At 41.4% G+C, this 60,948-nt stretch overlaps 2 protein-coding genes across 3 annotated transcripts in view; one reads left to right on the top strand and one right to left on the bottom strand.

Moving 5' to 3' along the window:
• Window positions 1–364: 364 nt before the first annotated feature.
• On the top strand, window positions 365–14,809 carry sgca (sarcoglycan, alpha). 2 transcript variants are annotated; one of them, XM_080789135.1, is made up of 11 exons: window positions 365–402; window positions 2,218–2,400; window positions 3,543–3,691; window positions 4,391–4,463; window positions 7,156–7,375; window positions 8,427–8,595; window positions 9,188–9,399; window positions 10,199–10,225; window positions 11,023–11,199; window positions 12,456–12,485; window positions 13,123–14,809. In XM_080789135.1, the coding sequence occupies exons 1-11, from the start codon at window positions 366–368 to the stop codon at window positions 13,160–13,162; spliced, it is 1,317 nt and encodes a 438-aa protein (XP_080645261.1). In that variant the 5' UTR covers window position 365; the 3' UTR covers window positions 13,163–14,809. The 2 variants fall into 2 exon arrangements, with proteins under 2 accessions (XP_080645261.1, XP_080645262.1); XM_080789136.1 differs by having other exon boundaries at window positions 13,119–14,809.
• Window positions 14,810–57,617: 42,808 nt separating this feature from the next.
• The window catches only part of LOC308332626 (uncharacterized protein), a 32,749-nt gene continuing 29,418 nt past the window's right edge, over window positions 57,618–60,948 (bottom strand). The window contains exons 48-50 of the mRNA XM_080788615.1: window positions 60,822–60,948; window positions 59,784–60,026; window positions 57,618–58,708 (exon numbers count right to left, since the gene is read on the bottom strand). The exon at window positions 60,822–60,948 is cut by the window's right edge and continues 61 nt beyond it. Of these exons, the coding sequence (XP_080644741.1) occupies window positions 58,562–58,708; window positions 59,784–60,026; window positions 60,822–60,948 (517 nt within the window). The 3' untranslated portion in view covers window positions 57,618–58,561. The remainder of the gene's footprint in view (window positions 58,709–59,783; window positions 60,027–60,821) is intronic.

The following is a 60,948-nucleotide window of genomic DNA, read 5'->3' as shown; positions in this document are numbered from 1 at the left end:
AGACCCAGGGACCCAGGGACAGACCCAGGGACCTAGGGACAGACCCAGGGACCCAGGGACAGACCCAGGGACACACATAGCTGTCTATAGGAGTGGTATTGCACCACTCAAAAATAAATGCCATTCATAAAATCGGCATCCTATAATGTTGTTGATGTCCTCACAAATAATAGTAAAACCAAGGCGTGTGTGACGTGCGTGTGTTTCGGAAGTTATTACTGTAACTGTAGAGGTGCTGTGTGTGTGTGTGTGTGTGTGTGTGTGTGTGTGTGTGTGTGTGTGTGTAAAAATAGCTCTGACATGGTCTGTCTAGCCCCCCCCGGGGTCCTGTCCTCTTGGCTCTGTCAATCATGCGGCAAAACAAGATGGCAGGCCGGAGGTTGTGGCAGCTCTTTCTATCAGGCAAGTAAAGATTTCACTTTGTCCTGTATTATTGTACTGTATCGTTTTTCCTGTACTGTATTTGGTACAGTGGTTTATAGGTGTTTGTACTGTACTTTACCTGAGTATTTTCAATTTCAAATAGGCCATACTTTAAGCCAGGGGTGACCACACTTTTTTTGACTTGAGAGCTCCTTTAAAAATAACCAACTCAACAAGATCTACCCACCAAACAAAGACAATTACAAGACATTCCAAGACTGTGCCGTCGCTACCTATACGCGCAATACGCACTGCGAGTAGTAGGGCAACACACCGAGGGCGAGGGGGGGCAACAAAATGTGCCAAAAAAGTGCCAAGCCGACCCTCATAATAAAAAGTGTTGTCTGATCCTTCACATATATATTATCTTCAGAGTATGAGCTGTTACCCTCTGGTAGACTCTACAGAGCGTGTCGTTGCAAGAGCAACCGCTTCAAACTTTCTTTTCTTCCCACTTCAATTGTTCTACTAAACAACCGCCACATAGTTCATAGTTCTTAGTGGGGAAGGGACTTCTTGACGTTCATCAGTTATTTATTGCACTTTACTGTGATTGTGAACTGTGAATACTCTAGCACTTTTTGTATACTTCTCTTATTGCAACTTGCACTTCTCTTGTGATACTCTTGTGACTTGTACTTTGCTGCTACTGTGTATTGTCTTGTGTGTATTGTCTGTCTGTTTTAAAAAGCGTTGATGTACTGATGCACTTTTGCCCAAGACAAATTTCCCCTCGTGGGACAATAAAGTATATCTCATCTCATCTCATAACAAATTTCTCCACAGCTCCGCCACCTAATAAAAGAGGCTGTGTGTTTTGTGTTGTGTCCTCGCAAACAGCGAAAATAGCTGATCTGCGTGAGGAATAGCAGTGCTCTCGTCGGGAGAGGGGGGGGGGCAGCACAAATATCCTACGAGTAGGGCAACCAAATGGTCAGCTATACGTCCTGCAAGACACTTGTAACGGGAAATAGAGTGGGGGAAATGGAATACTGGTAGTGTTTATATTTTTGCATATATAACTTTAGTATGCTACTAACGTTTGTGTGCAAGCACCCTCGAAAACAAAGTATTGGATTGTGCAGGTTTGAGCCGACAGGCCATAGTTGATGTCAATCAATACAGGCACCTTATAATTCAAGTGGCAGATGCCAAGCATATAATATTATTATTTGTATTATATTCTAAATCAGTTTTCTGAAAAACCTCATGTTTCTGTGTCAGTGGTGCTCAACCTTTTTCATGTCAAGGACCCCCAGAATTATCTCTATTTGGCCGCGGACCCCCGTCTGAAAATAACGTTTTTTCCCAGAAGCAAAGATTCGAGTTAAAAAACATTTGCTCTGAAAGAATAATGTATTCAAAGATTAGCGCTACAATTTCACAATTTAAAAAAAAATAGCAGATCTACAAGCTCATAGCGCGGCACCGATAGCTAAAGTATTAACAGAATGCTTAATTAAAACAGCAAAAAGGGGTTCCCATCCTGGGTTAAGTTCTACTCCACTACATCTCACAGGCAAATACATTGTACTTTCACTCCACTACCTGTGGAAGGGTTCATTCTCCTTCTTGTCTGTGTCTATGCCTGTGTGTACAGTGTGTGTGCTGGGTCTACTGGGGGTCCGGGCAGAGCCCAAAGACTCCAGACTGACCAAGACCCCCCAGGACCCCAAAAAGAAAGGGCTAATTCTCATTTTGTCTGTGTCTCTATGCCTGTGTGTACAGTGTGTGTGCTGGGTCTACTGGGGGTCCTAATTCTCATTCTGTCTGTGTCTATGCCTGTGTGTACAGTGTGTGTGCTGGGTCTACTGGGGGTCCGGGCAGAGCCCAAAGACTCCAGACTGACCAAGACCCCCCAGTCCGACCCCAGTCCCACGGTGAGGCTCCACAGGCTGGAGACTCCGGTGGGACGGCTCTTCACGTACCAAGTCCTAAGAGAGACCTTCATCAATGACTTTCCTCAGACCACCTACAGTAAGGAGGACCCACTGTATATATGTTTCTTTTTCCCTTTATGATGAATTCCTGTTCTGTTCTTTAACCCATTCTGACCTGAGATCAGATTCATACGAGGTTTCCACTGGACACACACTGGTCTGATTAACCCATTCTGACCTGAGATCAGATTCTAAAAATGTCAGTCGTTCTTCGATTTTTCAAAAATAGCAGACCTACAAGCTCGTAGCGCGCCACTCGGTGGCGCGCTACGAGCTTGTAGATCTGCTATTTTTCAATAGCTAAAGCATAACATGATGCCAACACCAAAATGGATTCCCGTTCAGAATGGGTTAACTATATAGAAGTGTCTATTTGTACGTCTCTAAATGTTTTGATGAATTGAACATGGTGGACCCTGTTGTAAACAAGTGTAATGCTTTATTGGGTCGTCCACTCACAGGTAACAGTCTTTGTATTGAGTTTGTGCTTGAAATGTACTGTAATTCTGCAAACTGTTAATACATATTTCAATCAATCAATCAATCAAACCCCGACAGAAAGAAGCACTACTTTAACCCATTTAGAGCTGAGGTCGAGATAAAAATAATAAAACCTATGATCATGTCAGTGGTGCTCAACCTTTTTCATGTCAAGGACCCCCAGAATTATCCGTATTTGGCTGCGGACCCCCATCTGAAAATATGTTGTTCCAGGGACGCCTCAGAATCAAAGATTTGAGTTAAAAACTGAAAGAATAATAATAATTAATAAATAATTAATTATATTCTTTCAGTTTTTAACTCAAATCTCAAAAAAAAATCTTTGCATATATTATATGCAAAGATTTGCGCCACATTTTTTGTCAAAAATAGCAGATCTACAAGCTCGTATGCACTGTACTCGGTGTCGCGCTATGAGCATGTAGATGTGCTATTTTTCAATAGCTAAACGTTATGCTTTAGCTATTGAAAAATAGCAGATCTACAAGCTCATAGCACGCCACCGAGTGGCGCGCTACGAGCTTGTAGGTTCTGCTATTTTTGAAAAATCGAAGAACGACTGACACAGAAACATATAGCTTTTTCAGAAAACTGTCATTTTCAAATATGACATTTTTTAGAATCTGATCTCAGGTCAGAATGGGGTTTAATACTGTGTGTGTTGTGTCCCCCTGTCAGCCCGTCGTCATGACGACCCCATGGAGTTCAAGCTCAACCTGATGAAGTTCCCAGACCTCCCCGAGTGGCTGCGCTTCACCCAGAGGACCCACGAGGACAACGGCTACCTCTACGGCACGCCGCACGCCCCGGGGAAGAGTGTTGTCGAGGTAAAAAATAAATCACACCTGTGTGAACAGACTAGTGGTGCAACTCCCCTCCCCCCCCCCCCCCCCCCCCCCCAATCTCTCATATTAGCAGGCAACAGTGCAGTACTACAGCCGAGCGCCACCTACTGGCCCCTACTGGTACATACTGGTGCTCATTAACCCATTCTGACCTGAGATCAGATTCTAAAAATGTCTTGTTTGAAAATGACAGTTTTCTGAAAAAAGCTATGTTTCTATGTCAGTCGTTCTTTGATTTTTCAAAAATAGCTAAAGCATAAGGTAATGCTAAAAGTGTTGTTGAGGTATAAAAAATAATAATGTGGGTCAAGGACCCACAAAATGTATATGTTTTTGGCCGTGCCCCCGAAAAGGCGAAAGGACGAAACGTTGGACACTAATAATTCGAAACTGGCCCCCGTAAAATCTGAATCCCCCCCCCTCACCCCTTTTTCCCCTCACTGTCTATTTGTACGTCTCTAAATGTTTTGATGAATTGAACATGGTGGACCCTCTTGTAAACAAGTGTAATGCTTAATTGGGTCGTCCACTCACAGTTAATAGTCTTTGTATTGAGTTTTTTTGCTTGAAATGTACTGTAATTCTGCAAACTGTTAATAAATGTTTCAATCAATCAATCAAGTGTCACGACTAGCTATAGTCTACAATGGCTGTTAAACCTCATCACTTGTTTGTTGACAGATCTACGCCATCAACAAGCTGACCTTCGACGTGTCTTACAAAGACATGATCACCATCATCATCGTCAGTCCAGGTCAGTGTTGTTTTCCTCGACTAGAATAGACAGAAAATGTCCGTCGACTACCATTTTCCACTGACGAAAACTAAATGGAAATAAATATACTGACCATTTCGTCAACAAACAAAAAACTAGACTAAAATGTTAGGAAGGGACTATAGTGGACAAGATATCCAGTATAAGTCATTTTACACTTGGTTGCATGCTGAAAATAGCAGATCTACCATGCTGAAAATAGCAGATCTACAAGCTCACAACGCGTTGTGGGCTTGTAGATCTGCTGAAAAAAAGTGAAAGTGAAAAAAAAACCCTGTCATTACGACGGCATCAAGGCCCGCCAAAACACATTTTGTTCGACTAAAATCTTATGATATTTTTAGTCAACTAAAACTAGACTTAAGACATAAAACATTCCGGGTGACTAAAATGAAAACTATTCAAGGTTACTACTATGACTGTGAAAACTATATAAATCTAAATTTGCTGCCAAAAACAACACAGGTCCCACATCATGAACTATAGCGTCAAACACGGGGGGTCCGTATAACGTCCCACACAATGCCTGATTTCCCCAGACAGTTATCAGGGGGGCGGAGGAGGAGGAGGAGGCCGAACGGGACCGTATTATAATAGACAGTTATCAGGGGGCGGAGAGGAGGCCGAACGGGACCATATTATAATAGGCTACATGCGGTTAATGAACAGAAACAGAAGAGAGGTTTATTGACCTCTGTGACACGGAGGACAATATAGACATCTGCACTTAATCAATGTGCTCGCAGAGCCGCTGAGGATCGACGCCAGGGGGTAGTGGTCACTGCAGTGGGGGGGGGACACGCAACAGCAACAGGGGACAGGGAGGAACTCCTTATATGGTCAGCACATTCTATAGTAGAGAGGGTTATCACAACGAAACAAAAAAAAACAGAAGTGATATTTGAGTTAAGTGAATATACCTTTAAGTCCTGTCATTGTGTCAGATAAGATAAGGTAAGATAAGATGCAGCCCGGCCTACCCCTGAGCCTACCGTTTCATTTATTCTGTTGTGTTGTTTTCGTCGACTAAAACTATAAGACAAAGAAATGTTCGTCGACAAACCTTTTTTCACTGACGAAAACTAAATGGAAACTACAGGAAAACTAAGCTTATATGATGACTAAAACTAAGACTAAATATATTGACAATTTTGTCGACAAATAAAAACTAGACTGAAATGTCAGGAAGGGACTAGAGTGGACAAGAGATCCAGTAATAAATAAAAGAAAGGTCATTTTACACTTGGTCTCATGCTGAAAATAGCCGATCTACGAGCTTGTAGATCGGCTTTTTCCAGCAAGTCATCAGTCTTTGCGACTGCAGATTTAGTCGACTAAATTCTTATGACATTTAGTCGACTAAAATTAGACTAACACAAAAAACATTCCGCGTGTGACTGAAATATGACTAAAACTAAATGAAGTTTCATTCCAAAGACTATTATGACTAAACTAAAAATAGAAATTTGCTGCCCAAAAACGACACTGTTGTGTTGTGTTAATGTCCCACTCACTCACTCACAGATAAGCTGCAGCCCAGCCTACCCTAACCCTGAGTCTACCGTTTAACTTTCATTTAGTCTGTTGCGTTTAGTCTGTTTAGTCTCAAGCGGGAGCCTGCGGCACCACCAAGGGCAAGGTGGAGCCTGCGGAACCGTTGCGGCTCGAGAATCCACCATTCCTGAATAAAGTGCCTGGTGCTGGGAGTCTGGTGCAACGCACAGGGCCTGACCTGGTGAGAGCAGGAGTGGACCTGGTGAGACGTAGGAGGGGCCCGGTCAGGAGTCAACCCACAGAGAACTAGTCCTTCCACGCGCCAGAATGGTACCTCCCAGTACCCGGCAGAGTATAGTTCAGGAGGAACGGATTGTGTGGCCCTGGTTTTTCCCTTTAAATGGGACTTATCGAGGGTATAGCTACTGGGACGTAAGTCGGGACTTGATCAACCCCGGCTGGGTCACCTGAGTGAGGGGTATGATGTTGGGAGACCCGAAACCCCGATGACCTTGGGATACATCACTGAGGATACGTCCCAGGTAGGGCCGGGACTAATTGCGATTCATTTAGATGAATTAACTACAGAAAAATTTATCGCGATTAACTACAGATAAATTAATCGCACCTTTTTTTTCACCGCGGAACGTTTCTCACTGGCCGCTTTTCTATAGTACTGAAAACTGGAAATAATAAAAAGTCACCCCATTTTGTGTTGCCTAGAACTGGAGGTCTGACAAAAAACAGTAACAATATGAAGTAAGTACAGCTTTGTGATGTCACTGAGATGTACTTGTTACTGTTACTAATTTGTTTTCAGACCTCCAGTTCTAGGCAACACAGAATGGGGTGACTTTTTATTATTATTTCCACAACATGTATATTAATGACAGTAAAATGTTGAAAATGAGTGGTATCCTGTAGTCACTATTCATTGATTCACTGGGATACCAAAAAACATTAAAAAAAAAAGGTTTCTCGCTGTTCTCAGGTTGAATATTGATATGCGATTAAAATGCGATTAATCTAGATTAATTAACTACAAAGCCTCTGATTAATTAGACTAATTTAGTTATATGTTGTGTTGTGTTAATGTCCCTCCCCCAGACAAGGTGCAGCCCAGCCTCCCCCTGAGCCTACCGTTATATGTTGTGTTGTGTTAATGTCCCTCCCCCAGACAAGGTGCAGCCCAGCCTGCCCCTGAGCCTACCGTTCCAGGCGGAGTTCTTCCTGGGCCTGAGGGAGATCGAGAAGGCTCTGCCCGCGGGGGTCCAGAACGCCATCAGGCAGGACCTCCAGAAGCTGTGGAAGGCCGACGACCTGGAGATCGTCAACATCTCCAGCGCCCTGGACCGAGGGGGCCGCGTGCCCCTCCCGCTGCCCGGACACTACGAAGGGTAAAGGAGAAGGGAAACGTGTTATTGGCCATCACATTTACATGAAATGGAAATTTCTCTTTGGCACACCGGCCGGTCAGTTACAACAATAATACAGTACACAAAATACACAGATGCATTAAAATGCATTCACATAAACACAGCAACAGTGGGTGTTAGGTATAACACACACACACACACACACACACACACACACACACACACACACACACACAACTCTGAGATACAGTTCTGAAGCCACCTGAGGAATTCACACGTCACATGAGTGCCTGTTGATTAAGTCAGATGACAAGCTGATGAGACAGTCACTATTAATATTATGTATAATGTATACATTATAATGCTCTCACTAGTAGTGGAAAGTAATTTAGCAGCGCATTAGCTTTACCCTAGGCGGGGTTGACGAAAGGGCCTTTCTGTGTGGAGTTTGCATGTTCTCCCTATAGGTACCCTCACAAAAAACATGCAGTAATCCTGGTCTTAATACTGCCTCCCCCTGGCCACAGCCGTACGTGGCACCTGATGGAGGGGAAAGGGAACTGGTTGGAATAACGTGTTCCTTCCACGCGCTACGTCCGCATGATGTACAGTAGGCCTACAAATACCGGTATACCTCCCTGGACATGATGCTAGTAAAAGTATGTCGCAGGGACTTGCCCCCGGCCAATGCAACCCTCGATGGCATTGTGTCCCATTTGTAGAGTCATTGCTATGTGTGCCCATGTTATGTTATGTTATGTGGCCTATAATACTGTGGTCAGCTTCCTTTGGGCTTTGTGTTTTCATAAACCCGGCTTGCTTTTGTTTCTCCCGCATAACCTGGCAACGTGCGGTGTGTTCAGGGTGTCCGTGAAGGTGGGATCACAGCACTACTTCTCTAATAATAACCTGGCAACGTGCGTGGTGTGTTCAGGGTGTATGTGAAGGTGGGCTCGCAGAACTACTTCTCTAATAACAACCTGGCAACGTGCGGTGTGTTCAGGGTGTACGTGAAGGTGGGATCGCAGCACTACTTCTCTAATAATAACCTGGCAACGTGCGGTGTGTTCAGGGTGTACGTGAAGGTGGGATCGCAGCACTACTTCTCCGAGTGTCTGTTCGGTGTGAACGGCCCAGACAACCAGAGGCGCTGCACGGCTGACCCCGACGCCAGGGTGCCCAAAGGGTGCAACTTCTGCAGGATCCCTGGAAACTGCATCACCTGGTGCAAGACTGAGCTGGTATTTAATCATTGTGTGCTAATATTCGTGTATGATTATTTTACTTTTAGTCTCTTGAATAGCTTTGACTTTCAAGTCACCCGGAATGTTTTAGTCTAGTCTAGTTTTAGCAGAATCAAATGTATTTAGGCAGGCCTTAATGCCGTCGTAATGGCTGATTTACGACGCATTGTGAGCTTGTAGATCTGCTATTTTCATCATGCAACCATGTGTAAAATTAATTAAGTAATTACTTACTGGATCTCTTGTCCACTTAAGTCCCTTCCTAACATTTTAGTCGAGTCGAGTCGAGTCGATTTTTATTTGTTGACGAAATTGTTAGTATATTTAGTTTCATAGTTTTAGTCATCACAGCTTAGTTTTCATTTAGTTTCCGTTCAGTTTTCGTCAGTGAAAAAAGGTAGTCGACGAACATAAAATCCTCTTCGTTTTAGTCGGCGGAATTGAATTGAATTGAATTAGGTTATTAGGTTTATTATTAGGTTAATTAGGTTAAAACTGTCAGCATGTAGAAGACACTTTTAGAATCTGATCTCAGATCTCAAAAAGGGTTACCTAAGTTCTATCTATCTTTTTGTCCACCACACGGCAGTTTGACTTGTCCCGGCCTCGGCTCCCTCCCCCGGCCCCCACCATGAGCTCCGGGATCCTGGAGTCCGGCGTGGGGGACTTCAGCCCCCCGGACTCTCCCCCAGACCGGGACTTCTTCCCGGACTACCTGGTGACGGTCATCGTTCCTCTGGTCCTGGCCATCGTGCTGTGCCTGCTGCTGACCTACATCATGTGCTGCCGGCGGGAGGGGGTGTAAGTATCAACGCTGTTGTTTTCGTCGACTTAAGGTCATTACACACTGGCGAATTGGCGACGCGATATATTCGTGCGAATAATTCGCATTTAAAAAAAAAAACAATTGAAGTCCATGGAAGCTTCCACATCAGTGGCGAATGTGCGAAAATGCGACCGTTTTCGCTCTTTATTTGTTCGCTCTGGTGTTGTATTTTGCAGAGATTCGCAGGCGAACTGCAACATGCAATATTTGGCATTTTCAGATCGCTTATTCGCATCGCGTCGCTAATTTGCCAGTGTGTAATGACCTTAAAACCAAGACAAAAAAAATTCCGTCGACTACCTTTTTTTCACTGACGAAAACTAAGCTACGATGACTAAAACTAAGACTAAATACTGTATGTTGACAAATTTGTCAACAGATAAAAACTAGAGTAACTCATTTTAGTTTGACTAAATCACCTGTAGATTTAGTCGACTAAAATCTTATGACAGGCCGGGCACCCGAATCGCTAGGCCGTGTTGCGGGTTCGAGTCCCGATCCCGACGACCTTTGCACAATCTTGCTATTCAAAAATAACTGATATATAAGCTCACAATGCATCGGCATGGAGTATTGTGAATTTGGGGGTGCTTGACATGAAAAATGTTTGAAAGTAGTTTATTTTTTGCATGGTAAACAGACTACTACTATTATTATTATTATTATCATTATGTATTTATTTGTCTGTTTTACTTGTATATGCTGCATTGGAATAAAGTGTCTTTATTTAAAACAACCATATTAACTAAATATAATTATGTGTTGGTCTCGTAGGGAGAAGAGGAATGAAAAGACATCAGAGTAAGTCCAGAGAGAGGAATCTCTCTCAAGTTTGTCTCACAACTCGCTTTTACATTTATATACTTACAGGTTCACTGTAAGTTGTACTGTTGTTGCTACAGTAGAAAATGTGATCTTTGTACAGCAACATGTATCTATAAATTAGTCTTCACTCGCTTATTTTACATTTATATTTAATCACTTCTGAAATACAGGATACTTTTAACACATGTTGAGAGCCACGGCTGAGTCTTAAAGGGAAAGAAAGTGAGGTTTAATGAGGTTTAGAAGATTTGGAACACTTTCCTGGGGGTCTTTATGTGTGTAATATGTGGTTTTAGATATTTTACATTTTAGCAGTGAGCCCATGAGTGTCTCTGATGTCATGGACACGGGTCTCACTGCTAAAATCTAAAATATCAATCAACAAATTACACACATCAAGACCCCCAGGAAAGTGTTCTAAATCTTCTTAACGTCATATATTATTTTGCAAGAAGGGTTAATTGTCCCTTTAAGTCCTATTCATACTCGGAAGCCATGTCGGACATGTGTCGACCTACGAATGCGTCCCCGTCAAACCCGGGGTCCTTCAAATTCAAAGAATCACTCCAACTGCGTAATAAAAGTCTGTCTGTCTGTCTGTCTGACTGCCCCCCTGGTCACCACTCACCTCTGGTTGTGTGTCCTCCAGCATCCAGCTGTTCCACCACCACACCATCCACAGCAACCTGTCTGTCTGTCTGTCTGTCTGTCTGTCTGTCTGTCTGTCTGTCTGTCTGTCTGCCACCACTCACCTCTGGTTGTGTGTCCTCCAGCATCCAGCTGTTCCACCACCACACCATCCACAGCAACCTGGGCGAGCTGCGGGGCCTGGCGGCGGGCCGCGGCATGCCCGCCCCGCCTCTGTCCACCCGGCCCATGTTCAACGCCCGCACCGGGGAGAGAGCGCCCCCTCTGGAGGGCGACAGCATCCCGCTCATCCAGGCCCAGCAGTAAGTCTGACAAGAGACAGAGACATGGTTTTCTTTGGTTAAAATAAGTGTTAAATACTGTATATAGCTCTATATTCTGATAGTATAGTCATTGCTTGTTTCCAGGTCTCTCCAGCTATTAGTTAATCAGAAGATTTCAGTTCGGGATACCAATGTTATCCAATCAGGATAGAGAACTCAGACAGGGTACAGATTAATTAAGTGCAATTGGAAGTGGTGACACAAACACACGAATGAGCTGGAAAAGTTGCCTCTGAGAGTTTGCAACCCACCTGAAAATAATCTGAATAATAAAGAGACTCTATAGCAGTGATAACTATCGGAATATAGTGGCCTTTAACAAAAACTAAACTTTTGTTTTAACCAAAACATATCATACCTACCTTGTCATGCTTGCCAGTAATATTACACAGAATGTTTGCTAGTATATGTCTCCCTCTAGTGGTACTTATCGAGTACTGCTAAGGTATGGTGGTAACTGGTAACTAGCTGCAATATTTCCCATTGACAGCCCATACATCCAAACAGAAAAGTCCTATCTGGTTGTATTAAACCATGTTAAACTAACCTATACATTGCAGCTGTATATGAAAAGCTTGAATTATCCTCTTTCTATCTGCAAAGTGTATGTTTCATTAAAAAAAAATTAAGAAATTCCTTGCATTGTTGGGAGTTTGGATATCACTCAACACACCCGCGTAGCACCTGTTTAGAATTTGCACATAATGCAGGAGGCAGCAGGACGTTGCTTTGCTGATAAGCAAACTCCAACACTTTAGGAAAAAAATCACCTGCACAGAATTTCTTGAGCTCATAACATATATGAAACATACACTTTGCAGATAGAAAGAGGATATAATTCAAGCTTTTCGTAGAGCTGCAATGTTGGTGAGTTTAACATGGTTTAATACCATCAGACAGGACTTTTCTGTTTGGATGTATGGGCTCCCAAGCAAGAAATGTAATAATTCCTATTGTACTAAATATGAATTTGAAAAAAAAGTACAAGTTTACTTTTAATATACTTTCTGTGCAAAAATTGAAAAAATATATTTATTTTTCGCTTGGGCCATCAATGGGAAATTGCAGCTATATTGCTGGCAAGATGGCCGGCCGCAGTGTGCATATGGTCAATAACCAGGCTGCTGTGTTACACATGGTTATAAATGTGTGTGTTTGGTGAGGAAATGTCACAGAAAGCTATATGAGAAGTGTAAAGTGTAACATGTGTTGTTTGTTGTGTGTCCCTACTATAGTGACCCCTACTACACCGACACACTGCCCAGGTAAGCTCACACACTTATTATTAAAATATCATTATCAGTGATGGAAGAAGTATACTCATTTTTACTTAAGTAAAAGTATATCAATACCACTCTGTTACAAGTAAAAGTAAAAGTCTGACATTAAAAATGTTCTTGAGTAAATGTCAGAGGACTTGGCATCAAAATGTACTAAAACTTAAGTTAAAACTAATACATTTTGAAAACATCAAGTTTTCAAAATGTATTAAAGTCTTTAGAAAATAGCAGAACTACAAGCTCACAATGCGTTCAAATAGCCAAAGAATACAGTATATATATATAGGGCTGAAGTGGTTAATGCATTTTTGGTAATCCAAGTTAAAAAGAAGTACAATATTTGTCTCTGAGTATGAGATGTAGTGGAGTTGAAGTGACAGTATTGAAAATACTCCAGTAAAGTAAAAATGAATAAATAAATAAAATAAATAAATAGCTCACAATTGTACAGTAATTGAGTACTTATAAGTTACTTTCACCCTGGCCTATAAAATGTCTTTCTTTCTGAATACCAATTTGTTGTCTTATTGTTTGTCTCTGTTGTTGAGAGCAACTATGTTTTATAGGCCTCCTCCTGCCAGTAGCAAATTATGTTTTCTTTTCCTTTTTTCTTTGCAGGAAGTAAGAGCAACAATGAATGGATGGACATCTTTGAGTGCTGAATGCAAATTAATGTTTTTACGAGGTTTACAGCTGTGTTAGTCTGCCGTCCCGTTAGGCACACACACACATATGGCCGGTTAAGACTCGGGGCTAAAGGGCTACTTCACCCCTCTGGCAACCAGAGCTTATTTTAACCCATTTTGGGCTTGAACCCATTTCGGTGTTAGCATTATGTTATGCCTTAGCTATTGAAAAATAGCAGATCTACAAGCTCATAGCGCTACGAGCTTGTAGGTCTGCTATTTTTTGAAAAATCAAAGAACGACTGACTGACATAGAAACATAACTTTTTCGGAAAACTGTCATTTTCAAACAGACATTTTTAGAATCTGATCTCAGGTCAGAATGGAAAACTGTCAGGATGTAGAAGACATTTTTTAGAATCTGATCTCAGATCAGAATGGGTTAATGATGTTTAGGACACAAGAAACACTTTCCTGGGGGGTTTGTATGTGGGTTTTTTTTATGCGTGTCATTTTAGTCATGACGCCATCATGTTCATGGCCTTCCTGGACTACAAAGTCACACCTCCCCTTTCTCCACAAGGAGGGGGAAGTGCACTAAAGCATTATGGGCATTGTAGGAATTCAGCAATCCAGTCAAACCCTAGCAGTCGAACACACAGATTTTTTTCTGGCTATAGGGTGCACATTTCAAACTGTTATCTACTACAAATACTTAATATAATAGTGGACCTGAGGCAGATTTAAAAAAAGGGCTTCTAAATCAGTTTTGAAAAACCTATGTTTCTATGTGTCAGTGGTACTCAACCTTTTTCATGTCAAGGACCCCCAGAATTATCTGTATTTGGCCACGGACCCCCATCTGAAATGATGTTGTCGTCCCCCAGAAGCAAAGATTTGAGTTCAAAACATTTGCTCTGAAATAACATCACATATTCAAAGACGTGCGCCACATTCTCACGATTTTTCAGAAAAATAGCAGATCTATAATATATTGAATCGTTTGATGATAACAAAGACACTATAGTGGCATAATAATAATAATAATAATAATACTTACAGCAGGTCCGGCTTTGCCGTCAGGGCCAGGTGCTCCGGGGCTGCCAGTCATTCCCTACAGAGAGGACAAACAAGAACAAGAAGCAATGAACACTCTCTCTTTACAAGAGCAGCAGGCTTAAATCGACAGATCTATATATCTACCTTGTAGATCTGCTATTTTTTCAATAGCTTAAAGTATAACATAGTCCTTAAAACACCAAAAGGGGTTCCCCGTCCTGAACGGGTTAAGGATAGGGTTGGCGGTGGGGTTTTAGTAATGTGGGATTTTTGGGACGTTGGGGCTAACGCTGTACGCTACACCCTGTTTGTACAGTCTATGGACCTCAGTGTTACCAGTGTAACTATGGACCGGGAGGTTGAGTGTTATTCTTGTACATTGCCATTATTATAATATTAAATGGGTGATTTATTTGTGTTCTGTATACATTGTTTACGTGAAACCAAACTCAGTTTTCTTGTCTTCATTCACGCCACGACTTAATATACCGGTAAGCAATAATATGTCAACATTCTTTTTCAACGATTGTTTTCTCAAAATAATGACACATCTAGCCGCCGCAATCTGCATTCAAAGATTTTCCTAGAAGCTTTGTCATTGGTCAATTTGCCTGTCTACTTCCTGATCGGTTAGTCATTTCGACATGTTTTTTTTCTTCCACCAAAGCTTCTAGGAACAAAGCTTCTAGGAACATGTTGCATGAATGCAGATTGCGGCCCCTAGATGTGTCACAGAGACTCAATTCCTTTTGGGAGTGTTTTACTCATTGCTGGCTGTCTGAATACCAAAAAAATAGGCATAGTGTCTGTTTAACATCATGATGATATGTATACGATGATAAGAGCGCCCACTCACTTCACATGGGTGTGATTTCTTTGAGGGGCACTATAGCCCCTCCTATATACAGCTTTTGTCCCCACAAAATGTCTGCAACATAAACATTAAATGCCGTTGACAATGAAGGGAAAATGTACGTCATCTTGTCCCCCACACGTCTCATATTTGCCATCGACAATGAAAGGAGAGATTAGGTCAAATGTCTGCAAAATATGACGTAAATTTGTGGCAACAGGCAACAGGCATTCTGATTGGCCAGTATGAGATGATGCATGATGATGTACGATGATAAGATCGCCCCTCACTTCACACAGGTGTGATTTAGTCCCTCCTATGTACAGCTTTAATGTTTTGAGGACTTAAACAAACATTAGCACCCATTATGTTGTAATTGATGTTGTAAGATGATAAGAGCGCCCCTCACTTCACACGGGTGTGATTTTTAATATTATATAATTTATATGCTACAGTTCCCAAAAGGAAGCAGGTTGGAAGTTTGACAAACAGTAAAACTATACTGTCTATACCAGTAATTGGTACTTACTGACTATACCAATTCACTATACAACTATACAACTATACACTCCACTGAACATTGTTTGTATGTGTATGTACTGTCATAATGACAGTACGCATGCACACACCCACCCACACACACGCGCGCAAACGGCACCGACCAAAATCCAAAATGGAATAAAGATGCAAGCAACTTGCAAGGCACGTACATATGCACGCACGCGGGACCGAAACAACACGTGCACACGCACAGAAACACGTAGTTTACCCTGGGTAAACAAAGAACTTTGCTTTACTTTGCTTAGCCTCTCTCTCTCTTCAAAACTCAATGAGAGCTCAGCAATTATGTTTCTTAACTTTGTGAGATGAATGAAGCAGACCATAAATAATACCTTTCTGTGGGTCCGCCGGTGTGCGGTCAGCTGTCAGCTGTCTGCCCCAAGGAAGAATTTCAAACTCACAAAACGTATTTTGTCTCCTTTCCTTTTGTTATATCCAAAATGGACGATATGCTCCCAGTCTCTTAACTTAATTTCCCCCGCCACGGACACGGGACAAAAGTAAACGTTTTTATAAAGTAAATAATAAACTTATTTCATTTAAAATACTGCCGCCCGCCATTCTTTCACATCAAAACAAACACACACGAGCAGGTGCTGTGATTGGTCAAAAGCCAATGACCTCACGGTCTGAGGCGGGCATTAGGGGCTGAGCACAGCCCTCTCTACAAGCAGGCGTGTCTTGGCAGCTGTCAATCATTCAACGCAATGAAAGCCAATGGAAGCCCTTTGGGTTGTAAAGAAATCAGCCCATTTTGACCTATTTTGTGTTTTTCTTGTAACTATTTAATGCTGTTGCTGCTTTAGATTATGCCAGAATATAAAAGTATCTATTCTAAAACATTTTAATAATAATTTCTCATCTTTACTCCATAAGGTACTTGCCCATTGACCTGAGCCACTATGTGGTACACAATAAATATAAAATTACTTTGTCCGGAAAGAAAGTAACAGTTTTGGACATACAAGGTTTCCAAACCCGACAGTGACAAAAATACTATGTTTTATCGAGTATACTCTGAAAACGGTAACTGCACTAATTAAAGTACCCTGACTTGAAATGCCCAAATATGGAGCTGTCCTACGTCATATTGACAACAGGCACGGACGACACCAGTACGAATAAAAAAAACAAATCACCACAATGGATCTTCACCGCGATCGTTCTTCATAGCGTGTAGAAGACAACATGGCGCCTGTAAGAAGCAGCGGCGTCCAGTCCAAGAGGTACCACGTGCTGTGTCCCATCTGTCTGGACGTGTTCACGGACCCCATCACCACGCCCTGCGGACACAACTACTGCAAGGCCTGCATCACCACCTACTGGGACAACGACTGGGTGTGCCAGTGTCCGCTGTGCACCAAGCTGTTCCCCACGCGGCCCGACGTCTCCGGCGTCAACACGCTCATCTCCGAGATGGCCGAGCAGTACCGGAGGTCGCAGCGGCAGCAGCGACACGCCGCCATTGCCAAGCCCCACGAGGTGTCGTGCGACGTCTGCACCGGCGGCGACGCCCCCTCCGCCGCCACCACGAAGCTCAAGGCCCTGAAGACCTGCCTGGTGTGCCTCACGTCCTTCTGCGAGGCGCACCTGGAGCGCCACCAGAGCGTGGCGGCGCTGCGGCGCCACAAGCTGGTGGAGCCCGTGAGGAACCTGGAGGACGCGCTGTGCCCGAGGCACGACCGGCCCCTGGAGCTGTTCTGCCGCACGGACCGCGCGGCGCTCTGCCCGGCGTGCGCCGAGCGGGACCACGAGGGGCACGAGCTGGTCTCCCTGGAGGAGGAGTGCGAGGGGAAGAGGGCCGAGCTGCGGCGGACGGAGGCCGACGTCCAGCGGGCCATCCGGGAGAAGCAGGTGAACATCCTGGAGCTCAACGGCTCCGTGGAGCAGGCCGAGGGCTTCATCGCGGAGCTGAGGACGGAGATCTCCGAGCTGAAGAAGAGGAGCTCGCGGCTGAAGCAGCTCTCGTGCACCGAGAACCACCTCCACCTCCTGCAGAACTTCACGTCCATCGTCGACGCCCCTCCTCCTCCTCCTCCTCCTCCTCCTCCTCCTCCTCCGCCGCTGCAGCCGCCGACCGCCAACGCCAACAAGGACCTCCCCCGGGCGAAGGTCAACGACGAGCGCTTTTCGTACGACGTGGCGACCGTGAGGACGGCCGTGGCTCAGCTGGAGAAGACGGTCCGTCGAGAGATAGAGAAGCTGCGTGGTGCCGGGCTGAGGAGGAATATGGAACTCTGGAGTTAGTATGCCAACAAGTGAATAAAATGGAGATTTTAAAGAATATCCCAGACAAGAGATTGTTTGTAGCTGCGTCAGTGGCTTAGGTACACAAACCTTCTCAGTAAGAATTTATTGTGATGTTCAGCTAGAACCCTATAGCACCCATGATATGGAGAGAACATTCTGGTAAAACAAAAGAACAGACCAAGTACAGAGGGAACTCGTGTCCTGTTTAGCAAGTCGGAGGTTAAAGGGAAGACCGCCTGGGATTCAGGCGTGGCCACAGAGGCCCAAAATAGGAAGGGAACATTCTATCTGGGGCCCTAAACGGTTACCGGACCATAGGGTGGAGGAATGGCCCCGTTGTCCTTTTAAAGGGGGGGGGAATGTTTGTCATCTCTACTCTCACCGGCCGCACCTTCGCTGAGAACCTCTATCCGTTCAAAGATGATTAAAAGCTCTGCTCCTCTGATTGTCTCGTCGTGTCAATCGAGATACGGCAAGTATATTAGCTGCATTTCAAGAAGGCAACTGAAGAGTACATCACACAACATGTCAACAGCACAAAGGACTGTTTGACAATTGTATTTGAACAAAGGTTTAAAAGATTAAAAGACTTAAATATATAAAATAATAATAACTAATAAACGTAATAATAATATCAAAATCCTCGCTATAAGGCAACGACAAACCGCTTTAATTGCGTGGTGCTATAATAGGGGGGACTGAGGTGAGGGTCAGTGACCTACGTGGCCTGTTAAGACTGCATGAGGTTAGGGTCAGTGACCTACGTGACCTGTTAAGACTGCATGAGGTCAGGGTCAGTGACCTACGTGGCCTGTTAAGACTGCATGAGGTCAGGGTAAGTGACCTACGTGGCCGGTTAAGACTGCATGAGGTTAGGGTCAGTGACCTACGTGGCCGGTTAAGACTGAGGTTGAGGTTAGTGACCTACGTGGCCGGTTAAGACTGAGGTTGAGGTTAGTGACCTACGTGCAGGCCGATTAAGACTGAGGTTACGCTTAGCGACCTACGTGGCCGGTTAAGATTGAGGTCAGGGTTAGCGACCTACGTGGCCGGTTAAGACTGAGGTTGAGGTCAGTGACCTACGTGGCCGGTTAAGACTGAGGTTAGGGTTAGTGACCTACGTGCAGGCCGGTTAAGACTGAGGTTACGCTTAGCGACATACGTGGCCGGTTAAGTCTGAGGTCAGGGTTAGCGACCTACGTGGCCGGTTATGACTGAGGTTAGGGTTTGGGATAGTGTTAGTAATCATAATCGAACAATGACATGTTACCATAATAAGATCAGAGGTGGTGCTATACGGTGTTCCTCCTGTTGCACTACAGTAGGTATGTTGATTATAGGGCGATATTATTGCTGGAGGGTTTTGTATATGGGCCTAAGAGACTGGTACGTGTCACCGACCGTGTGCCTTATAGGGGTAGGTTCAATGAATCAATCGATATGGCAATAATCATATCGTACTCCTGCCCGTTTTTAATAGTATAGTTTGTTGATTATCTTTGCAGTGATGCTCTTATTTATTTTCTTTCTTTCGTTCTTTCTTTTTTGAGGTATAGGTCTTAATAGTCCTTAACTTTGTCACCGTCATCTAGGGACAATATACGGTATATAATGTGGCGAGTATACCCACCACAGGTTGAGAATCACTCAGTTTGCATGAAGATATTTGTGTAAAAGATTATAGTGTGTGATATATTATGTAAGCTTTTTTTTAAACAGCACTCGCTACACATTATACCCATTTGTTGGAATACCTTGTTCCCTCAAAATGTTAGCTTTTATTTTTTATTATTCTTTTATGAACATAGTGTGTGGCATCACGGTGCTGATATCAGACAGGGCTGATGTCAACGTTTTTGAACTGTACCCATTCTAACAAACTGTGAAATACAAATTGCAATCAATCAATTTCAAAGACACGAGTACTCTTAGGAGAACTACACTTCTCCGCAGGAGGAGTGAGCAGTAGTGTACATATTATTATATGCATTACATTTGAATGTTCTTATTATTAATGTTATTTAAATTACACTTTTTGTAATACACAGGGATCGATTTGTTTGATCCAAACGCCTTTATATTACACAATTCCTGCTCAATCATGTCTTATATTTTTTATTATTTTTTATTCCCATAGATACAGATCGACCTTTCTGTCATCATCATAGTACTATAGTTATGTAGGCTAAGACATCAGTTAGTACGACTAATTGATGTCTTACTGTACATAACTGAAGATGTATACTGCTGTCCAATTAATCTAATGGGGCTGCACTAGAATTAATCTGCTGCACCAATCCCTTTTTGTGGGTCGCGACTCGAGTGAATATCCATTACATTCTTTTTTGTTTCATAAAATTTTGTTTTAATCCCGTTATGTTTTATGTGGCCGATTCTGTCGGAAGTGGGTGAGGGGGGCGCATCCGGTGAAAGCCGGAATTACGCTCAATTTAAACGGGAAGTAACCGAGGCGGGTGAATGGCGGATTAATTTCTACTTGCAAAAAACTGATTTCAACCGTACTACTACTTTTTACTACTAGGACTTATCAGAGGAAATTCAGTCATTTTTTTTTGGTGCAAATGTTATAACTGCCACATTGTTTGCTTCATTTCCTTACCGAATCGTAAGATTGTCTGCTAAATGCCTAATTGGTAAACTGCAATTGTAAATTGACAAAGTTTAACATGTGGTAATTGTCATATTGTGTGACTCCTATATGCTTATGTCTATGATTTGTCATAAATGTGTAGGAGAAGGAGAAGTAGTCCGCACACAGTTTCGTAGCTCCCACAGGAAATGTATTTATTTAAGGATGACGTTTCGACCCCTTATGGGTCTTCGTCAGGTATGAGTACAACAACAAAGTAGGCGTGTTTTATACTTTGTATTATATTTGGAAAAAAAAAAACCCAATAAAAAGATTAACAAAAATAAAACCATGAACAAGCCACTGTTTGCAATGACGATAATTACACTGACACACCCACCACGTCTATGAAGTCAGGCTGAGTAGTGTCAAGTCAAGAACACAGAGTAAAACTACTAGAGGCACTAAGGCCAACTGTTATATATATAAAAAGTATAATATAAAAGTCAAGAGTAAGGTGGTACACACTGAGGTACAGAAAAACTGATTCACTGCAACCAAACACAATATAACACTGAGGTACAGAAAAACTGATTCACTGCAACCAATCACAATATAACACTGCAAAAAAGAAAATCAAAACAGCCTACATGAAGTGACCAGAATAAGGAAAATAATAAATGTGTGGATTACTTGAAAGGGAGGGAGAAATAAATCCTCGTATCAGAGGTGAAATTGACCAATGCATTTGCCAAAAGCTCTAACTAAAGTGGTTATTCCCCTGTGTGACTCCTCATGTGTGTTTAAAGTGTTTTTATTTTTCTAAAGAATTTGCCAAACTGTACAAGTAAATGTTTTTTCCCCCATATGAGTCCCCATGTGCATTTTTAGATGACAGTTTATCTTAAAGCCTTTGCTACAAACGTTACAAGGGCCTTTCCCATGTATGAGTCCTCATATGGTCTTTTAGAAAAAATGTGTTACCAAAGCATTTGCCACGAACTGTACAAGTAAATGGCTTTCCCCCATCCCCTGTATGAGTCCTCATGTTAGACGACTCTTTACCCTAAAGCCTTTGCTACAAACTTTACAAGTAAAGGGTTTTTCCCCTGTATGAGTAGTCATGTGCTCTTTTAGATGACAGTTTATCTTAAAGCCTTTGCTACAAACGTTACAAGGGCCTTTACCCTGTATGAGTCATCATGTGTGTTTTAAGATGTGGTAAGTTAGACTTTGCTTCTTATCAAAGCCTTTGCTACAAACTTTACAAGTATAGAGCCTTTCCCCTGTATGAGTGCGCAGGTGCTCTTTTAGATGACTGTTCTTTCTAAAGCCTTTGCTACAAATGTTACAAGTAAAGGGCCTTTCCCCTGTATGAGTCCTCATGTGGTAAGTTAGAGCAGCCTGTATTTTAAAGCCTTTGCTACAAACCTTACAAATAAATGTTTTTTCCCCCGTATGAGTGGTCATGTGGTAAGTTAGACTTTGCTTCTTATCAAAGCCTTTGCTACAAACTTTACAAGTATAGAGCCTTTCCCCTGTATGAGTGCGCATGTGCTCTTTTAGATGACTGTTATTTTTAAAGCCTTTGCTACAAATGTTACAAGTAAAGGGCCTTTCCCCTGTATGAGACCTGATGTGCTCTTTTAGTTTCCATTTACTAACAAAGCCTTTGCTACAAACTTTACAAGTAAATGGTTTTTCCCCTTTATGAGTCCTCATGTGGTAAGTTAGAGCACCCTGTAGTTTAAAGCCTTTGCTACAAACTTTACAAGTAAATGGTTTTTCCCCTGTATGAGTCCTCATGTGGTAAGTTAGAACTTGCTTAGCAACAAAGCCTTTGCTACAAACTTTACAAGTAAATGGTTTTTCCCCTGTATGAGTCCTCATGTGCTGGGTAAGATGTGCCTTCGTATTAGACATTTTGCCACACTCTGTGCAAAGAAACCTTTTCTTCCCTGTGTGACTCCTAATGGAATCAGTTTGTTTTGTTGTTTTCAGGTCCTGGGACAGCTTGTTGCTCAACGACCAGGCTGTAACTTTCACATTTTGTGTCTTGTGTGATGTCGGTGTGTTTAAATCTGATGGACCTTCCCTGGTCTCCTCTAACTCACCACTGTCAGATTTATTGTCTGATTCAGAAGAGTTTAAAGACAGGAGCTGGTTATCACCAGTTGGCTCCCACTCATCACTGTCAGATGCATTGTCTGATTCAGAAGAGTGTAAAGAGAGGAGCTGGTTATCACCAGTTGGTTGTGATGTTCCACAGTCCTCTAAATCAGCTTGTGTATTCATGTGTTGAGTTGAAGTGCTGGCTAGAGGCTCTTTCTCTCTGCCTTCATCATCATCATCACTTTGCACTGCATCCTCCACTGATCTTTGAAGTAGCTTCCGTTTAATCTGTAAAGACTCTGGTTCCTCCTGGATCAGACTGGACCTCCTCTCCTGATGTTCAGGGGAAAGCTCTTCTTTAGGCAAAAGATAAAATGAAAGAAATCCATTAAATGTTGAACTTAAAGGGTAAAACCTAAAGAGGGTTGTGTAGTTAGGACAAGCAAAATAATAGTTTGGTCTCCGGTTGGCTGTCATTTTTGGGCTGAGTCGGTAGGGAATTTATTTTATTATATATATATATATATATATATATATATATATATATATATATATATATATATATAGTTTTTGTTTTGTTTTTTGTGGAAGGATGGGTCGCAAGGAATTTATTTTATTTTATTAAAATAAAATATTATTTGTTTCCCTACGGGGCATGGATAGGCTTCTTTTTTAATAACTTCAATATTTGCCCGAGTATAGCTAGCTAATGCTACGGGTTAAAAGACAAAGACGTGCTGCAGTAGAGGGTGAGCGAAGAAAGAAAAAAGTCTTGTCTCTTGGAATATTAAGGCACGACACTCAATGCACTTATAAACAGCTCCTACTTTGCCCTCTTCTTTATCTACGAGTGGGGAATGGGATACACAGGAGAGTTGTCATGGTTGCTTGAGGTCAACACTGTTGTCGGGATCCGTATATAAAGTATAACTGCACGCCTGTGTTTTCATTCATTAGTAAATGTGACCTGCTGTCACAATAATATCCATTAGCATCTTTGTGACAGGCCTAAACATTGTCCCCTTCCTCCCCACACACACAGGAACCGTTTGGACGTGGGTTTTGACATACAATCATTTTAGGAATATTCAAATGTTTTCCTTACACATAAGATCGGTATCGGTCGATCGTGAGAAGAGACAATCTGTGATTGGGATCGGTCCCAAATAAACCTGATCAGAGCACCCCTACTGAAGGGGCAAAAAAAAGGTTCTAGCCTTGACAGCCCATACATCCAAAAAGAAAAGTCCCATCGAAATGCATGAAACTCACATTGCCACTCACTCACTCACTCCAAAACATTTTGATTTGTTTCTGAACCCACCCCCGTCTGACCTAGAATAATGTATGGGCTGCTATAGTACTTTTAGACTTGAATTAATTAGTGATGCTTATTTTTGAGGGGCGCTATATACAGGTTTAATGTTTGTTTTTAGTTAAATGTTTGTTTTAAAAATGGGAAAATGTACATCATAGCCTAGTGTCCCTCATTACCCTCAGTTGTAATGCTTGTGTTGGCACCGTTTGTTACGTTCATCACCTAATCAACATGAGTTAGAATTTAATTATATTAGCGCCCCTCACTTCACATGGGTGTGATTTTTTTATTTTATTTTTTACCTGAGAGAGTGTGGCACCTTGTCTTACCATGTAGTAATGTCAATGTTGACACATCAACCTCCTCTTCCATGTTCTCCTCTTTAATGTGTGTAGGTTGTGGTTCCTCCTTGACCAGACTGGACCTCCTCTCCTCATGTTGTGGTTCCTCCTTGACCAGACTGGACCTCCTCTCCTCATGTTGTGGTTCCTCCTGGACCAGACTGGACCTCGTCTCCTCATGTTGTGGTTCCTCCTTGACCAGACTGGACCTCCTCTCCTCATGTTGTGGTTCCTCCTGGACCAGACTGGACCTCCTCTCATGTTCAGGGGAAACCTCTTTACACACAGACACAATGAGGAGGAGAGAAGAAACCTCTTTACACACAGACACAATAAGGAGGAGAGAAGAAACCTCTTTACACACAGACACAAGGAGGAGAGACGAGCTATAGCATCAGCACAACTACTTAAAGTGCTTCTCTAAACGTATTACATTTATTTGTTGATTTGTCAGCTTAACAAACCTGGTATGTATAATATGACTTGTGGCTGTAAAAGGACGTCCAGAAGTTTGTCTTGTCTCTTCAGCAGTGTTTCTAGTGTCTCCATCTCTCTCTGGAAGAGGCTGAACATGAATCCTGCAGCAGTGCTGAGGCGCTCCAACAAAAACACTCTGACAGGCTTCATCTGACCAGCATCACTCTGCTGTTTATCCAAAACACACAACATCTCCTCTCCCACCGACGTCAGGTGTTCATTTATCGACAGCCTCAGCCTTAGAGAGTCCGTTTGACGCATTCTACCTCGTTTGTAAGACATTTTTCACCACGCTGTTTTGTTCCTCGCCGCCATGAAAAAAACCCAGACTAAAACAACACTCACTTCACGCATGTGCAATAGCAGCAGCTTCTGCTTTACGGCAGATGGCAACCATAATTAGCAACTTGTTTTTGGTGCATTACCGCCACCTTGTGACCCAAATCTTGGATCAACCTAAAATCTAGGCTATATAAAATCCCTCTTCCAACCAATATGTGGTTATGGCACTGCTCAAAAAATATGATAACTAGTCCTTACCCGTTCAAAAATATGAACACCAAATTATGTACAGTGTGGGTACAGCGTAGTGATGTAATAGATCCTATTATTTATGTATTTACTTATTTGTAACACTTTTTAAACGTGTCACAGTGTTTAGATTACAAACAGAAGAACATGTTTAAATGCCATGATTGCACAGGTACCCCTTAGACCAGGCTAGTCGCTTTGGTGAATTTCTGATCAGTATTATTATATGTCACAACACGAACAACTGGGAACTTTGACAGGAAAAGACTCGCTCACCGTATAAACAAAGAAGTAAAACTCCTTAGACTTGAGACTTAGAAAAATAAAATTTATTTTATTTTAAGATGCTGTGCTCATGGTGCTCTGTGCTCATGGTGAGATTAAAAAGCAAAACGTTTTCGGTCCTCAGACCTTCGTCAGTGCTATGGTTTTTTACAGACAAAGAACATGCTTTTAAACAGCTTCCAAAAAATACAGCTCAGGTGCTGTGCATTACTAATTGGTGACATCACCTGATTGTGGCCGTGGACATTACAGAAGAGATAAATATACAAAATCAAAGTTATATATGAAACAACAATATTATTGCATACATCACATGTTGACAGACTTCTATAATCACTTTTTGAATATAACTTTTTACTCTATAGGTAGCACTGGAGGGAGAGATCTTCATTCAAGCCACCTGGATTGACAGACTTTAAATAAAAAATCCATCTAGATTCAGTTTGGAGGAGTTTAGTGTCTAAATCACCCCCTCTTCTAGATTTCTTAACTTGATCAATAACTGTGTAACTAAGACAGATCTGCTATGGAGTGACCGGCTTCATTGAAGTGTCTGGCGACAGGAGATTTGATGTCCTTGCGTCTGATGGCACTCATGTGTTCTATGATGCGTGTGCGGACTGCCCTGGATGTTTTGCCTACGTACTGTAGATTACATTTACATGTAATCATGTAGACTACATTAGAGGAACTACAATTTACAAATTGTCTGATAGTGTACTGTTTGTTAGTAACTGCACTAGTAAATGTGTTAGTTTTCTTGGAGTTTTTACAGGCCACGCAATGTAGACAAGGGTAGAAGCCGGTGACTCCATCCAACCGCCCCGTGTGTTGCTGGGGGGGTATATAGCAGTCTGCTTTCACCATATAGTCTCTGATGCTTTGAGATCTATAATGAGAGAAAACAACACGAACAACTACCATGAAATCCTGACACTCTTTGATGTTGTGGACAACATCCTACATACGTAACTAAATTCAGGACACGTGCGGTGCAGCTAGTGAATGTAGACAGACACTAGTTCTGTGTTCTGTCGCTGGGTCGGCGGCAGGTTTCAACTGCAGGCTGGCATCGCTGTTGCCAGCCAGGGTGTTCTTGCTGGTGGTGGTTTCATTCTGAACAAGTAGCGTAAGCCTAATGTACAGTAGTAGACCTACTGTATGCATACCCTACCTGGCCGGTGAAAACAAGCCACCAGATTAGCATTTGAATGCCCGATCTGCATTGTGTACAAGGGCCGGGGACAGGCAACACAGTGGAGGACCACTATTACCTGTGTCCTACTGTACAACAGTGTTATTCAGACCGATGCCAGGTTCATGGTTCACCTGGTGTCATATAGTTCATTGAGGTCCTACCTACACCATCTCTCTGCATTCTAAGTGATTATTTATCTTGCTTATTTGAATTAGCTCCGGATAAGATTGTCTGCTAAATGCCTAATTGGTAAACTGCAATTGTAAATTGACAAAGTTTAACATGTGGTAATTGTCATATTGTGCGACTCCTATATGCTTATGTCTATGATTTGTCATAAATGTGTAGGAGAAGGAGAAGTAGTCCGCACACTGTTTCGTAGCTCCCACAGGAAATGTATTTATTATTTAAGGATGATGTTTCGACCCCTTATGGGTCTTCGTCAGGTATGAGTACAACAAGTTTAATAATGAAAAAACCCAAAAAAAATATTTTATAAAAAAACCATGAACAAGCCACTGTTTGCAATGACGATAATTACACTGACACACCCACCACGTCTATGAAGTCAGGCTGAGTAGTGTCAAGTCAAGAACACAGAGTAAAACTACTAGAGGCACTAAGGCCAACTGTTATATATATAAAAAGTATAATATAAAAGTCAAGAGTAAGGTGGTACACACTGAGGTACAGAAAAACTGATTCACTGCAACCAAACACAATATAACACTGCAAAAAAGAAAATCAAAACAGAGCCTACATGAAGTGACCAGAATAAGGAAAATAATAAATGTGTGGATTACTTGAAAGGGAGGGAGAAATAAATCCTCGTATCAGAGGTGAAATTGACCAATGCATTTGCCAAAAGCTCTAACTAAAGTGGTTATTACCCTGTGTGACTCCTCATGTGTTTAAAGTGTTTTTATTTTTCTAAAGAATTTGCCAAACTGTACAAGTAAATGTTTTTCCCCCATATGAGTCCCCATGTGCATTTTTAGATGACAGTTTGTCTTAAAGCCTTTGCTACAAACGTTACAAGGGCCTTTCCCCTGTATGAGTCCTCATATGGTCTTTTAGAAAAAATGTGTTACCAAAGCATTTGCCACAAACTGTACAAGTAAATGGCTTTCCGCCATCCCCTGTATGAGTCCTCATGTGGTTAGACGACTCTTTACCCTAAAGCCTTTGCTACAAACTTTACAAGTAAAGGGTTTTTCCCCTGTATGAGTAGTCATGTGCTCTTTTAGATGACAGTTTATCTTAAAGCCTTTGCCTCAAACATTACAAGGGCCTTTACCCTGTATGAGTCATCATGTGTATTTTAAGATTACGCACTAAGGCAAAGCTTTTGTTACAAACTTTACAAATAAATGGTTTTTCCCCCGTATGAGTGGTCATGTGGCAAGTTAGACTTTGCTTAGTACCAAAGCCTTTGCTACAAACTTTACAAATAAATGGTTTTTCCCCCGTATGAGTGGTCATGTGGTAAGTTAGACCTTGCTTAAAAACAAAGCCTTTGCTTCAAACTTTACAAGTAAATGGTTTTTCCCCTATATGAGTGGTCATGTGGGAAGTTAGACTCTTCTTAATACAAAAGCCTTTGCTACAAACTTTACAAGTAAAGGGCTTTTCCATGTCCCCCATATGAGTGGTCATGTGGTAAGTTAGACTCTTCTTTTCACCAAAGCCTCTGCTACAAACTTTACAAGTAAAGGGCTTTTCTCCTGTATGAGTCCTCATGTGTGTTTTAAGATTACACACTACGGCAAAGCTTTTGTTACAAACTTTACAAATAAATGGTTTTTCCCCTGTATGAGTCCTCATGTGTATTTTAAAATTACATGATAGGGAAAAGCCTTTGTTACAAACTTTACAAGTAAATGGTTTTTCCACCGTATGAGTGGGTTTTTCCACCGTATGAGTGGTCATGTGGTTAGTTAGATCACACTCAACACCAAAACCTTTGCTACAAACTTTACAAGTAAAGTGTTTTTCCATTTCCCCCATATGAGTGGTCATGTGGTAAGTTAGACTCTTCTTTAAACCAAAGCCTTTGCTACAAACTTTACAAGTAAAGGGCTTTTCTCCTGTATGAGTGGTCATGTGGGAAGTTAGAGCACCACTTTGACTAAAGCCTTTGCTACAAACTTTACAAGTAAATGGTTTTTCCCCTGTATGAGTCCTCATGTGAACTTTTAGATTACTTTTTACACCAAAACCTTTGCTACAAACTTTACAAGCAAAGGGTTTTTCTCCTGTATGAGTCCTCATGTGGTAAGTCAGAAATTGCTTAGTAACAAAGCCTTTGCTACAAACTTTACAAGTAAATGGTTTTTCCCCTGTATGAGTCCTCATGTGGTAAGTTAGAACTTGCTTAGTAACAAAGCCTTTGCTACAAACTTTACAAGTAAATGGTTTTTCCCCTGTATGAGTCCTCATGTGGTAAGTTAGAGGACCCTTTTGCTTAAAGCCTTTGCTACAAAATTTACAAGTAAATGGTTTTTCCCCCGTATGAATCCTCATGTGCTGGGTAAGATGTGCCTTAAAATTACACATTTTGCCACACTCTGTGCAAATAAACCTTTTCTTCCCTGTGTGACTCAATGGTTTTTCCCCTGTATGAGTCCTCATGTGGTAAGTTAGAGAAGCTGGACGAGTAAAGCCTTTGCTACAAACTTTACAAGTAAAGGGCTTTTCCCCTGTATGAGTCCTCATGTGGGAAGTTAGAGAACCTGTTTGACTAAAGCCTTTGCTACAAACTTTACAAGTAAAGGGCTTTTCCCCTGTATGAGTCCTTATGTGCATTTTAAGATGAAATTTTTTACGAAAACCTTTGCTACAAACAATACAAGTAAAGGGCTTTCCCCCTGTATGAGTTCTCATGTGAATTTTTAGATCACTTTTTTGAATAAAGCCTTTGCTACAAACTTTACACGTAAATGGTTTTTCCCCTGTATGAGTCCTCATGTGGTAAGTTAGAGCACCTTTTTGGCTAAAGCCTTTGCTACAAACTTCACAAGTAAATGGTTTTTCCCCCGTATGAGTCCTCATGTGCTGGTTAAGATCTGCCTCCGTATTACACATTCTGTACAACAAAACCTTTTCTTCCCAGTGTGACTCCTAATGGAATCAGTTTTTGTTGTTGTTTTCAGGTCCTGGGACAGCTTGTTGCCCAACGACCAGGCTGTAACTTTCACATTTTGTGTCTTGTGTGATGTCGGTGTGTTTAAATCTGATGGACCTTCCCTGGTCTCCTCTAACTCACCACTGTCTTCAGTGTCAGATTTATTGTCTGATTCAGAAGAGTTTAAAGACAGGAGCTGGTTATCACTAGTTGGCTCCCACTCGTCATCACTGTCAGATGCATTGTCTGATTCAGAAGAGTGTAAAGAGAGGAGCTGGTTACCACCAGTTGGCTGTGATGTTCCACAGTCCTCTACATCAGCTTGTGTATTCATGTGTTGAGTTGAAGTGCTGGCTAGAGGCTCTGTCTCTCTGCCTTCATCATCATCATCATCATCATCCTCCACTGATCTTTGAAGTAGCTTCTGTTTAATCTGTAAAGACTCTGGTTCCTCCTGGATCAGACTGGACCTCCTCTCCTGATGTTCAGGGGAAAGCTCTTCTTTAGGCAAAAGATAAAATGAAAGAAATCCATTAAATGTTGAACTTAAAGGGTAAAACCTAAAGAGGGTTGTGTAGTTAGGACAAGCAAAATAATAGTTTGGTCTCCGGTTGGCTGTCATTTTTGGGCTGAGTCGGTAGGGAATTTATTTTATATATATATATATATATATATATATATATATATATAGTTTTTGTTTTGTTTTTCGTGGAAGGATGGGTCGCAAGGAATTTATTTTATTTTATTAAAAGAAAATATTATTTGTTTCCCTACAGGCATGGATAGGCTTCTTTTTTAATAACTTCAATATTTGCCCGAGTATAGCTAGCTAATGCTACAGGTTAAAAGACAAAGACGTGCTGCAGTAGAGGGTGAGCGAAGAAAGAAAAAAGTCTTGTCTCTTGGAATATTAAGGCACGACACTCAATGCACTTATAAACAGCTCCTACTTTGCCCTCTTCTTTATCTACGAGTGGGGAATGGGATACACAGGAGAGTTGTCATGGTTGCTTGAGGTAAACACTGTTGTCGCGATCCGTATATAAAGTATAACTGCACGCCTGTGTTTTCATTCATTAGTAAATGCAACCTGCAGTCACAATAATATCGATTAGCATCTTTGTGACAGGCCTAAACATTGTCCCCTTCCTCCCCACACACACAGGAACCGTTTGGACGTGGGTTTTGACATACAATAATTTTAGGAATATTCAAATGTTTTCCTTACACATAAGATCGGTATCGGTCGATCGTGAGAAGAAACAATCTGTGATTGGGATCGGTCCCAAATAAACCTGATCAGAGCACCCCTACTGAAGGGGCAAAAAAAAGGTTCTAGCCTTGACAGCCCATACATACAAAAAGAAAAGTCCCATCGAAATGCATAAAACTCACATTGCCACTCACTCACTCCAAAACATTTAGTTTTGTTTCTGAACCCACCCCCATCTGACCTAGAATACTGTATGGGCTGCTATAGTACTTTGATGTAACTGACCGGTTTATTCAATTTTTAAATCCTATTGAAACCATTGTGGACTCATGTAAACACTCATTCGGATTTAAGTAAATTCTGGTCTTTCTGTGCATGCTTGTTTCCATGTAATTGGTATTGGTATGGCTATATATATATATAATTATTGCGATTAATTATAAGAAACTAGACATGTTTAATTTCACATCTCAGAGAGCAACCTCTCATACATCAAAGGATACAGGATACATCAAATATAAAGTAATATGGCATAAAAGTGTTTTATTATTATTATTTTGTTTTACCTGAAATGTAGTGGAGTAGAAGTAAAAGTATTGGAAATTGGAAATACTCAAGTAAAGTAGAAATACCTCAATTTTTTTTACTTTAGTAGAGTACTAAAGTAAATGTACTTTTTTACTTTCCACCACTGGACGTAAACATATCCGCCCCGCGCCCTATCCAATCAGAAGCCTTCCCAGCCCCAAACCTGATGAAATAATGGGATTTTAAAGTATTGTCCATGTAAACACTCATTCGGAATGACCATTTCCCATGTAAACACGCAGCAAAAAACTTACTTCTGAATTAATTAATTCTGAAGTTTTCATTCTGAATGAAAAAGCCCTCATGTAACCGCAGCCACTGTCACCTTATTCTCCCATATCATCATTTTACCCTTAGTCTACTGCCTGTTTACACAGCGTTGTTCCTCTTATCATGATTAATGTCATGTCACCATCCACGTGCCTAATCATCTCAGCCCTATATTATTTTATCATATTTATATTATGGGTTTCCTGATGCCATGTTCAGATTTACTGTCTCTATTAGGCTTTCCCCGGTCAAGTTAACTCGCATACTGAGAGGTCTATTTTGATGTGAGACTACATGTACTTGACCTTGGCCTAGTGAGAAAAGAGATTAGCTGCTCACTGGGAGTCAGGGAGTGTTTTTCTCTGCCGAAAGTTCACAGTGCAGGGAAAGTTATCAACAAGTTTCCTGGCAACGCCTGCCTAGGTGCTTTCCAGGCTCCAAGCGGCATCAATGTGTGGGACAGAGGAGATGAATTCTACGTCAGATGAGCGCTCGACAACCAGCGCCACCGCGGATAGGAACTATCTCAAGCCAATGAACTTTATATCAACAAATCTGACGTGATCTGCACTATCAAGGCCTGGGACATACTGTACTGTGAAGAGCTGTTCAGATCAGTTCGGGATCCACTTTGGAACCATTTGAATACTCTAAATTATGGATGTAAATACTATTATCTGAACCATGTAGCACATTCTCTATGTAAATTGACTTTATACCTACTAAAAATAATTGTTAAACCCTAAACTTTATTTCCGTCTCCAAATTCATTTTTTATGGTTTATGGCTGTCATTCAAGAGTTAAAGGGCTACTCACTCATTTTTAAGGTAAATACAGCACGGTATTTGGTCTCCCGGCTGGGTTATTGAAGGTATTCACAGTCCTTTCTAATTAACATTACAAAATAGATATAATTTATTTTTATCTATTAATTACGTCATATTGTCTCTTAATGCTTGTGTTGGCACCGTTTGTTTTACATCACCATTACATACTGTACATCACCTAATCAACATGAGTTAGACTTTAATTATATTAGCGCCCCTCACTTCACACGGGTGTGATTTTTATTTTTTACCTGAGAGAGTGTGGCACCTTGTCTTCCCATGTAGTAATGTCAATGTTGACACATCAACCTCCTCTTCCATGTTCTCCTCTTTAATGTGTGTAGGTTGTGGTTCCTCCTTGACCAGACTGGACCTCCTCTCCTCATGTTGTGGTTCCTCCTGGACCAGACTGGACCTCCTCTCCTCATGTTCAGGGGAAACCTCTTTACACACAGACACAAGGAGGAGAGACGAGCTATAGCATCAGCACAACTACTTAAAGTGCTTCTCTAAACGTATTACATTTATTTGTTGATTTGTCAGCTTAACAAACCTGGTATGTATAATATGACTTGTGGCTGTAAAAGGACGTCCAGAAGTTTGTCTTGTCTCTTCAGCAGAGTTTCTAGTGTCTCCAGCTCTCTCTGGAAGAGGCTGAACATGAATCCTGCAGCAGTGCTGAGGCGCTCCAACACAAACACTCTGACAGGCTTCATCTGACCAGCATCACTCTGCTGTTTATCCAAAACACACAACATCTCCTCTCCCACCGACGTCAGGTGTTCATTTATCGACAGCCTCAGCCTTAGAGAGTCCGTTTGACGCATTCTACCTCGTTTGTAAGACATTTTTCACCACGCTGTTTTCTTCCTCGCCGCCATGAAAAAAAACCATAGACTAAAACAACACTCACTTCACGCATGTGCAATAGCAGCAGCTTCTGCTTTACGGCAGATGGCAACCATAATTAGCAACTTGTTTTTAGTGCATTACCGCCACCTTGTGACCCAAATCTTGGATCACCCTAAAATCTAGGCTATATAAAATCCCTCTTCCAACCAATATGTGGTTATGGCACTGCTCAAAAAATTTGATAACTAGTCCTTACCCGTTCAAATATATGAACACCAAATTATGTACAGTGTGGGTACAGCGTAGTGATGTAATAGATCCTATTATTGATGTATTTACTTATTTGTAACACTTTTTAAACGTGTCAGTGTTTAGATTACAAACAGAAGAACATGTTTAAATGCCATGATGATTGCACTGGTACCCCTTAGACCAGGCTAGTCGCTTTGGTGAATTTCTGATCAGTATTATTATATGTCACAACACTTACCCGTGTCCTACAAGAGTGTTATTCAGACCGATGCCAGGTTCATGGTTCACCTGGTGTCCTATAGTTCATTGAGGCTCTACCTACACCATCTCTCTGCATTCTAAGTGATTATTTACCTTGCTTATTTTAATTAACTCTGGATAAGATTGTCTGCTAAATGTCTAGTTGGTAAATTACAATCGTAAATTGACAAAGTTTAACATGTGGTAATTGTCATATTGTGTGACTCCTATATGCTTATGTCTGATTTGTCATAAATGTGTAGGAGAAGGAGAAGTAGTCCGCACACTGTTTCGTAGCTCCCACAGGAGATGTATTTATTTAAGGATGACGTTTCGACCCCTTATGGGTCTTCGTCAGGTATGAGTACAACAAGTTTAATAATGAAAAAAAAACCCAAAAAAAGATTTTATAAATAAAACAATGAACAAGCCACTGTTTGCAATGACGATAATTACACTGACACACCCACCACGTCTATGAAGTCAGGCTGAGTAGTGTCAAGTCAAGAACACAGAGTAAAACTACTAGAGGCACTAAGGCCAACTGTTATATATATAAAAAGTATAATATAAAAGTCAAGAGTAAGGTGGTACACACTGAGGTACAGAAAAACTGATTCACTGCAACCAAACACAATATAACACTGAGGTACAGAAAAACTGATTCACTGCAACCAAACACAAAATAACACTGAGGTACAGAAAAACTGATTCACTGCAACCAAACACAATATAACACTGAGGTACAGAAAAACTGATTCACTGCAACCAAACACAATATAACACTGCAAAAAAGAAAATCAAAACAGAGCCTACATGAAGTGACCAGAATAAGGAAAATAATAAATGTGTGGATTACTTGAAAGGGAGGGAGAAATAAATCCTCGTATCAGAGGTGAAATTGACCAATGCATTTGCCAAAAGCTCTAACTAAAGTGGTTATTCCCGTGTGACTCCTCATGTGTGTTTAAAGTGTTTTTTATTTTACTATAGCATTTGCCAAACTGTACAAGTAAATGTTTTCCCCCCGTATGAGTCCCCATGTGCATTTTTAGATGACAGTTTATCTTAAAGCCTTTGCTACAAACTTTACAAGTAAAGGGTTTTTCCCCTGTATGAGTAGTCATGTGCTCTTTTAGATGACAGTTTATCTTAAAGCCTTTGCTACAAACGTTACAAGGGCCTTTACCCTGTATGAGTCCTCATGTGTGTTTTAAGTTTACACACTAGGGCAAAGCTTTTGTTACAAACTTTACAAATAAATGGTTTTTCCCCCGTATGAGTGGTCATGTGGTAAGTTAGACTTTGCTTAGTTCCAAAGCCTTTGCTACAAACTTTACAAGTAAATGGTTTTTCCATTTCACCCATATGAGTGGTCATGTGGTAAGTTAGACCTACCTTAAAAGCAAAGCCTTTTCTACAAACTTTACAAGTAAATGGTTTTTCCCCTATATGAGTGGTCATGTGGGAAGTTAGATACTTCTTAACACCAAAGCCTTTGCTACAAACTTTACAAGTAAAGGGCTTTTCCATGTCCCCCATATGAGTGGTCATGTGGTAAGTTAGACTCTTCTTAAAACCAAAGCCTCTGCTACAAACTTTACAAGTAAAGGGCTTTTCTCCTGTATGAGTCTTCATGTGTGTTTTAAGATTACACACTATGGCATAGCTTTTGTTACAAACTTTACAAATAAATGGTTTTTCCCCCGTATGAGTGGTCATGTGGTAAGTTAGACTCCTCTTACAAATAAAGCCTTTGTTACAAACGTTACAAGTAAAAGGCCTTTCCCCTGTATGAGTCCTCATGTGTATTTTAAAATTACATGATACTGCAAAGCTTTTGTTACAAACTACACAAGTAAATGGCTTTGTCCCTGCATGGGTCCTTAAGTGGGAAGTTAGATTCCTCTTTGAACTAAAGCCTTTGTTACAAACTTTACAAGTAAATGGTTTTTCCACCGTATGAGTGGTCATGTGGTTAGTTAGTTCACGCTTAGTAACAAAACCTTTGCTACAAACTTTACAAGTAAATGGCTTTTCCCCTGTATGACTCATCATGTGAACTTTTAGACTACTCATTTGAGACAGGCCTATCCCACAAACTTCACATGTAAAGGGCTTTTCTCCTGTATGAGTCCTTTTTTCCATAGCCTCCATATGAGTGGTCATGTGATTAGTTAGAAAACGCTTAGCACCAAAGCCTTTGCTACAAACTTTACAAGTAAATGGTTTTTCCATTTCCCCCATATGAGTGGTCATGTGGTAAGTTAGACCTTGCTTAGTTTCAAAGCCTTTGCTACAAACTTTACAAGTAAATGGTTTTTCCATTTCACCCATATGAGTGGTCATGTGGTAAGTTAGACCTCGCTTAAATTCAAAGCCTTTGCTACAAACTTTACAATTAAATGTTTTTCCCCCTATATGAGTGGTCATGTGGGAAGTTAGACTCGTCTTAACACCAAAGCCTTTGCTACAAACTTTACAAGTAAAGGGCTTTTCCATGTCCCCCATATGAGTGGTCATGTGGTAAGTTAGACTCTTCTTAAAACTAAAGCCTTTGCTACAAACTTTACAAGTAAAGGGCTTTTCTCCTGTATGAGTCCTCATGTGCGATTCTAGATCACCTTTACGACCAAAGCCTTTGCTACAAACTTTACAAGCAAAGGGTTTTTCCATTTCCCCCATATGAGTGGTCATGTGGAAAGTTAGAGCACCACTTTGACTATAGCCTTTGCTACAAACTTTACAAGTAAATGGTTTTTCCCCTGTATGATTCCTCATGTGGCAAGTTAGAGCAACCTTTGAACTAAAGCCTTTGCTACAAACTTTACAAGTAAATGGTTTTTCCCCCGTATGAGTCATCATGTGCTGGTTAAGATTTGCCTTCGAATTACACATTCTGCCACACTCTGTGCAAATAAACCTTTTCTTCCCTGTGTGACTCCTAATGGAATCAGTTTGTTTTGTGTTTTTCAACGACCAGGCTGGACCTTTCACATTTGGTGTCTTGTGTGATGTCGGTGTGTTTAAATCTGATGGACCTTCCCTGGTCTCCTCTAACTCACCACTGTCTTCAGTGTCAGACTTATTGTCTGATTCAGAAGAGTTTAAAGACAGGAGCTGGTTATCACTAGTTGGCTCCCACTCATCACTGTCAGATGCATTGTCTGATTCAGAAGAGTGTAAAGAGAGGAGCTGGTTACCACCAGTTGGTTGTGATGTTCCACAGTCCTCTACATCAGCTTGTGTATTCATGTGTTGAGTTGAAGTGCTGGCTAGAGGCTCTTTCTCTCTGCCTTCATCATCATCATCACTTTGCACTGCATCCTCCACTGATCTTTGAAGTAGCTTCTGTTTAATCTGTAAAGACTCTGGTTCCTCCTGCATCAGACTGGACCTCCTCTCGTGATGTTCATGGGAAAGCTCTTCTTTAGGCAAAAGATAAAATGAAAGAAATCCATTAAATGTTGAACTTAAAGGGTAAGACCACTTTGAGGTTTGGGTTGTGTAGTTACCTTGCCATGGTGTAACTCCAAATGTGGACAAGAAAAAAAAATTATCCAGTGATTATAAATTGATAATTCAAAATATGCTCCTCATTGACTTACATTGTATGCTAAAACAGCTCTCAAATTCACTATTTTAGAAGTTAACATTTTTATGAAAAAATAAAACGAAGAAATGAGTTTTGGTGATGCTCTATATTATCTGAATCAACTTTGTGTTTGTTCACGTACTAAAAGAGTGACTTTGAGAGCTGTTTTAGCGTACAATTTAAGTCAATGAGGGGCATATTTTGAATTATCGGTTTGGAAGCCTTTTGAGCTACAATGAAAACAGGCAACACAGTGAAAACAGTGACATTTGCTGGCAAATCCCATTGACATATATGGGATTTGCAGGCTCTTACATCACAAACTGCCGGCAAATCAGAGCACCTGTTTGAGACAGAAAACCCCAGATCACAGAAAATCTACTGAATGTTAAAAGTTCATGTTTTTTGGGTGCAATTGAGATTAGAAAACCTAAAAAAAACATTTTTTTTAATGTCACAATCCCTTTATAAAAACAAACACCTTTGTTATAGACATAATATTTCAAGTGCCAAACCGGGCAAGGATCTAGTCCTACACCTACAACATAGCAGAATAAAATAAACATACTGGTTTCCAGGTGGTCGTCAGGTTCCTGTTTCTGTACAGTGCAGGCTGGTTGTGGAGAACTCATGTTCACCTGCAAGCTGGACTCCACACACTGGTCTGGAATGAAGGAATTGAAGGACTTAAACATAAAGAAAGTAAAAATATGAAACGTGGAATGCCTGAGAAATAGCCTATACATAATTATGTATAATAGTGTCATCTTGTGATATGGTGTGATAAGAATACTTGCAGATCATTTATAATCATTCTGGCACCTGAGCACGTGTATGTGTACGCATTACCAGACAGCACAAACACTAAAATGAATATCAAATATTTAAATACTGACTGAAGCAACTTAAAAAATGTCTGTGGTTTGTACAGTACAGTACAGTACAGTACAGTATAGCGGACTGCCGTACAGTACAGAGGATTGCAGTACAGTACAGTAGATAGAGTACAGTACATAGTACAGTACTGCACAAATAAGTACAGCACAGGTAAGTACAGTAAAGTGCAGTACAGTACAGAGGAGTACAGTGCAGTACAGTATTCCCTCTAGGTTGCCACATTTGCAACGTCCAAGCAACTTGGTATATATTAACCAGCTCAGTGGCCTTGTGGTTAGAGTGTCCGCCCTGAAACTGGGAGGTTGGGGGTTCGATCCCCGGCCGAGTCATACCAAAGACTCTAAATAATGGGACCCAGTGCCTCCCTGCTTGACACTCAGCATCAAGGGTTGGATTGGGGGTGGGAAGTGAGGACGCTGGCGTCGACTGTTCGCCGCTTCACCTCCCAATGTATGAATGAATGAACCATTGTAAAGCGCTTTGAGCACTTGGAAAAGCGCTATAAAAATGCAATTCATTATTATATAGAAACATTGCCACTTGCCATGCTTGCTTTCATACGGAAATAAAAACAAGCAAAACAAAAAAATAGGGCCACTCAGCCAGGTTGCTAAGTTTGCACTTCCCAAGCAACTTGGTTATTGCCTTCTTCCCATTTGCGACGCGTGGCGCTAGGATGAGGCCCGCGGAATTCTAGTAATGGTCATGCCTGGAGTGACAAGCTACTAACTAACTGACGGGAAATGTACGTTTTCATTAGTAAATGCAACCTGCAGTCACAATAATATCGATTAGCATCTTTGTGACAGGCCTAAACATTGTCCCCTTCCTCCCCACACACACAGGAACCGTTTGGACGTGGGTTTTGACATACAATCATTTTAGAAATATTCAAATGTTTTCCTTACACATAAGATCGGTATCGGTCGATCGTGAGAAGAAACAATCTGTGATTGGGATCGGTCCCAAATAAACCTGATCAGAGCACCCCTACTGAAGGGGCAAAAAAAAGGTTCTAGCCTTAACAGCCCATACATCCAAAAAGAAAGGTCCCATCGAAATGCATAAAACTCACATTGCCACTCACTCACTCCAAAACATTTTGATTTGTTTCTGAACCCACCCCCATCTGACCTAGAATAATGTATGGGCTGCTATAGTACTTTTAGACTTGAATTAATTAGTGATGCTTATTTTTGAGGGGCGCTATATACAGGTTTAATGTTTGTTTTTAGTTAAATGTTTGTTTTACAAATGGGAAAATGTACATCATAGCCTAGTGTCCCTCATTACATCATATTGTCAGTTGAAATGCTTGTGTTGGCACCGTTTGTTACGTTCATCACCTAATCAACATGAGTTAGAATTTAATTATATTAGCGCCCCTCACTTCACACGGGTGTGATTTTAAAAAAATTACCTGAGAGAGTGTGGCACCTTGTCTTACCATGTAGTATTATCAATGTTGACACATCAACCTCCTCTTCCATGTTCTCCTCTTTAATGTGTGTAGGTTGTGGTTCCTCCTTGACCAGACTGGACCTCCTCTCCTCATGTTGTGGTTCCTCCTGGACCAGACTGGACCTCCTCTCCTCATGTTCATGGGAAACCTCTTTACACACAGACACAAGGAGGACAGACGAGCTATAGCATCAGCACAACTACTTAAAGTGCTTCTCTAAACATATTACATTTATTCTCCTATTTGTTGATTTGTCAGCTTAACAAACCTGGTATGTATAATATGACTTGTGGCTGTAAAAGGACGTCCAGAAGTTTGTCTTGTCTCTTCAGCAGAGTTTCTAGTGTCTCCATCTCTCTCTGGAAGAGGCTGAACATAAATCCTGCAGCAGTGCTGAGGCGCTCCAACACAAACACTCTGACAGGCTTCATCTGACCAGCATCACTCTGCTGTTTATCCAAAACACACAACATCTCCTCTCCCACCGACGTCAGGTGTTCATTTATCGACAGCCTCAGCCTTAGAGAGTCCGTTTGACGCATTCTACCTCGTTTGTAAGACATTTTTCACCACGCTGACTTGTTCCTCGCCGCCATGAAAAATAACACGCAGGGGAAACAACGTGTTTCACGCGCATGCGCAATAGTAGCAGCCTCTTCTTTGCTTTACGGAAGATGGCAACCATGGCAACCAGTTTTTGGTGCATTACCGCCACCTTGTGACCCAAATCTTGGATCAACCTAAATTCTATCTTTACTATATCAAATCCCTCTTCCAATCAATACGTGGTTATGGCACAGCTCAAAAAATATGATAACTAGTCCTTACCCGTTCAAACATAATTTATGAAAACAAATTATGTACAGTGTGGGTACAGCGTAGTGATGTAATAGATCCTATTATTGATGTATGTATTTTGAGGTGTAGGCCTAATCAGTCTGGTGTGCAGAGGCGCTTGCCCGGTGTTGGGTGAAATCACCCCTCAGCTAAACGAATACCGGACTTCTCGCCTCGGCGAGTGGACTTCACCTTTGGCGAGTGACCTTCCCCTTTTGCCGAGAAGGCTTTACTTTCCGAGGCGAGTCGCCAAGACCAATCGCCCCAGAAAGTGAAGCCTTCTCGGCAAAAGGGGAAGACCACTCGACCCTGAGCATGCTCATTTAGTCATTTCCATTGCGCTCCAATTCCAAGGCGCACCGAGGAGTTTGCACATAAAGTGCGTTATTTCTTGCATTTTGCAGCTCCGAAATCGGGGACTCACAGAAAGACAGTGGAGAGAGGACGCAATGCCGTCAGCGCGCACTGCTTCGTGTTCGTGTGTGTGTGTGTGTGTGTGTGTGTGTGTGTGTGTGTGTGTGAAGAAGCCTTTCTAACCAAAGTGCTGAAGTATCAGCAGCTAACGCAGACCATCTCACTATAGGCTACAGATGTAAACTTTTAGTTTTTATCTTTGGCAATGATACAATCTAAAAAGTAACTATAGGCTAATTGAGTTTTCAAATAAATACATGTGGCGTAAAACTGCTTGCAGCTAACACTGCAAGTAGGCTATAATTTATTCCATGAAGTTACTTGTAGTTTTAGACCCATGCTTTTAATTGCTAAATAAAAAAATGCTGTATGTTTACATTACCTTAGGTACCTTTTTACCCCTAAATGCATGGCTTGAATCAGCCGTGCACTGATGTGAAAGAGTCAAAACCTTCCCAACAGAAAGTCAGGGGAAAAAATACCTTAGACCTGTGTTATGATCCTTCCACTTTTAAGAAGATCACACCAGGATTTGTACTACACTATGTCTTCACATTCAATATTTGAGCTGTTCTTCTAACAACAATGTCATGGATTGATCAAATTATAGAAACGACGGATTTCACCGCGACGCATGGATGTCGTCATGGATTGATCAAATTATATAAAAGATGGATTTAGCACAGTAGCTAGCAAAGGCTGCAGTTGCTGAAAGTGAAGAAAACACTAGCCAAAAAGTGAAGACCAGTCGCCAAAAGGTGAAGACATTTCGCCCCGGGCCCAGTGGTCTTCCCCTCGGGGCGAATGGACTTCCCCTTTTGGCGAGTCGCCAAGACCAATCGCCCAGACTGCTCGCCAAGGGCGAGTGGTCTTGCTAACACCCGCGTGACACTTTCCCGTGGGGTGAATACGTTGATTTTCATATCAAGGCGGCGGCCCATTAAATATACTCTGCATTTGAGCCACGGACCATTTAGCCTCTCAGACCAAAACCAAAGAATGTTGTTGTCGTTGATCAAAATATCAATTCTTGTTGTGTAGAACTCTTAGAGTTAAAGATCTAGAAGGGTCCATTTGGTTACTAACTCTCCATCATTTAGCTGGGGACCACCTGGAACCCCCCGAAGGAACACTGGTTGAAAACCGGTGCTATAGAGCGTCCTGCAGTTAAATGATGGAGAGTAAAACCAAATGGACCCATTTGGTTTAATTTTACACTCTCAAGAGTTACATTATTGTTAAACATCTGCATTAATTAACTTAACACTATTAGAGAATGTAGAAGACTTTTTATTTTGACGTTTGAGACATTTGACTGTTGACGTCTCTCCTAATGGTAGCAACATCAATACAGCATGGAATTGTTGACAAAATCTTATCCAACAAGTTTTGTGTCTGAGAGGCTATAAATGTCATCAAATGTGACTCCTTTTGATACAGAGACAGTCATGGCAGCAAATCTAACTGTTCAGGAGAGGAGATGGACTGATTTCCATTTTGTGTGTCTGTCCGTCCGTCCCTCCCTCCGTCCCTGGGTATGTCTGTCCAAGCACGAAAATAGCTTGTTTGGTAAATCTGTCATTTCTTGACCGTTTTGGACGCGGGGCGGCTTGCCAGAACCGGGCCGGCACCCTGGCCGCGTTCCTGTGGGGACCCCCACACGGAGTTGCACCACTCACTTCACACAGGTGTGATTGTTTAATGCAAAATTACTAGTTAAGATCATATATCTAACAGGGAGATATAATTAACAATAGATGCCACATTTATATGGATAAAACCATGAATCAATTGCCATGGCACCCCCCATGCCAAAACGCCAGCGCTCGTCCTGGTCGCCAAGCAGTCTGCCGTCAACGAGGCGGATGCGTGCCCTCAGGCGTCTTACTGTAGCAGTTTAATCAGTGCTGTGAGTCTTTATAGATTATTGTTGCATGGGATTTGGTACAGTTCATAGTGAAATATTTACATATACGTCTCACCTGTATGTTTCAGGTGAAATTGACCATTTGTCTCATGTGTGTTTTAAGTGTTTTTATTTTTCTAAAGCATTTGTCACAAACAAGTAAATGTTTTTTCCCCGTATGAGTCCCCATGTGCTTTTTTCTTTACCCTATAGCCTTTGCTACAAACTTTACAAGTAAAGGGTTTGAACATCGACTGAGAGGTGGTCAGTCGACTGAGACCCTTCCGATCGATTAGTCGACTATTCGACTAATCGAGGTCAGCCCTACAAACTTTACAAGTAAATGTTTTTTCCATTTCTCCATTTCCCCCATATGAGAGGTCATGTGGTAAGCTAGAACATGCTTACTACCAAAGCGTTTGCAACAAACCTTACAAGTAAATGGCTTTTCCCCTGTATGAGTCCTCATGTGGTAAGTTAGAGCACCCTATTGATAAAGCCTTTGCTTCAAACTTTACAAGCAAAGGGCTTTTCCCCTGTATGAATCATCATGTGAACTTTCAGATTACCTTTTAGACCAAAACATTTGCTACAAACTTGCAAAGGGTTTTTCCATTTCCCCCATATGAGTGGTCATGTGGAAAGTTAGAGCACCCTTTTGAATAAAGCCTTTGCTACAAACTTTACAAGTAAATGGCTTTTCCCCCGTATGAGTCCTCATGTGGAAAGTTAGAGCACCCTTTTGAATAAAGCCTTTGCTACAAACTTTACAAGTAAATGGCTTTTCCCCCGTATGAGTCCTCATGTGGTTAGTTAGAACACCCTTTTGAATAAAGCCTTTGCTACAAACTTTACAAGCAAAGGGCTTTTCCCCCGTATGAGTCCTCATGTGGTTAGTTAGAGCACCTTTTTGAATAAAGCCTTTGCTACAAACTTTACAAGTAAATGGTTTTTCCCCTGTATGAGTCCTCATGTGGTAAGTTAGAGACAACTTTGAACTAAAGTCTTTGCTACAAACTTTACAAGCAAAGAGCTTTTCCCCTGTATGAATCATCATGTGAACTTTTAGATTACCTTTTTGAATAAAGCCTTTGCTACAAACTTTACAAGTAAAGGGTTTTTCCATTTCCCCCATATGAGTGGTCATGTGGAAAGTTAAAGCACCTTTTTGAATAAAGCCTTTGCTACAAACTTTACAAGTAAATGGTTTTTCCCCTGTATGAGTCCTCATGTGGTAAGTTAGAGCCAACTTTGAACTAAAGTCTTTGCTACAAACTTTACAAGCAAAGGGCTTTTCCCCTGTATGACTCATCATGTGAACTTTTAGATTACCTTTTCGACTAAAACCTTTGCTACAAACTTTACAAGCAAAGGGTTTTTCCATTTCCCCCATATGAGTGGTCATGTGGTAAGCTAGAACATGCTTACTACCAAAGCCTTTGCAACAAACCTTACAAGTAAATGTTTTTTCCCCTGTATGAGTCTTCATGTGAACTTTTAGATTACTTTTTAGACCAAAACCTTTGCTACAAACTTTACAAGCAAAGGGTTTTTCCATTTCCCCCATATGAGTGGTCATGTGGTAAGTTAGAGCACCCTTTGAAATAAAGCCTTTGCTACAGACTTTACAAGTAAATGGTTTTTCCCCTGTATGAGTCCTCATGTGGTAAGTTAGAACTTGCTTGGTAACAAAGCCTTTGCTACAAACTTTACAAGTAAATGGTTTTTCCCCTGTATGAGTCCTCATGTGCTGGGTAAGATGTGCCTTCGTATTACACATTTTGCCACACTCTGTGCAAAGAAACCTTTTCTTCCCTGTGTGACTCCTAATGGAATCAGTTTGTTTTGTTGTTTTCAGGTCCTGGGACAGCTTGTTGCTCAACGACCAGGCTGTAACTTTCACATTTTGTGTCTTGTGTGATGTGTTTAAATCTGATGGACCTTCCCTGGTCTCCTCTAACTCACCACTGTCTTCAGTGTCAGATTTATTGTCTGATTCAGAAGAGTTTAAAGACAGGAGCTGGTTATCACTAGTTGGCTCCAACTCATCACTGTCAGATGCATTGTCCGATTCAGAAGAGTGTAAAGAGAGGAACTGGTTATCACCAGTTGGCTCCCATTCATCACTGTCTTCAGTGTCAGATTTGTCTGATTCAAAAGAGTTTAAAGACAGGAGCTGGTTATCACCAGTTGGTTGTGATGTTCCACAGTCCTCTACATCAGCTTGTGTATTCATGTGTTGAGTTGAAGTGCTGGTTAGAGGCTCTGTCTCTCTGCCTTCATCATCATCATCATCATCCTCCACTGATCTTTGAAGTAGCTTCTGTTTAATCTGTAAAGACTCTGGTTCCTCCTGGATCAGACTGGACCTCCTCTCCTGATGTTCAGGGGAAAGCTCTTCTTTAGGCAAAAGATAAAATGAAAGAAATCCATTAAATGTTGAACTTAAAGGGTAAGACCACTTTGAGGTTTGGGTTGTGTAGTTACCTTGCCATGATGTAACTCCAAATGTGGACAAGAAATAAATAAAAAAATTGATCCAGTGATTAGAAATTGATAATTCAAAATATGCTCCTCATTGACTTACATTGTATGCTAAAACAGCTCTCAAATTCACTATTTTAGAAGTTAACATTTTTATGAAAAAATAAAACGAAAAAATGAGTTTTGGTGATGCTCTATATTATCTGAATCAACTTTGTGTTTGTTCACGTACTAAAAGAGTGACTTGGAGAGCTGTTTTAGCGTACAATTTAAGTCAATGAGGGGCATATTTTGAATTATCAATTTCTAATCACTGGAACATTGTTTTTAAACTTCTTGTCCACATTTGGAGTTACATCATGGCAACAACCCAAACCTCAAAAGTAGGGATGCACCGAAAGGGAAATTCTTGGCCGAAACCGAATACCGAATATAGGAAACAGTTGGCCGAAAACCGAATACCGAATAGCCGAATACATCTTTGTTGTAAAGCTACCTGATTATGGAAAAAGACATGATTATGGCAAAACCTAAACACTTATGGGTCCATTAAAAAAACATCTAATTAATTGGAGGCTTTGTGATTAATTAATCTCAAATAATCACATTTTAATCGCATATCAATAGGCCTATTTGACCTGAGCAGTGAGCTTTTTTTTCTACATAAGCATAGGCAATAAAACAAGTAGTAATAATAATAGTGATAATAATATTATTTATATAATGCTTCTCTGAGTACTTAAAGATGCTTTTCAAGGGGAACATGAGAACTAATAAAAAACAACTTTATTAGGGAAAAACTAAGACTATGGAATAAAATAAATGAAAGTGGAATGAGATAGCTGGGGAAAGTAATATTCTAGAGGTGGGTTTAGCATGTCTCTGAGAAGTGCATAGTTTCGACAGGTCTTCCTGCTGTGGACACTGGACAGTGAAACTAAACACGGGCAGATGCAAGGATAGTCTATCATTCATTTTATAATGGAAACCAGCAACATGTTGATGCAAAGACGTGTAGCTGCTCCAAATGATATTCCCATTCGTCTTTGTGTCTGCCCGTGTAAACGCAGCATCGAGTGTGAGGTGTTTAGTTGGGAAACGGATGGAAAGTACTATAGTGTTATTAAGGAGGACTCCTTCTAACGATATGGACCAGAGCTAAACTATTAAAACTAATGTTAGCTCCCATGCTAGCTAGTAGCTACCCTCGTCAGACAACACCACCACCATCCAGATCGGGTGGAAGGCAGCTGCTGATATCACGTTGCTTGTGCCCGTGGATGGGAAATAAGATTTAAAAGGCTATGGAAGCGCGGATGAAAGCACAGATGTGTGCAACAATAAAGTTGTGTCGGAATCGGTTCTGTCTGTGCATTCCGTCTGCTGACTGTTGCTCGTGTGTTGTGAGTGACTATCTTAAAGAGCGTCATAAGCATGCGCCCTTCCTGCACTGGAAGTAGCAGATCTACAAGTTATCTACCCGTCGCAATGCACAGCGCTTTGGGCTTGTACATCTGTGTTTTTCCCGCAGTTTAGTTGAATTATATCGATTCACAACTTTAGGACCACTACTACTATTCGGTGATATTTTTCGGCTTATTTGAGCCGAAACCGAATAGGCCGAAAATACATTTTTAGCCATTTTCGGCCGAATATTTTCGGTGGCCGAATTTTCGGTGCATCCCTACTCAAAAGAGTGGTCTTACACTTTAACATTTTCCATGCAGTGTTTCCTCTGTTGTACTACAAGGAAGTAAACACTTCAGACAAACATTTCCTCCAACTACCACAGGAAATGTTAGCCATGGTGATGCTACATTTACAAAGCTAACGTGTACATGAGCGTTCAGATTTAAAATCTTAAGAGCTCACCTCCGGGGCCACGGATGTTAGAATTTTGCACAGGTGGGTATTAGCATAATGCAAGGTTGCTAAAACCCACCCGAGCAAAATTCTAACAACATTGTCCTTCTAATACGTGAGGGGGCCGTGGTTTGTCATTTACTGTTTTAATTTTTTTTTAATACTTATTTTGGAAAAGAACCTCACAAAATCAAAAATAATTATTAAAAATAAATGAAAACATTAACTGACAAACCACAGCCCCTCACGTATTAGAAGGACATTATCAGTCAACAGAAAATAGTTCGGGTGTTTTCGATGAATCTATCATGGTTAAAAGCAAAACAAACAATAGGGCCACTCAGCCAGGTAAGTTTGCACTTTCCAAGTAACTTGGAAAACATCATGGGTTGCCATTTTCCTTTCCAAGTAAAAGAAAAGAAAAAAACGTATCGCCCTTCCATTATTGCCTGGTGTGACAAGCTACTAACTAACTGACGGGAAATGTACGTTTTCATTAGTAAATGCGACCTGCAGTCACAATAATATCGATTAGCATCTTTGTGACAGGCCTAAACATTGTCCCCTTCCTCCCCACACACACAGGAACCGTTTGGACGTGGGTTTTGACATACAATAATTTTAGAAATATTCAAATGTTCCCCTTACACATAAGATCGGTATATTTCAATTAAATTACTTTTAGACTTGAATTAATTAGTGATGCTTATTTTTGAGGGGCACATTTTTAGTTAAATGTTTGTTTTAAAAAACGGGAAAGTTTACATCATAGCCTATATTGTCCCTCATTACATCATATAGTATCTTGTAATGCTTGTGTTGGCACCGTTTGTTTTACATCATCATTACATTAATCAACATGAGTTAGACTTTAATTATATTAGTGCCCCTCACTTCACACAGGTGTGATTTTTATTTTTTTTACCTGAGAGAGTGTGGCACCTTGTCTCCACATGTAGTATTATCAATGTTGATACATCAACCTCCTCTTCCATGTTCTCCTCTTTAATGTGTGTAGGTTGTGGTTCCTCCTTGACCAGACTGGACCTCCTCTCCTCAAGTTGTGGTTCCTCCTTGACCAGACTGGACCTCCTCTCCTCATGTTGTGGTTCCTCCTTGACCAGACTGGACCTCCTCTCCTCATGTTGTGGTTCCTCCTTGACCAGACTGGACCTCCTCTCCTCATGTTGTGGTTCCTCCTTGACCAGACTGGACCTCCTCTCCTCATGTTGTGGTTCCTCCTGGACCAGACTGGACCACCTCTCCTCATGTTGTGGTTCCTCCTGGACCAGACTGGACCTCCTCTCCTCATGTTGTGGTTCCTCCTGGACCAGACTGGACCTCCTCTCCTCATGTTGTGGTTCCTCCTGGACCAGACTGGACCTCCTCTCCTCATGTTGTGGTTCCTCCTGGACCAGACTGGACCTCCTCTCCTCATGTTGTGGTTCCTCCTGGACCAGACTGGACCTCCTCTCCTCATGTTGTGGTTCCTCCTGGACCAGACTGGACCTCCTCTCCTCATGTTCAGGGGAAACCTCTTTACACACAGACACAAGGAGGAGAGACGAGCTATAGCATCAGCACAACTTATTCTCTAAACGTATTACATTTATTCTCCTATTTGTTGATTTGTGTAGAATCGTTTGAAAAGAAGAAGTCCTCAGGATGCGTTGTATATTACTCAGCAAGAATCTTTATTAGTTGCTAAGGAGTCACATTTGAGTTCAACAAAAGTAAACAGAGTTGGACAGCTTACTTCCATTAAGATGACAATTCGAGTATGACTCTCAGTATAACGCTCATTATGACTCCAGATGGCTGTTTGCATAGTCCCTATATAGTTCTGAATATAATGGGAGTGTGTGTGCATGTGTGTGCGTGCATTGTATGCGCGCGTGTGTGTGTGTGTGTGTGTGTGTGTGTGTGTGTGTGTGTGTGTGTGCGCGTGTGTGTGTGTGTGTGTGTGTGTGATTAGTCCGACATATAGCATCACTCTATGCTATGGTCATGTGAATTATAACAATGTACATAGGATGTCGATTGTCACAGACAGTGTCCCATTGCGCGTGGTGTCTCACAAGACAAAAGTCACATGTCCCAAATACCACAGAGTGCACACAATATACTGCATAAGCAACAAAAATATCCCATATATGTCAGCTTAACAAACCTGGTATGTATAATATGACTTGTGGCTGTAAAAGGACGTCCAGAAGTTTGTCTTGTCTCTTCAGCAGAGTTTCTAGTGTCTCCATCTCTCTCTGGAAGAGGCTGAACATGAATCCTGCAGCAGTGCTGAGGCGCTCCAACACAAACACTCTGACAGGCTTCATCTGACCAGCATCACTCTGCTGTTTATCCAAAACACACAACATCTCCTCTCCCACCGACGTCAGGTGTTCATTTATCGACAGCCTCAGCCTTAGAGAGTCCGTTTGACGCGTTCTACCTCGTTTGTAAGACATTTTTCACCACGCTGACTTGTTCCTCGCCGCCATGAAAAATAACACGCAGACTGTCACGCAGGGGAACAACGTGTTTCACGCGCATGCGCAATAGTAGCAGCGATGGCAACCATGGCAACCAGTTTTTGGTGCATTACCGCCACCTTGTGACCCAAATCTTGGATCAACCTAAAATCTAGGCTATATCAAATCCCTCTTCCAAACAATATGTGGTAATGGCACTGCTCAAAAAATATGATAACTAGTCCTTACCTGTTCAAATATATGAACACCAAATTATGTATAGTGTGGGTACAGCGTAGTGATGTAATAGATCCTATTATTGATGTATTTACTTATTTGTAACACTTTTTAAACGTGTCACAGTGTTTAGATTACAAACAGAAGAACATGTTTAAATGCCATGAGGATTGCACTGGTACCCCTTAGACCAGGCTAGTCGCTTTGGTGAATTTCTGATCAGTATTATTATATGTCACAAGTTCACAACACGAACAACTACCATGAAATCCTGACACTCTTTGATGTTGTGGACAACATCCTACATAACTAAATTCAGGACACGTGCGGTGCAGTGAATGTAGACAGACACTAGTTCTGTCCACCTCGGCAGGTTCTGTGTTCTGTCGCTGGGTCGGCGGCAGGTTTCAACTGCAGGCTGGCATCGCTGTTGCCAGCCAGGGTGTTCTCGCTGGTGGTGGTTTCATTCTGAACAAGTAGCGTAAGCATAGTGTACAGTAGTAGACCTACTGTATGCATACCCTACCTGGCCGGTGAAAACAAGCCACCAGATTAGCATTTGAATGCCCGATCTGCATTGTGTACAAGGGCCGGGGACAGGCAACGCAGTGGAGGACCACTATTACCCGTGTCCTACAACAGTGTTATTCAGACCGATGCCAGGTTCATGGTTCACCTGGTGTCCTATAGTTAATTGAGGTCCTACCTACACCATCTCTATGCATTCTAAGTGATTATTTACCTTGCTTATTTTAATTAGCTCTGGATAAGATTGTCTGCTAAATGTCTAGTTGGTAAATTACAATTGTAAATTGACAAAGTTTAACATGTGGTAATTGTCATATTGTGTGACTCCTATATGCTTATGTCTATGATTTGTCATAAATGTGTAGGAGAAGGAGAAGTAGTCCGCACACAGTTTTGTAGCTCCCACAGGAAATGTGGATGAAGGATGACCCTTATGGGTCTTCGTCAGGTATGAGTACAACAACAAAGTAGGCGTGTTTTATACTTTGTATTATATTTGAAAAAAAACAAAAAAACAATGAACAAGCCACTGTTTGCAATGACGATAATTACACTGACACACCCACCACGTCTATGAAGTCAGGCTGAGTAGTGTCAAGTCAAGAACACAGAGTAAAACTACTAGAGGCACTAAGGCCAACTGTTATATAAAAAGTATAATATAAAAGTCAAGAGTAAGGTGGTACACACTGAGGTACAGAAAAACTGATTCACTGCAACACAATATAACACTGAGGTACAGAAAAACTGATTCACTGCAACCAAGCACAATATAACACTGAGGTACAGAAAAACTGATTCACTGCAACCAAACACAATATAACACGAGGTACAGAAAAACTGATTCACTGCAACCAAACACAATATAACACTGAGGTACAGAAAAACTGATTCACTGCAACCAAACACAATATAACACTGAGGTACAGAAAAACGGATTCACTGCAACCAAACACAATATAACACTGAGGTACAGAAAAACTGATTCACTGCAACCAAACACAATATAACACTGAGGTACAGAAAAACTGATTCACTGCAACCAAACACAATATAACACTGAGGTACAGAAAAACGGATTCACTGCAACCAAACACAATATAACACTGCAAAAAAGAAAATCAAAACAGAGCCTACATGAAGTGACCAGAATAAGGAAAATAATAAATGTGTGGATTACTTGAAAGGGAGAGAAAAAAAAGCAGTATTACTGTTTCTGACAGTGTCTCCCCCGTATGAATCCTCGTATCAGAGGTGAAATTGACCAATGCATTTGCCAAAAGCTCTATAACTAAAGTGTTTTTTCCCCTGTGTGACTCCTCATGTGGCAAGTTAGACGACTCTTTAACATAAAGCCTTTGCTACAAACTTTACAAGCTTTCCCCTGTATGACTCATCATGTGAACTTTTAGATTACTTTTTAGAACAAAACCTTTGCTACAAACTTTACAAGCAAAGGGCTTTTTCCCGTGTATGAATCCTCATGTGAACTTTTAGATTACTTTTTAGACCAAAACCTTTGCTACAAACTTTACAAGCAAAGGGCTTTTCCCCTGTATGAGTCCTCATGTGCTTTATTAGAGAATCTTTTAAACCAAAGCCTTTGCTACAAACTTTACAAGTAAATGGTTTTTCCCCTGTATGAGTCCTCATGTGAACTTTTAGATTACTTTTTAGACCAAAACCTTTGCTACAAACTTTACAAGCAAAGGGCTTTTCCCCTGTATGAGTCCTCATGTGCTTTATTAGAGAATCTTTTAAATCAAAGCCTTTGCTACAAACTTTACAAGTAAATGGCTTTTCCCCCGTATGAGTCCTCATGTGGTTAGTTAGAGCACCCTTTTGAATAAAGCCTTTGCTACAAACTTTACAAGTAAATTGCTTTTCCCCTGTATGAGTCCTCATGTGGTTAGTTAGAGCACCCTTTTGAATAAAGCCTTTGCTACAAACTTTACAAGTAAATGTTTTTTCCCCTGTATGAGTCCTCATGTGGTAAGTTAGAGCCAACTTTGAACTAAAGCCTTTGCAACAAACCTTACAAGTAAATGTTTTTTCCCCTGTATGAGTCCTCATGTGAACTTTTAGATTAATTTTTAGACCAAAACGTTTGCTACAAACTTTACAAGCAAAGGGTTTTTCCATTTCCCCCATATGAGTGGTCATGTGGTAAGTTAGAGCACTCTTTTGAATAAAGCCTTTGCTACAAACTTTACAAGTAAATGGTTTTTCCCCTGTATGAGTCCTCATGTGGTAAATTAGAGCCAACTTTGAACTAAAGCCTTTGCTACAAACTTTACAAGCAAAGGGCTTTTCCCCTGTATGAATCATCATGTGAACTTTTAGATTACCTTTTAGACTATAACCTTTGCTACAAACTTTACAAGCAAAGGGTTTTTCCATTTCCCCCATATGAGTGGTCATGTGTTTCTGTACAGTGCAGGCTGGTTGTGGAGAACTCATGTTCACCTGCAGGCTGGACTCCACACACTGGTCTGGAATGAAGGAATTAAACATAAAGAAAGTAAAAATATGAAACGTGGAATGCCTGAGAAATAGCCTATACATAATTATGTATAATAGTGTCATCTTGTGATATGGTGTGATAAGAATAGCTGCAGATCATTTATAATCATTCTGGCACCTGAGCACGTGTATGTGTATGCATTACCAGACAGCACAACCACTCATCCTCTTAATTTGAACACAAACTGTTACGTCCATTTAAGAATCAAAAGTGTGAAAACAGAAAAAGAATCATGTCATAATCTTGACAAATCCTGACAAATACGATATACAATTAATGAACTATGACGTCAATGCAAAATACAAAACCTTTAGACTTTAATTAATTAGTGATGCTGATGCTTATTTTTGAGGGGCACTTTGACTATATACAGGTTTAATGTTTGTTTTTAGTTAAATGTTTGTTTTAAAAATGGGAAAATGTACATCACAGTCTATTGTCCCTCATTACATCATATTGTCTCTTGTAATGCTTGTAATGCTTGTGTTGGCACCGTTTGTTTTAAATCACCATTACACACTGTACATCACCTAATCAACATGAGTTAGACTTTAATTATATTAGTGCCCCTCACTTCACATGGGTGTGATTTTTATTTTTTACCTGAGAGAGTGTGGCACCTTCTCTTCCCATGTAGTAATGTCAATGTTGACACATCAACCTCCTCTTCCATGTTCTCCTCTTTAATGTGTGTAGGTTGTGGTTCCTCCTTGACCAGACTGGACCTCCTCTCCTCATGTTGTGGTTCCTCCTTGACCAGACTGGACCTCCTCTCCTCATGTTGTGGTTCCTCCTTGACCAGACTGGACCTCCTCTCCTCATGTTCAGGGGAAACTGGTTGTGGAGAACTCATGTTCACCTGCAGGCTGGACTCCACACACTGGTCTGGAATGAAGGAATTAAACATAAAGAAAGTAAAAATATGAAACGTGGAATGCCTGAGAAGTAGCCTATACATACTGTATAATAGTGTCATCTTGTGATATGGTGTGATAAGAATAGCTGCAGAGCATATATAATCAGTCTGGCACCTGAGCACGTGTATGTGTATGCATTACCAGACAGCACAACCACTCATCCTCTTAATTTGAACACAAACTGTTACGTCCATTTAAGAATCAAAAAAGTGTGAAAACAGAAAAAGAATCATGTCATAATCTTGACTGTAACTGTCCCAGCAATGGGATTTTGTACTTTTCTATTTCTATTTCTAGTTTTCTATTTCTATTTTCTATTTCTATTTTATTGCTTACCTTTCGGAAATGTATATATGAACATTATGTGTGTTTATTTGGGTACATGGTAATGGTAAATGCATGGTGAGATAGTGCCATCTACGGTGCTATTCGTGGTCTTTTTGTCTGGTTCATGGGCAGGCTGAATTAGGCTCACCTAAGCAAATCACCTCATTTCCATCCAGCCCTGTGAGTAGTGAGGCAGCATTAAATGACACCTGTGTGATCTGGCTCAGGCAGAATGAGCTGAACTCAGTCAGAAGCAGAACAAGCTGACCGAGTGGTGCAAAGAGCTCTTCCCAGTTAAAAAGAGTGTCCTTAAAATGAAATATAAGAAGATAACGTAGCTCTCCTAAAATAAGCTGCAGAAGGCGCACACGGTACTGTACGTTGCATGTTGGTGTTTTCAGTGTTGCAATTCTGTCGCTTGTTTCGTTTGTTTATATTTCATTGTGTTTGTGTGCATATTGTGTTTCTTTATATAATAATAATACGGACATCCTGATTGACTTGCAACAAGGACATTCATATTTCATGTTTCATTGTGTCTAAGAGAATGTTGTATGTTTTTGTTACAGTTTTTCACGTTGTCTTGGGGTAAATAAACAACCTTAAAGATATCAGTTGGAGCGTCCGTTCATTCTGCTGGATACATTGACAAATCCTGACAAATACGATATACAATTAATGAACTATGACGTCAATGCAAAATACGAAACCTTTAGACTTTAATTAATTAGTGATGCTGATGCTTATTTTTGAGGGGCACTTTGACTATATACAGGTTTAATGTTTGTTTTTAGTTAAATGTTTGTTTTAAAAATGGGAAAATCACAGCCTATTGTCATATTGTCTCTTGTAATGCTTGTAATGCTTGTGTTGGCACCGTTTGTTTTACATCACCATTATGTACATTACCTAATCAACATGAGTTAAACTTTAATTATATTAGCGCCCCTCACTTCACACGGGTGTGATTTTTCTTTTACCTGAGAGAGTGTGGCACCTTGTCTTCCCATGTGTTATAATTATCAATGTTGACAAATCAACCTCCTCTTCCATGTTCTCCTCTTTAATGTGTGTAGGTTGTGGTTCCTCCTTGACCAGACTGGACCTCCTCTCCTCATGTTGTGGTTCCTCCTTGACCAGACTGGACCTCCTCTCCTCATGTTCAGGGGAAACCTCTTTACACACAGACACAATAAGGAGGAGAGAAGAAACCTCTTTACACACAGACACAAGGAGGAGAGAAGAGCTATAGCATCAACACAACTACTTAAAGTGCTTCTCTAAACGTATGACATTTATTCTCCTATTTGTTGATTTGTCAGCTTAACAAACCTGGTCTGTATAATATGACTTGTGGCTGTAAAAGGACGTCCAGAAGTTTGTCTTGTCTCTTCAGCAGAGTTTCTAGTGTCTCCATCTCTCTCTGGAAGAGGCTGAACATGAATCCTGCAGCAGTGCTGAGGCGCTCCAACACAAACACTCTGACAGGCTTCATCTGACCAGCATCACTCTGCTGTTTATCCAAAACACACAACATCTCCTCTCCCACCGACGTCAGGTGTTCATTTATCGACAGCCTCAGCCTTAGAGAGTCCGTTTGACGCATTCTACCTCGTTTGTAAGACATTTTCACCACGCTGATTTGATTTGTTCCTCGCCGCCATGAAAAGCAACACGCATTAAGGGAAACAACTTAAACAACGTGGTTCACGCGCATGCGCAATAGTAGCAGCATCTCCTTTGCTTTCTGTTGGCAGACGTTCCAATTTTCCACAGTCCAGTAGATGGCGGTATAATGCAACGTGTATGATGGACACAGTGATCTGTGGAAAAATCACTATAAAAATACCTTTTAAACAAAAATGTTTACTTAATTTTCTTGGGCCTTTTTCTTTATTTTTTTCCCTTTTATTTTTTTTCCTCTATGCCCTGATTTCACCTATTTTTTTAAAATATAGGCCTAATGACCCTTTGGCCTAGTAGGGTCCCACCATATTGTAGGCTACTTGTTTGGTTGCCTTGGCTTTGCTGTTTTTATGGCATGTTTTTAAACCCTGTAGCACTTTGAGTTTTGCAGAAATGTTAAGTGTGTATTGTTATTATTATTATTATTATTATTAGTCAAAACTCCTTTAGCTTCTAATGTACTTCAAATGTATGTAGCCTATCTAAGATTCCTGAGACCCTGAGTCTGACACACATCTATTAGGCTATGTGCCACATGGCCTAGCAGTGGCACCACACCACCCGACACTGCCCGTGTGCCAGCGTTACCACTACAAGGAACTGGGCAGAGTGGTGTGAAAGTGGTACTATCTGAAACCTAGGAAGACAGGTTGATTGGTGTCTTTGTCTTAGGTTACATTATCTACCAAAACAAGATATGCACGGTCGGTCGACCCTAATTATATGAATAGTGAAATAAAAGCAATCAGTGGGCATACAAAACATTGGCCTTGTTTTCACTGCTGCTTAAAGTAATACTATAAATTCTACTGCAACGGTTGTGGAACAGGTTAATTTGAACCCTATACTATGTTTAATTGCACACCATGTTGTCACCGTTGACAACAAAATATTAATCAGGCGACAGATTTGAAGTGCCACTTCGGTGTCGTTATCATGAAGCATATTTTCCAAAAGTTGAAACAACTTAATATAAAAAAAATCACAGTTTTAGGGTGTTTTCACAACACAGCTTCACAACAGTTGCCAAGACATGGACAGCGAAAACTCAGCCATTTTTTGAGTAGACCACTTCATGCTTTATTTGCAGCATCCAGCAATAATTAAAAACATCTTGATTTATTATACATGTACAAAATAAGTACAGAATATCTCTCATTTAAACCATGAAAGTGGGTCTGCTTCAATTTCACTTTTCTTTTTTTTAAACTCTTTCTTCCCTCTTTTTTTTTTTTAAGAAACACTTCATCGGGGGGGAAATCAACAAACATGAACATGAACAAAAGGGGGGTTGATGATGGGGAGATGTGTGCTTGTTTTAGTTGAAGAGAAATTATCCACAGGGCAAACAGACAGGAAAGGATTCAACATTGATTGGAACACACACAGGGGCAGGGACCAGAATTCATTTTGCTTTTTTATGTACAAAGACATGATTCTTTTTTCTTTTCTTTTTTGCATTGCATTACATCCACAGTTTAAATCACCTTTCAGAGGAACCCTGGCCATCGAGCCAACAACGAACAAGAAAACAATTGCACTGCGTCGACAACAAGACAATTTTGTCAATTTACTACTGTAGCACCAAAGGTCTCTTTTTTGCAGGCATTAGTGGCAATAATAGTTACAGTATATGGCTGAGATAGTGTGATCACTATCAAACTCCAATCACTGGACCTCGTTAAGTTGAAAATAGCACCGCCTTGACTGTAGCTGGTTTCCCCCCCCCCCCAATAGCCTCGTTGTGTAAAATAATGCCCGTGCGTTTAAGAAAACGTGCAGGTGACTTCTTGTTATGAGGTAGCCATTCTTTGTTGTTCTCTCCTATTTGGTGTTTTTTTTCATGAGCAACATTCAGGTGATTTTCATGAATTTAGAACAAGAAGACACGTACTTTCACTTCACACTTTTTACAATTTATTTAACACCAGAACATGGTACATTTTTGTGTTGTTTTCAATGTCCTTCTGCAGTGGTGAAAAGAGAAGACACCCCAGTGTGTCATCGTTGTTGGAGCGGTGGTTTTTTGTTGCTTTGTTTTTTTAAACTCCAGGGGGAACATTTTACACGCGTTTATATTATTTTCTTGTTGCCGGTGGAAACAAAAGATTCTTGTCAAAGTGTTCCTTGTTGTTGTCGGCGTCGGTCAAAGTATAGTAGTCCCAAGAAAATGCCTCCTCGTCGATGGAGAAAATGAAAACGTAAAACCGTCTTCAGTAGAGAGAGTAGTTCTAAAAGCTTGTGGACCAATGGCAGCCGAATGAGTTTGGAATGCACGGGGAAAAAGGATTTAGAGATGACTGCTAGAAAAAAAACAACAATGTCCATATTTCTTTCATTTTTTTTTTTTACAAGAAGCAAACTGGGCCAACTTCGACGCCAAACTCCTGATCGGCTGCGCCAACATCCATGGGAGCAATGTCAATGATGGGGAGACGGGATGTTTTCGTCGTTTGGTAATCGATGACTGTCTTGCCCCATGAGCCAGTGTGTGACTGTGGAGAGGAGGAAGGAGGAAAAGGAAACAAAGGTCACAAGTCTGCTCAAGTAAACAGTAAACAATAACAACAACACAGCTGCCCATGAACATCTGCTTTTGCAACTGTCGCCCTGGGATAAGCAATCCAAGAAGCAGCTGTTGAATGTTGGTATAGCTACCTAGCTACACAGTGACCTCTTCTGTTCATTTAAAACTCTCATCTGCACGCCCAGGATTGTAACGGTCGTTCATCACGGGCTGACCAGCACTGTGTGGGTCCGCTCATCACAGGCCGACCAGCACTGTGTGGGTCCGCTCATCACGGGCTGACCAGCACTGTGTGGGTCCGTTCATCACAGGCTGACCAGCACTGTGTGGGTCCGCTCATCACAGGCCGACCAGCACTGTGTGGGTCCGCTCATGGGTCCGCTCATCACAGGCCGACCAGCACTGTGTGGGTCCGCTCATCACAGGCTGACCAGCACTGTGTGGGTCCGCTCATCACAGGCCGACCAGCACTCCACCTGCCTCTAAACTTTACCACACTCTTCATCACTTCTCTGTCTATGATCCAGGCTAATTATCCCGCCCCTCCACGACTTTAATATTGCTCAGTGGCCTTGTGGTTAGAGTGTCCGCCCTGAGACTGGGAGGTCGGGGGTTCAAAGCCCCGGCCGGGTCATACCAAAGACTGTAAAAATGGGACCCAGTGCCTCCCTGCTTGACACTCAGCATCAAGGGTTGGATTGGGGGTAAGTCCCTGCGACATACTAGCGTCATGTCCAGGGGGTGTACTTGTACATCAAGTTGCCTCACGCTACAGAAACAGGAGATAGGCTCCTCCTATGGGCCTCATGGCTACAGAAACAGGAGATAGGCTCCTGCCCCCTATGGGCCTCATGGCTCGGCAAGGCTATCCACACTTTTCCTGGGCTGTGTGTGCTCCAGTTCCTGTCGATTTGATCCAATGAAAGCCAATGAAACTGGTCAGATGACCAATGATATCCAATGAAATCAACAGGAACTGGAGCACACACAGCCCAGGAAAAGTGTGGATACTACTTATACCATGACTTTAACAGTGCTCTCACCGTGCAGCCGTCCTGGACGACGTTGTATGTGAAGCGGCTGTTTCCCTCGGCTCTGATCTCGATGTCGTTGGAGCCCTGCAGCAGCACGGCCTTCTTCAGGTTGCCGCTGGCCGAGTCCATGTAAGCGATGCTGTTCTTGCAGTGGTACGTGACGTTCTGGTTGGCCTGGTTGGACATCAGGCGCATGAAGGTCATCTGGATGCTCACGTCCTCCGAGTCGGCACCGTCGGTGCCGTACTGGAACTGGAGGAGAGGAGAGAGAGAGAGAGAGAGAGAGAGAGGTACTTTAGTACTGCTGCCTTATTACATCTGCTATACTGTACTGTACTGTACTATACATGGCCATTTCATGTGTAAAGTTATACAATATTCTGTCTAGTCCATTCTGGGCCGGGAACCCCTTTGGGTGTTCTAACCCTCTTTGACATTACCCTTTTCTTTTTGTAAAATTACAAAAAAAAAACAGATTCTGCTATATAAATATTTCCGAAAACTTCAGGATCAGGTCAGGATTTAGAAGGCGTTATCGAAACTGATATTTAGAACAAATGAATCTGAATCAACGTAAGCTTGTTTTTAATCAAATATTGTTTTTTTTTTGTTTTTTCTTCTTTTTTTTAAATTACTTGTATATCAACAATTGATACAGAATGTTGAAATTGTCTAAATCCATTAGTCTGATTAACTATTTAACCCTGGCCTGTATTATATTTCATTGTACAATGCCGGCCTCAAAAGACTACCTATAAGGTGACTACGGACAGCGTCACCTATAAGGTGACTACGGACAGCGTCACCTTTGACTAGAAGACTACCTATAAGGTGACTACGGACAGCGTCACCTATAAGGTGACTACGGACAGCGTCACCTTTGACTAGAAGACTACCTATAAGGTGACTACGGACAGCGTCACCTTTAAGGTGACTGTCACCTTTAAGGTGACTACAGACAGCGTCACCTTTAAGGTGACAACGGACAGCGTCACCTTTGCTTATCTTTCGGCTATTCTTTTATTTCCTTTGTGCTGTTGTTCTCACCTGGAATCCACCGGTCATGGACTCGCTGAACCAGACGTGCTTCTTCTGTGCGTTCCTGCTCTGGTACCAGTTCTTCATGGGGACGATGGGCTCGGTGGGGTGGACGCAGGTGGCGCCGGTCTCCATG

This window comes from Protomyctophum bolini, assembly GCF_963924005.1.
Source record: "Protomyctophum bolini genome assembly, chromosome: 18".
NCBI lineage: Eukaryota > Metazoa > Chordata > Actinopteri > Myctophiformes > Myctophidae > Protomyctophum > Protomyctophum bolini.
Note: the sequence above shows the minus strand (reverse complement) of the source record. Positions and strands in the feature narration are given on the sequence as shown.

What these genes read in the sequence shown, in the direction of transcription:
- sgca (XM_080789135.1), top strand. Translation starts at nt 366, where the DNA reads ATGGCAGGCCGGAGGTTGTGGCAGCTCTTTCTATCAG. An exon ending in CTGCCCGGACACTACGAAGG is followed by an intron (nt 7,376 to 8,426) that starts GTAAAGGAGAAG and finishes CGGTGTGTTCAG; the next exon opens with GGTGTACGTGAAGGTGGGAT. An exon ending in CCTGGTGCAAGACTGAGCTG is followed by an intron (nt 8,596 to 9,187) that starts GTATTTAATCAT and finishes ACCACACGGCAG; the next exon opens with TTTGACTTGTCCCGGCCTCG.